Here is a 72,089-nt window from a genome sequence, read left to right as displayed (position 1 = left end):
TTTTATTTTATTTTCTAAAAATAAAATTCTAAATTAAGTTACAAACTAAATTAACTTATTAAAAATACTAATTAATTCCTAGCAACAATTATCATACAAAATGAAATGACAATTAAAATACAATCACATAATTTGGACATTAAAGGCTAAAAATGCAAAAGATGCCTATTTTTTTTTTAATTTTCATTCTTGTAAAACAAACTTAATTACTCATAATTGCAATCTTAAATCCTAAATGCAAATGCGACATATTTTTGTATTTTTATTAATTTAGCAAATAAACATGCACAGACAAATGCAAACAATATAAGAAAAATAACACAAAATTTACAACAATTGCAAACAAACAAAAAATTGTTTTATTTTTGGAATTTTTGGGAGTAATTCTCATATAGGGCAAAAATCACGTGCTTACAACCACCAGCTCCTCAGCAATGAAAACATGAAGAACAATGATCTGAACCTCGTCCAAAACATGCCCGACCCCTCGGGACCACGTCCAAACATACCAACAAGTCCCATAACATAACACGGACCTATTGGAGGCCTCAAAACACACATAACAACATCGAAACGGTGAATCACACCTCGATTCAAAATCAATGAACTTGAAACTTCAAACTTCCATAATCGATGCTAAAACCTATCAAATCACGTTTGATTGACTCCAAATTTTGCATACAAGTCACATTTGACATTACTGACCTACTCCAATTTTCGGAATTGGAATCCGACCCCGATATCAAAAGTCCACTCCTGGTCAAACTTTCTAAAATTCTATTTTTCGCCATTTCAAGCCAAATTCCACTACGGATCTCCAAATCACGATCCGGATGCGCTCCTAAGTCCAAAATAACCCAATGAAGCTAACGAAACCATCAAAAATCTAATCCGAAGTCAAATTCTAAAAAGTCAAACTTGGTCAATCCTTTTGAAATTTAAAGCTTCTAGCTGAGAATCATTCTTCCAAATTAATTTTGAATCATCTGAAAACCAAAACCGACGATTCACATATGTCGAAATACATCATGCGGAGCTACTCACGCCCTCAAAAACCGAGCAAAATGCAGATGTTCAAAATGATCGATCGGATCATTACAAAACCGCTCTGCGGTCTATCCCTATGTTAGGTAATAACTAAACTTTCTATGTTTTTAATATGAAGTCTCTCCTTTCTTTAGCAAAAAAAAACGATATTTTTTTCTTGTATCTGGGTATGAAAAAATGTTGTAATGTGCATAAAAAAAAAAGTAAAGTTGGTACAGTAAAAAAGAGTTGAGAGAAGAAGAGAATTTAAGGCCCCGTTTGGCCATGAGTTTTGCCAAAATAAATTTGGGATTTATTTTCAAAACTCATGTTTGGCCATAAAATTTGCCCACATTTTGGCAAAATCCCAAACCTCAAATCCCAAAATCACCCCAATTGCTGATTTTGGACCAAAATTTCAAAACTTGGGAATTATATACATGTTTTTCCAAAATAAAGTTGGGAAATATGTTTTGAAAACGTATGTCCAAACACATTTTCATCTTCAAACCAAACTTCACCCAATTCAGATTTTTCAAAACAAATTTGGATTCTATGGCCAAACGCTAGCTAAGTGAGAGCTTACTCACTAAAAATGAGATTTTACTTTATGAACAAAGGTATTCTTTTATGGTGGAGCTTTGGACTCAACAATTTGTCCAAGGTATGTTCGAGTCATACGATATTATTGGATAATGCTGCTTGGTGGGCCGGGCCTGAACCGGACCGGACCGAGCCCGCGGTCCTAACGGGCCTGGTGGGCCGGTCCTGGTGGTCCTGAGAAGCCCGTGACGGGCCGGTCTTCATAGATTAGCCCACGAGCCCGGGACCGTTTAGCCCGGGACTGTCAGCCGGGCCTGGGCCGGTCCTGGCGAGCCTGGCGGGCCTAACGGGCCCAACGGATTTTTTTTAATTTTTTTTTTGTATACACATAACATACAAAATATATAAGGTAATATATACACATAACATACAATATATACTACAAGAAAATATATAAGTAATAAGTTATAATATATATACATAAGATACAATATATATACTACAAGAAAATATATAAGAGAATATATATACATAACATACAATATATACTACAAGAAAATATATAAGAGGATATATATATACATAACATACAATATATACTACAAGACAATATACAAGAGAATATATATACATAACATACAATATATACTACAAGACAATATATAAGAGAATATATATACATAACATACAATATATACTACAACAACATATATAAGAGGATATATATATACATAACATACAATATATACTACAAGAAAATATATAAGAGGATATATATATATACATAACATACAATATATACTACAAGACAATATACAAGAGAATATATATACATAACATACAATATATACTACAACAACATATATAAGAGGATATATATATACATAACATACAATATATACTACAAGAAAATATACAAGAGAATATATATACATAACATACAATACTAGTATATATATATATATATGTATTAATATGCTTCATGTTGTACTTTGTTATTAATTTATTATGCATGACAATTTAGTGTTTTACTATTGTTTTGTTATTTTTCTTTTTCGTCAAGCACTTTAATAATTAGATTTCTACATATATACTAAATATATATTTTTAATATAGCCATGATACTACAATAAATTGCCTTACAAAAAAAAAAAAAAACCGCTAGGCCCGCGAAGCCCATGAGCCCGGCCCGTTTAGCCCAGGACCACATGGGCTTAGGCCCGTCACGGGCCGGTTCCACTAGGTGAGCCCACGAAGCCCGGGACCGCCAGGCCCGGGACCGCCAGAGCCCAGGCCCACGAAGCCCAGACCCACGAAGGCCGGCCCGTTTGGCCCACGAAGGCCCGGGCCCGGCCCAGAATACAGTATTATTATTTGACTAATGTATCCTGAAAGAGACAAGTCAAGAATGTTACTGCTGGACTGATAAAAATTCTATCACAGTGAGCTTGAATATCCTGAAAAGAGAGCGAAATATTCGCGCCTCAGCTGAAAGAATATTTATTTATTTTTCTTCATATTTTTTCTCAATTATAATTTCTTGTATTTTCACCAACATTTAATATGATTGGAAATATTCGTTTAATAATTTTTCTTATAAACAGTATTTGTGTGTTGAGATTTTCTCAGAGAAGGTCTTTTTTCCTTGTAGCAAGTGCTGAATAAAGCAACTTACAATTATTTCAATTCTTATTCCGTAATAACCATCCCTCACCTTCTAGGCTTATAGCCTTATACTATTAGCGAATGTCACCATCAATTATGATTAAGGACATCAAGTTTTGAGAGAGTATTTTAAGGTACAGAAAACATTTAAGTGTTCCATATCCAAAAAACATACTACTGTTTAGTAGACAAACAACTTAAAGCAAAAAATGAACTATTAGCTACTACTGCACAATTAGACAACGTATAGAATGGCATGTCATAAGCTTAAAAAAATGGATTAAAATGCGTCTGCCGGGAGTCGAACCCGGGTCTATTGCTTGGAAGGCAATTATCCTAACCGTTGGACTACAGACGCTGGTTGTTAGAAAGAATTGATGCGAGTTCAAACTTAGTGACAGCAATGTTATTTTTTTCTCAACTATGCTACTGATAAGTGTGAACGCTCAACCTCAATTGCAGGAGGCAGGGACTCACCAAGTGAGTTAGCCTTTAGCCTCTGACACTAGAGTTTAATTGATGAGATGTGAGGAAATTGATTGTGGCCAGATTCCTTTTCTTGTTCCTTTTTTTTTTTTTGGGTAAAGAAGATAAGAGCTTCTTGTCGGCGGCCTCCAACATGGAGGTCAACTAGTCAACCCCCACATGGAGATCTCACTCTTCAAGTTTACATCAAAACCAGATTCGTTTTAAATTGAATTTAGTTGCAGCGATGGAATTAGGAATGTTTCCTATATATTAGTATTGGTTTTGCTTGCGTTACATACTTTTTGAGAGGCACAATGTTTGATGAAACATAAGTAGTTAAATTCTGAGTTCTTGTAAGTGTAAACTAAGAGCCCGATTGGACATAGGAAAATTTTTCAAATTTAAAAAAAAAATCACTTTTTCGCGAAATCAGTGTTTGTTCATAAATTTCTAATTTTCATTTGAAAATGTGTTTTGGAATTTTTCGAAAATTGGAAAAACTCAAAAAAGAAAAATTCAAAATTTTCATTCAGATCACTCACAAAACTTCAAAAAAAATCTAAAATTATATTCATGTTCAAACACAACTCTAAATTTTAAATATCGTTTTCACTTGAAAAATTGTTTTACTCCTTTTTGGAATTTTACAATTCTTATGTCCAACCGCCCACTAAAAGACCCGACAAAGCGAACAAAAATTAAGGAAAAATGACATGTATATAACACTCCTGATAATTATTGGCAAGATTTTAATAAAAAAAATAGGCTTAATAAGTAAAACATAACTAATTCAGCAATGAATATCCAAATCCCACCAAACGAAATAGGAGAATATAATATTTCTTTCGTTTCAAATTAGATGAGGTACTTTCTTTTTTAGTCTATTTCAAAATAAATGACTCATTTTTAAATTTAGAAATAATTCAGATTTTAAACTCTTCATTTACCTATTTTACCCTTAACGAGAGCTTTTATAACCACAAAAATGTAACGGCCTCACAAAGCTTTTACCCCTCAAGCTTTTAAGACCATAAATTTTAAAAAAAAAATTCTTCTTAAAGTTCGTGCCAAGTCAAACAACCTCATCTAATTTGAAATGGAGGGTATATATATATATCATGAATGGAGTCTTCTTTAATCTCGAGTTTTCAATCTGAAAATCATCTCAAATCTGCTTCAAATCATCTCCAAACATTTCCAAAGTTGATATTCAAACTACTTAAAATGTCTCCAAGTAAACCCAATATTACCCGATCAAAAGTTGTACGATTTCAACACTAAAACTCTGGGGGAAACCAGAAAACAATAAAAATTATAACCTAAAAAAGTGTTTATTTGATGAGTATAATAGGGGGGGGGGGGAGAGAGAAGTTTTATTTTGTGTCTCATACAACTTACGCTAGTTGTATGAGGCTCCTTTTTGTCTTACAAATTTGTGGACTCCAATCTTACACTTCTGGGTCCACAAAACTGTGAGACAAAAAAGTTGCCTCATACAACTAGTGATAGTTGTATAAAACACAAAATAAAATTTTCCGACAAAGTGTGTGTAGAATGCGTTCGTCCTTTTTTTTGTTTTTACTGTGAGATAACTACAATAACATTAACATAATCCCACACTGTGAAGTGTGGGGAGGATAGTGTGTATCCAGAGCTTACCCCTACCTTGTGAGGATAGAGAAACTGTTTCCAATAGACCCTCGGCTAAGGAAACATGAATTTGGGCTTCAAGGTACCAATAACAATAAGTTTATTTTTTATGCCATTTATTAGGTTAGGTTGTCATACAATATTAAATTTTCAAAAATTAATTCTAATTCCTAAGTCAGTAGTATTAGACATAAATATGCTTGAACTAATAATAAGTCAGTATTAGGATAATTGCGAGTTATAGTATAGTATTTCTTCGTGTTAACATGTAATGACCCAATAAGTTGTTTTGAGATTTAGCGCATCGTTCGGCGGTTTGAGGTCTTGAGCAACTCTATTTCATATTTTATGACTTGCGCGTGAGTCGGAATTGAATTTCGAGAAGTTCGGAGTTGATTCGGAAGGAAAGTTCTCAATTCGGAAGCTTTAAGTTGGAAGAGTTGACCAAGGTTTGACTTTTGAGTAAACGACCTTAGAATCAGGATTTGAAGGTTTTGATAGGTTCGTATGATAGTTTCAGACTTTGGTGTATATTCGGATTGAGCATCGGGTAGCCCGGAAGCATATCGACGCTCATTGTGGAAAGTTAGCATTTTGAAGGTTTTAGAAATTAGTAAGTTTGATATGAACTGGACTTTGGCATTATCGATGTTCGTTTGGATTTCTGATCATATCGTGGTTTATGACTTATACGTAAAGTCTAGCATCATTCTAGAATGTTTAAGTATGATTTGGACGCGTTCATCGAAATTTGAATGTTTGAAAGTTGAAACAAGGATTTTGATCTTCGATTCGTAATTTTTATGTTATTTGTGGCGTTTCGAGCCTTTAGATAAGTTCGGATAAGGTATTGAGACTTATGGTGTGATTGGACGGGGTCCCCTCGGGTGAGTTTCGAGATAATTTCGGATCATTTCTCCATGTTTTATTGCTGCTATTGATGGTTCTGGTTTTGTTCTCCGCGAACACGTAAGGGAGATCGCATTCGCAAAGAAGGATTTGAGTTGGAGGATGGTTTGCTCTTCGTAGTGTAGGACTCGCGTTCGAAAAGGTGTGGGACTAACATGAATCGCGTTTGCAACAGGGGTGTCGCGTTCGCGTAAGAGAAGCTGGGCCTGCGAGTCATCGCCTACGTGTTCGCCATGGTCTGGCCTGGTAAGGCGTCGCGTATGGGGGCCTGCTATCGTGTTTGGGAAGAAGATTTTGGACTGGATTGGAGTTTGTGCTTCACAAACGTGAGACACATGCCGTGTTCGTGAAGAAGGTCGTCTGGGTAGTGTATAAGATTGCAAAAACTGGATTTTTGGCTCATTTTATCTCAAATCTTCCATGAGAGTCGAGTATGGGGTAATTTTCGGAGGAGCTTCTTGGTAAGTGAATTTTACACATTGTAAGTTAAATACATGAATTATATGTGGAAGTTGTGGAGATTTTGAAGAAAACCTAGAATTATATTTTTGTATTTTGACCATGAAATTGGACATGGAATTAAGAATAAATATTATATTTAAGTTCGTGGTATTATGAGTAATGTTTATTTTTAAAAAATTTTAGAATCCAGCCCCGGAGGTTGACTTTGTTGACTTTTCGAACAGAGCTGGGGATTGTTATAAATTATTAAATTATAAGCATTGGAATATATTTTGATTGATTTGCTCGTTGTTTGACTAGTTTCAGACCCGTGGACACAGGTTGAGGTGTCAGAGGGGCGTTGAAGCCGGTTATGGAACTTCAGCACGAAGTAAGTCTCTTGTCTAACTTTGTGAAGTGGAAACAACCCATAGGTGATGTATTTGATACGTGTTACTTGTTGTGGGGGCTACGTACGCACGAGGTGATGAGAGTCCGTACGTAGCTAGATTCATGTTTTTATGTCCGGATAAATTGTATTACTTGAATTTAATTGTTAGTTTAATTACTTGAAGGCTATAAGTGAAGGCTGATAGAGATCATGTTAGATCAAATCAAAATTTCGTGAGTTATTTGGCGGGATAATCGATTGATGTTAAATATCATGTTTACGTTAAGTCTGACTCTTTATAGTAAATACGCGAGTAGTAAGTCGATAAGTTTCTTCTCTTCCTGGGGATCAGACCGAATACCTCGACAGTATATATATATATATATATATACGACCTTGACAGTGTATGTACTTGACTATGGATCAGGCCGAACGGCGCATAATTCGTGTGTAAAATCTCTAGGAGTCCGAATACCCACGAGATTAACCTTTTGATTGAACTTGAAAATTTCATGATATTCTCTTTATGACCTGAGATCGGATATTTAGTTGATAGTTCTTATTTGTTGAGATGGCATGTGGCACTCGGGGATTTGTAAATTGATGATATTTTGCTTACGAATTTTGTTATTTATTGTTCCTTATTCTATTGATCATGTCGTATTTCATGACTGCTTATGATTCCTGCATTTTATTTATTGGATTACTAGTAAGTGTCGATGTCGACCCCCCATCACTACTTCTCCGGGGTTAGGCTAGATACTTACTGTGTACGTATTCATTATGTACTCATACTACACTTCTGCACTAAATGTGCAGGATCTGACATGTTCATTTCGTGGTCATCATGGCGTGTAGGTGCAACTGCTGAGGGGACGTTATGGTACGATGCTTTCTATACTATGCACCACAGCCCTAAGAGTCTCCATCTTATTTATTAACTTTATCCTGTCTATTTTATATTAGAGACATATGTTGTATTATTAATACACTCTTTAGCAGAATCTCATGCACTTGTGACACCGCATTTTGGGGATGTTCTAGAATTTGTTTATGGTTTTGCTTTAATATTGTCACCTTTTATTTTATGTCTTACTAATACTGTATGTATTTATGATTTCAAAAGTAATAAAAGAAATAATTATTTAGATGGTTCACCGTTGGCTTGTCTAACGGTAATATTGGACGCCATCACGACCTATTATGGAAATTGGGTTACGACATAACACCTTGCATCACGATAACCATTAGCCTTTTAGAATTTAGATTAGATTGAATAATTGATTTCATAAGTATGGGTATTCAATATCGGGTAGTTTCGGTTTTTATCAAATCAAATGCAAATTAACTAGATCAATTTTTAGATTTCGATTTTCTCAGTTTTGCAGTTTTTTTTTACATAAAATATAAATTTAATTTACTTTACAATAATTATGGACAAAATTTTAATAAGTTAATACGTGCTTTTATCCACACATAAAATTGCGGTGTTATTTATCATCCATCTCAGTGGCCGATGAAAATGTGGATATAAATGAGTGAAATTTAAAAATAGTCAAATTTACAAGTGGTAATTGAAAAATAATCACAATTTCAAAAAGTGAACGAAATTTAGCCACTTTTTATGTAAAGATAAATCTGAACGAAAATACTGTTCAAAATCCGAAAATATTCCAGCATAATATACTGAAGTTCGAATTTTTACATGTGAACTTCCGGTATAATATACTGGCGTTTCAGCATAATATATTGGAGTTCCAGTATAATATGCTGAAAGTTCATATACAGGTGCTCCAATCTCCAGTATATTATGCTGGAAATTTTCGTGCGCTGGAGTTCCAGTATAATATGCTGGAAGTTCATACACAAATGCTCTAATCTCCAGTATACTATGCTGGAACTTTCTGTGCGCTGAGTTCCAGCATAATATGCTGGAAATTCGTGTTATAACAAAATAGTGATTATATTTCAATGACTTTGCAAATGCTGGCTATTTTTTAATTACCCGTTCGAAAAATAACTAGTCGTGCTATTTTTACGATGGAAATTGAAGAATGGCGGTCTTTGATTCTCACGCGGAGAGTTCCTTCAGGTTTAGCAATTCTTTTCGAGAGATTTAATTTTGTAGTTTATAACTACAATATAATTTTACTCATATAATTTTGTGGCAATACCGCAAAAAACCTGTAAATAAAAGACAAAATAATTGTAGGATCATTTGCTTCTTTTTAAATTGTAAGCCAACATATTAGATTTTTTTCTTGAACATATTAGATCATTTCATCAAATTTTCTCGTAAGTGCGGGTGAGACAATAAAGTAAATGACACCAAGTAGCCACTTTTAAAGGTTGCTATTTAAAATATATCAACAGTATTCAATGTAGTTTAAAATTAGTCAATTCACTTAAATTTTAGGATACGGTGAACTGAAGTTTAAATCTTAAAATTCAAACTACATAATATTATGTCCTAAAGTTCAAAAATTATGTCTAAAACTTTAAATCATAGTCTTGAAGTTTGTACGAATTGATTAATCTTTAAATACATTATAAATTATGGATATATTTTAAATATCAGGGCTAAAAATGGCTATTGATGCACTTCGCCCACGACAACAAATAATTATAAATAAACTGGTGGTAGTGGCAGTGTTCATCATTCGAGTTTGAGAAGGTTTTCACCTAAAAAGAAATTATAGCAATCAAACATTACACACACACACACACACACACACATATATATATATATATATATATGTGTGTGTGTGTGTGTGTGTGTGTGTGTGTATGTGAGAGAGAGAGAGAGCGCGAGAAAGTGATACGTGGAGCCGAAGATCGAAGAAAGTGGAATTCGAAGGCAACGATCCCGTTTGTTACCGGAAAAAATTATGCTCACAAATATGAAATAAATATCTGCCACCTGGTAGCATTTAATGAGGAATATTCTATAGCATCAAGTATACGGCCCGTTTCAAGGAATAAGGCATTCACTGCCTGTCGTTAAACATTCTTCAATTGCCCTCATAATTAACATTAAATAGGGGCTTGATCCCAAGACCTTGTTCCCTAAGTGCAGCTAAAAATAGTGAACTCCAATATCATTGTAGAGGACACGAATTTTATGGCAAACATACGCTATTTTCTATTCAAATCTCAATATAATCTTTTCTTCTTGTTTAATAATATCATTGCTATTGTGCCCAAAAGCCCTACTCCCGGAATTATCATTTCTGCTATTTTATCTCTATCTCAAGGCTAAGTATCATATTTTTATCTAATTCATCTATTATTTTAAAATAAATTAATTCACTTGTCTATAAACCACGTATTAATTTACTTGTCTATAAACCACGTGTAAATTCAATTGTACTGTTTTACGGGTAAATAATTTAGCGTCAACTATGAGGTTTAGACAATTGTGTAATTAAGTTGGTCCTTGCCTCTTTCACTTGATTATTTGTTTATAGCAAAAAATCATAGAAAATGCCAGGTAATGGTGTTAGCAACACACATAACCCAGGGGCTCAAGGAAATCAACCTTGGCACGAGGATTCGATCAGTGATACCCATGGTGAGGGGAACGAGGCCACTCCAGTCCACCACATGTGGTACCCGTGACATGTTCGAGAGGCGACCCGTGATGATGATGCTGAAGAAGAGTACGTCGTCGACGCGGTAAGGGTGTTACAGGAGCAAAAGGAGGCCATTTTAGGTCATTTCATACAGAAGGATAAGGTTATGACATAATTGAAAAAGGCGTTTTTAGGTGCTTCCAATAATGAGAACAGACGAGGTCCAGTTCCTCCTGGCGCCCCCACAAATCAAATAACACAAAGGGCCGACAACAACACCCCGAGGGGCGAGGTCGGCTTCAAACGGGCCGGGGGAAACGATTTTGATCACAATAACAAAAGCGATCCCTTCAAAAACAAATTCTTACAATTTATGGGGAAGTGAAGTCCGCATGGACCAAATCCCGGGTGCACCACCAGTGATGAAAGGGCTAGACTCAAAGAAGTATACTCAATTTCCGTACAAACCAAGCGCGACACCAGAGTTGATCCTGAAGCGGTTTAAAATGCCAGACGTGCCAAAATATGATGGGACTTCAGATCCTCAGGAGCATATCACCACCTATACAACGACAGTGAAGGGGAACAATTTAGCTCCCCACGAGATCGAGTCAGTTTTGCTAAAAAATTCGGAGAGACTCTCGTGAAGGGAGCCTTGACGTGGTATTCGCTTTTACCCGAGCATTTCATAGACTCTTTCGAGATACTCACGGATTCTTTTATTAAGGCCTATGTCAAGCCCAGAATGGTGCAGGTCTGAAAGGCCAATATATTCAGGATTGCACAAAGAGAGTCTGAGTTGCTACGGGAATGTATAACCTAGTTCTAGAAGGAAAGGATGTTATTTCCATCCGTTCCGGATGAATGGGCAACTGAAGCATTCACCAAGGGTTTGAATTTGAGAAGTTCTGATGCTTCCCGGAAGTTGAAAGAAAGCTTGCTCAAGTTCCAAGCGACAACTTGGGAAGATATTCACAACTGGTACGAGTCAAAGATAAGGATAGAGGATGATCAGTTCTATTTTCCGACGTCAGTTAAGGGTCCGGACCTAAAGAAGAATAAAGAGAAGTTAAAAGACAATTTCGACACAAATAGACGGTCTTTAAGGAGTCGGTTTTTGCCCTATGAACGGGACGAAGGGTGCGGCAGAGGTTTCCGATCGACGGACAGGTTCGTCATCGATAGGAGAACTGATCGCGGCCGGAACAACAGGTCATTACAAGACAGGGAAACATCAGGTTCTTGGGATTCTTCCTAACCTAGACTTTCAGAATATAACTTCAACGTTAGTGTAGTAGAGTTGGTATCGACAATGAAGGACATTAAAGAAGCACATTTCCCGAATTCAATGGGATCGAATCCAGCCAGAGGGATCCTAATTTTTGGTACGAGTACAACGGGACAAACGGTCACTGGACTGAGGACTATCGGTATCTGCGCGAAAAGGTTGCAACATTGCCGAAGAATGGCGATCTCAGGAATTCTTAAGTGACTGGGCTAAAAACAATTACGGTAGCAATCGTGACAACACAGAACCCTCAAAAGCAGGAGAAGATCCCTTACGCCTGACGATCAACATGATTTTCGGGGGAACGAGATTAATAGGGTTACCTTCTCGGCGGCAAAAAAGACAAAGGTATTAGTAACCCACATGAAGAGACTCCGGGAAGTCACTGAAAATGACATTACCTTCACAGAGGAAGACACAGATAGATTTCTGCTACCGCACAATGACGCATTGGTGATTCATTAAATGTGTTAGATTTTAAAATCAAACTTGTTCTTGTGGATTCAGGGAATTCAGCCAATATTATACAATTGAGGGTATTGGAGCAAGATCAACTTACTCGAAGCATCATTCCGACCACAAAATGCCTTGCCGAGTTCAACCTAGCAAGCATGACAACCCGAGGAGAGATCTTGCTGTCCACGAATGCCGAAGGGGTGATGAAGACGACCTTTTTCGAGGTGGTGGATGGTGATATGGGCTACGACATTATTTGGGGAAGACCATGGTTGCACAAGATGAAAGTTGTGCCATCGATATATCACCAACTGCTAAAATTCCCAACCTCCGAAGGGATTAAACAAATAAGAGGTGACCAACCGGTGGCAAAGGGAGATGAATGCAATTTAGGTCGCCAGTAGCAAAGGGAAAGAGCAACAGAACCTTCTCTCGAGCCAAGCGAGGTCAACCAGAAGGAAGAGTCGCCAGAATCTTATCAAGTGCCAAGATATTTCCAGGTACCAAAAGAGACAGACACAACAAAATCCACAACAGAAGAACTTGATCAAATCGCATTATTCGAGAAGTTCCTAGAAAGCAAATTGCACCTGGGGATAGGACTGCATCCTGAACTAAGGTCTAGATTTATTAAATTTCTTAAATTTAATGTCAATTGTTTTGTGTGGTCGCATGCGGATATGACAGGTATCCCGCCGGAAGTGGCCGTACACAAGCTGATCATGTATCCCAGCATCCCTCTAGTAAGACAGAAAAAATGACCTATTGTCGAGGCCAGAAACAAATTCGTCAAAGAAGAGGTAACCCGCTTGCTTGATATCGATTCGGTCTGAGAGGTAAAGTATCCAGACTGGCTAGCTAACATTGTTATATTTCCAAACAAGAATAATAAATTTTACATGTGCGTAGACTATAAGTACTTAAATAAGGTGTGCCTAAAGAACTCGTTCACGCTGCCGAATGAGTGGGAATCATTTAGTCCCCTCGTATGTGCATAGACTAGCAGGCTTTGAGGGATTTGAAAAGATACTTATCAAGTCCTCTGCTATTATTAAAGCCAGAGGAAGGCGAAAAGTTGTTGTTCTATCTAGTAGTCTCGGGGTACCGGTAAGCGCAGTTGTAGTCCATGAGGACAAAGGTACGTAATTGATGTTTTAGACTTCAATACCACATAAGAGGGGGGATTTGTATGGTACCCAATTTTCGCTTAACTGAACTATAGAAGGACCTGATTCTTCTATGTGTTCCAACTACTACTATTTGCGGAATAATAAGTAAAGAAAATAAAGAAAACAGAGATTTTTACGTGGAAAACACCTGGCTCAAAAGGTTAAAAAAACCACGACCTACTACTCAGTATGATTTTCCCAAACTTCTACTAAAATCACTAAGCCAAAACAGCATTTACAAAACTCTTGTAAACCTAAGGATTAACTCTAATCCCGTTATGGCACACAACCTCAACTGTTGCGACAACTTCAAGTTAACTCTAACTTGAACACTCTAGATACCTAAAACAATTGCTTCTATGAAAGCTGAAAGGTACAATGTAAAATCACCTACTACAATTGAACTAGAATAAAAGAAGACACTTGGAACTGGTTCTTCTATCTCATTCAAGTAGCTTCAGGATTGCACACTCGAATCACACATAAATTGCTTGCAAAATCACCTTGCTCTTTTGCTCTAAATTTAAGTTTAGCTTCTGTTTATGTGCATTACCTATAAAAGAGAACAACACTGATATTTAATGAGTTAGTAATTAGAGATTGACTGGGATTCAAATGCTCCTCTTCTATCGTAGAAGAGTTCAAGATGATCTCAAACTCTAACACTATCTTCTTCCTAAACTGTGTTCTCTTCATGTAAGGAGTCTTTCTCTCCTTATTCAATATACAACCTTTTTGATTAGATCAGGAGAGATTGCTTCTTGATAAGTTAGATTTATTTCCTTCACGTGCATCTCACATGTACAAGTTGATCATGATTGTGCTTCACAAGATGGACCTGGTCCATGTCTGAGTTCTTTGGGTAGTCTTCAAAACTTCATCAGGTTGCCTGGATGGAAGAACCTGTTCCTTCTTTTGGTGCCACTTTAGCTTGAGCTGAGACTTCACTCAAATCTTTTACCAGCTCAATAGCTTCATTTTCATGTTCCTGTCTCTCAGAAAGAATGTTAGTTTCATAAAAAACTACATGTACACTTTCTTCTACACACAAAGTTCTTTTATTGAACACTTTATATGCTTTGCTATGTGAAGAATATCCCAAGAATACTCCCTCATCACTTCTGGGATCAAACTTACCTAGGGAGTCCTTTCTATTATTGTGCACAAAGCACTTGCATCCAAATGCCCTAAGATGGGATATATTTGGTTTTCTCCCTTTAAGTAACTCATAGGGAGTCTTCTATATAAGAAGTCTAGTCATGCATCTATTAATGATATAACATACAATGTTTACAGCCTCTGCCCAGAATCTATGGGGCAGTTTACGAGAAAGAAGCATAGTCCTAGTCATATCTTCAAGAGTCCTATTCTTTCTTTCAACTACTCCATTTTGTTGAGGAGTCCTAGGGGCAGATAAATTGTGATCTATACCATGCTCATCTCAAAATTCAGTAAACTTAGCATTTTCAAATTCAGTTCCGTGATCAGACCTGATTGATGCAAGTTGATTACCTAGTTGTTTCTGAGTTTTTCTAACAAAGGAAGTAAACATGTCAAATGCTTCATCCTTAGATGTTAAGAATAGTACCCAGGTAAACCTAGAGTAATCATCAACAAGTACCATCTCATATTTCTTACCAATTCTGCTCAATGTTCTCATTGGACCACAGAGATCCATATGAACCAGTTCCAACGTCCTGGTTGTGCTTACCATTTTCTTGCTTTTAAAGGATGATCTTACCTGCTTCCCCCTTGCACAGGCCTCACAAACTTTGTCTTCCTTGAACTTGATGTTAGGTAACCCTATCACCAAGTCCTTGGAGACTAATTTGTTGAGTTGATTCAGACTTGCATGACCAAGTCTTTTGTGCCACAGGAGGGGATCATTGTCCAACACACTCAAGCAAGTGAGTTCATTTTCTGAAAGAGTAGACTAATCTACAATGTAAATATTGTTAACTCTTTTTTCCTGCTAAACAATCTTATCAGTGGTAAGATTAATCATAAAGCATTTGGTAGAGGTAAATGCTACAAGGTTACCTCTGTCACACAGTTGTGATACACTAATTAGGCTATATTTCAAGCCATCTATCACGTAGACATTCTCAATAGAATATGAGTCTGCCTTACCTACCTTTCCAACACCAATAATCTCACCTTTCTTCCCATTTCCAAATGAGACATTACCTCCTTTTAAGTCCTCAAGTGAAAGGAACTGGTTCTTGATTCCAGTCATATGTTTTGAGCAGCCACTATTGATGTACAATATTTGGCTACTTCCCTTCACTCGGACCTGCAAAAATAAATCAGAAGTTAGTCTTAGGAATCCAAACTAGTTTGGGTCCCTTTCTATAGGCAAAGGGGTAAATTAAATTCCTTTTGGCCCACCCAGGCAGCCTATTTTTCTCTTGAACAAAGGTTTTATTCTTTTGACTGGCCTTTTCTTTTGTATTACATTCTATTTTGTAATGACCTGTCTTGCCACAGTGTGTGTAGATTTTGTTTTCAGGAAGAGTGAGGTACTTGCTTTTGGGGTCCCACTTAGGTGCTTGGGCCCCATAGCCAAGTCCTCTCTTGTTGCTACTGTGATGTTCTTGTAGCCAGGATAGTGCATCAGAAGCCTTATTCCATTTGCAAGGTCTGTCTAGTTCATGCTTTACCTTCCCTAGGTCTTTTTTTAAGACTCTTATCTGCTCTTCTTTCTTGTACAACTCATCCTTAATTTTTCTTACGTTTTCTTTTATGGTGAGATGTGTGCGATCAGCTTTGTTCTTACCTGTTCCTAATTTCAATTTTAATTTTTCAGACGTAAGTTTTAGGACACTGGTGTCGAGTTCAAGAACCTGGTTCTTCAACTCAATATTTTTACTATCACTCTCATTAGACCTAGATTCTAGATTTTTGCACTTGGCTTTTGAGATCACACACTCCCTAGACAGATATTCCTTCTCATTGTTAATTATCTCAGACTCATCGATGAAGTCTAGCAATAGTTCAGATAACCTTTCTTTAGACAGAAATTTAATCTTGTCTTTGAGATGAATCACACTTACCTCTTGTTCATCATCTGATTCTCCGATAGCCATAAGTGCTTGTTCATCTCCAACTTCATCTTCTGAATCCTCATCTGATATTTCTCCCCAAGCAGCAACCATAGCCTTTGTTGATCCTTTGTTCCTTTTGGGTTGAACCTGTTCCTTCTTCCTGTTACTTCGTTTAGCCCTTTATTTCTTCCATTCAATTTCCCACTGAGGACAGTTCTTGATCATGTGATTAGTCTTGCCTCATTTGTAGCAACCCTCGTCAGTCTGTTTCCCAAGAGCCCTTGATTTGTTGAAGGTTGTACCTCTTGAAGAACCATTTCCTCTCAATAGGTACTTTTTGAAATCCCTTGTGATCATGACCATTTCATCATCTTCCAGATTTGCACCTTCAGTTATTCTGAGAGCCAGACTCCTTTCCTTCTTGGGTGCATCCATTTTCATGGTTTTCCTTCACAGTTCATAGGCAGTGAGATTTCCAATCAGTTCATCCAACTTGAGAGTAGCATTGTTCTTTTATTCCTCAATAGCAGTGATTTTGCTTTCCCAAGTTACTGGTAAGACCCTTGTCAAGATTTTATCAACCCTGTCTTCTTCAAGGATAATTCTCCTATGAGATTTAAGTTCATTTGTTAGTGTTGTTAACCTTGTGTACATCTCCTGGATAGTTTCTCCTTCCTTCATAGTCAAATTTTGAAATTGAGAATATAACAGTGTTCCTCTTGATCTCTTTACTTGAGGAGTTCCTTCATGAGCCACTTGTAAAGTGTCCCATATATCCTTAGCAGTGGTATAGCTTTGAATCCTGCTGTACTTGTCTAGACCTAGTACACACACAAGCCATTTCTTGGCCTTGGCATTCTTTTCCCATTTCTTCAAATCTTCAGCAGTGCAATCAACTCTTGTCTTTAACACACACACTCCTTCAACATTCTTCTTTCTAGTCACCAGGGGACCATCAATGACTATGTCCAGAGTTCATAGTCTTCTCCTATGATGTGATCTCTCATCCTTTTCTTCTACCAAGAATAGTACTGACCATTAAAGAGTGGAGGCCTAGCAGTGGATTGCTTTTACCAGTTTCCAGGTGTTGCACTCATCTTGATCTTTTCCTAAGGTGTTAACCTCTTCAAGGATAACCCACTCTGATACCAATTGATATTTTAGACTTCAATACCACACAAGAGGGGGGTGATTTGTGTGGTACCCAATTTTCGCTTAACTAAACCATAGAAGGACCTGGTTCTTATATGTGTTCCAACTACTAGTGTTTGCAGAATAATAAGTAAAGAAAATAAAGAACACAGAGATTTTTATGTGGAAAACACGTGGCTCAAAAGGTGAAAATACCACGACCTACTACTCAGTAGGATTTTTCCAAACTTCCACTAAAATTACTGAGCCAAAACAGCATTTACAAAACTCTTTGTAAACTTAAGGATTAACTCTAATCCCGTTGTGGCACACAACCTCAACTATTGTTACAACTTCAAGTTAACTCTAACTTGAACACTTTAGGTACCTAATACAATTGCTTCTATGAAAGCTGAAAGGTACAATGTAAAATCACCTACTATAATTGAACTAGAATAAAAGATAGACACTTGGAACTGGTTCTTCTATCTCGTTCAAGTAGCTTCAGGATTGCACACTCGAATCACACATAAATTGCTTGCAAAATCGCCTTCTCTTTTGCTCTCAATTTAAGTTTACCTTTTGCTTATGTGCATTACCTGTAAAAGAGAACAATATTGATATTTAATGGGTTAGTAATGAGAGATTGACTGGGATTGAAATGCTCCTCTTCTATCGTAGAAGAGTTCAAGGTGATCTCAAACTCTAACACTATCTTCTTCCTAAACTGTGTTCTCTTCATGTAAGGAGTATTTGTCTCCTTATCCACTATGCAACCTTTTCAATCAGATCAAGAGATATTGCTTCTTGATAAGTTAGATTTATCTCCTTCACGTGCATCTCACATGTACAAGTTGATCATGATTGTGCTTCACAAGATGCGCCTGGTCCATGTCTGAGTTCTTTTGCTAGTCTTCAAAACTTCACCTGTTCTTGGGCCAACAATAATCTCTTATTTATTGCGTTAGTAGAATTTTAAAGGGAGCGGAAACTTGCTTCCCACATTTGGAAAAGTTGGCCTTAGACCTCATAGTCGCCTCTCGGAAGATAAGGACTTATTTCCAGTGTCACCCGATAGCTATGGTGACCATATTTCCCTTGCGGAATATCCTTCATAAACCCAAACTTTTGGGTAGGTTGGCCAAATGACCATCAAAATGAGTGAATTTAACATAGCATATAAACCTAGGACTGTGATTAAGTCACATGTTTTGGCCGACTTTGTGGTCGATTTCAGTTCGGGATTGCTACCTTTGGCTACTAAAAAAGCAGTGATGATGTCAGAATCGACATCAGGATCTTGAAACCTATTTACAGACGGAGCCTCCAACATAAAAGGGTCGAGGCTCAGCTTAGTATTAACCACGCCTTCGGGAGAAACCTTAAGGTAGGCCATAAGAACGGTTTCACTAACTAACAATAAAACGGAATATGAAGCTTTGATTGCAGGGCTCAAATTGGCCCGAGGACTAGATTCCGAGGTCATAGGAATCAAATGCAACTCCCAGCTGGTGGTAAATCAGATCTACGGGATCTTTGAAGCCAAAGAGGAACGCATGCAACAATATGTAGAGATGGTTCAAGCTTTGCTTGCTCAGTCCCGGGAGTGGCCAATCACGCATATCCCAAGGAAAAAAAATGCAGAAGCAGATACATTAGCTAACCTTGGCTTTTCAATGGATATAAAGGGATCGGACTTCGGTATGATCATACATCTTATGCACTCGGTTCTGGATGCAGATAGATACTACAAGTTAAACGTGACTAATTTCATCCGGGACTGGAGGAATGAGATCATTGATTACCTCGAGCATGGAAAGTTGCCTAAAGATTCAAAAGCATCTAAGGCACTGCGCGCTAAAGCAGCGCGATATAGTTTCAAAAGGAGGACAATTGTACATAAAATCTTTCCATGGCACGATGTTTGGGAGCCTCCAAAGCAAATTATGTTACTCGAGAAGTCCACAAAGGCGTCTTTGGAAACCATTTTGGCACAGATTCCTTGGTACTAAAATTGGTAAGGGCAGGATACTATTGGCCCGTGATGGAACAAGACACCAAAGCTTTTGTTTAAAAATGCGATAAGTGTCAACAGTACACATCGTTGGTACATCAAACAGTAGTACTATTGCGCTCAGTTTTGTCTCCATGACCGTTCATAAAGAGGGAAATGGATATCATCGTGTCGCTGCTACCGGCCCCTAGTAAGGTAATGTTCCTTTTAACTTTAACTAACTATTTTTCAAAATGGGTTGAAGCAAGTCCTTATCAAAAGATCAGAGAACATGGAGTGGTATATTTCTTGTGGGAGAACATATTTTGCAGATTTGGGATATAGAAAGAGATAGCCTGCAACAAAAGGACGCAATTATAAACGCAAAAGTAACGAAGTTCTTTGAAGATTTGAAGATCAAAAAGATCACCTCTTCTCCCTATCATCCGAGCGCAAATGGTCAAGCAGAGTCAACGAACAAAGTGATTATACAAAATCTCAAAAATAGGTTGGAGGCAGCTAAAGGCAAATGGCCCGAGGAACTGCTAGGAGTACTATGGGTGTAACAAATAACGGACAAATCGAGCGTATGAGAGACTCCTTTCTCCCTTGTGTACGAAGCAGAAGTCCTAATCCCAGTGGAAGTAGGGGAACATACCTTGAGATACTTCCAGCCAAATGAAGAAAAAAACAACGAAGCAATGTTGGTTAATTTGGAGCTGCTCGATGAATGCATGGACTTGGCGCATATAAGAATGGCAGCTCAAAAGCAGAGAATAGAAAGATAATATAATCGAAGAGACAATCTTCGTTATTTCAAAGTGGGAGACTTGATTTTAAGGAAAGTAACTCAAAATACCTGGGAACTCAACGCAGGGAAGCTAGGTCCAACATGTGATGGCCCCTACTGGGTTTCAGATATCACCGGGAAAGGATCATACTAGTTGAAGAATCAAGATGGAGAAAATTTTCCAAGCAACTGGAACGTGGTACACCTCAAGAGATACTATTGCTGATGAACATCACCTGTACTAAAAATATTTGCTGCACTCTTTTTCCCTTTATTCAGTTTTTGTCTTAATTGGGTTTTTCTGCAAAGGTTTTTAATGAGGCAACAACGGAAGCATACTACCAAGAAAGTTTCATTAGCAGCAATAAGACCTTTTAATAACAAGGCACACAAGCGAAGAACCATTTGGACGGTTAGATAATCTTTTACTCGCTTGCAAAGTTCCTACTGGGAAGTTAAATTTACTATTGAACAGAGATTACCCGACCGTTCACAAGTGCAAGCCACTAGGGATCGTTAGATAGTTTTTGGCTCGATAGCATAAATTCCTAAGGAGAAGTGAAGTTTGTTTCCAAACTGGAGATTATCTAGCAATTCATTAGTGGAAACTTCTAATGCTCGAACATGCATTGTTCGCATCCGAACATTGGGGGGAATGATATGAGGATATGGCAACAACGACTACTGCTACGAACGAAATACAAAACCCGAAAATATAATTGTATCATCAGGATTAGGTACTGCACAGCCAGCCCCATAGAAACAAGTTGTATAAATTAGCCACAAGAAATGGCATGGAAGGAATATAGTAAAGTCCTTCTATTTCGATCTTGTTTCTTATCTGAACGATCAAATGATTTTGTAATTTGAAAGTTAAACAAGTACTTCAAAAGCCAGTGCCGTAATGAACAGGAGATGTCCTCTTTAAGATCACCTTAAACATAAAAGGGCCCTCTCTCATGAAAGCCCTCACGTTAAGGGGTTGATTTCGGAAGAACTTATGCCCGGAATCCAAATGCTTTCAGGAAAAAATACACCTGAATCCTTGCACAAAAAGACGCAAAAACCAAACTTGTGCAAATACTTAAACGAAAAAAAGACGCAAAGAGAAAACTTGCGCAAATACATAAACAAAAAAAGACGCAGAGATTAAAACTTGCATAATGTTTAAACGAAGATGCACATAAAGGAAAACTCATGTAATACTTGAGTAAAAAGTGTGTTTATTTACAACGAATATGATAGAAGTACAAAATTTGGAAAAAGAAATCAAAAGCTAGGCTGTTGCATCTCTGAAACCCAGAAGAAGAGAAGCATCCGCGCCCCTAGGAGAAGGGGGTAGATCCGTCGCCAATTCTATATCTTGGACTTCATCATTTTGGCCTTTAGCTTCATCACCTTCTGGTTCCTCTTTAGTTCCCGAGAACTCAGAATCAGAACTAGAAGAATCGGTAGCATAGGCCTGGCCGGAAGACCTCTTTTTGCAGCTAACTCCAGCTCAAGGGCCTTAGCTATTTCGGTGTTAAAGTCAATGACACCTGCTTTGGCCTCTTCCAAGGTTTTTCTCATCATGCTATGCATAGAATGTGATTTCTCAACAATGACGGAAGTAGCTCGGCGCTGGAGTTCTTCTTTAAGTTGGTTAACCTCGACAAAAAGACTGTCCTGCGTGGATCTTGTGGCCCGGAGGCTGACATTAAGGTCACAAACAATTGAGCTAAAAACCTTGTTATGTTCTGTGATCCTCTTATACCTCTCCTCTAATCGAGAATACTTCTCCTCAGCAGCAACAATCTCTTCGGTTTTGGAGTGTAACGCTGCCTCCAAGTTATTCAATCTTTCGATGGAAGCGGCCTCACGATCGGATGCAGCAAGAACGACATTTTGAACCTCAACCCATTTGGCCTTAGCTTCTTAAAATTACACCCTCAACTAGGTGGTCTCTTGGCCAAGGGTCACTACATCTTGTTCACTTTGTTGCAACCGAGCCTCTGGTACATCGGCCTCATCAGCCTTAGTTTCCAGTCCAGATAAGCGAGCAGCAATTTAGTCCCGCTCGACCAAAAGTTGATCCCGCTCAAAAGTAAGTTACTCTTTATCTCGAATCAGTATTTGGAGGCCCTCGAAAGTGAGAAAATTGTCCTGTGGAAAAAAATACGCAAACTTAGAATATTACTATATCAATGATAGAAGCAATAACGAAGGAAACGAAGAATATACCGCCGTGGCGTTGTGCATAGCATTGTTCAATAAGCACTCTCCCGAGAGAGTTTGTATCTTCTCCCTATCTTTTTCTGAAGACAAAGGCTTTAGATAGTTAGCAAGCTCCACTGGCCGGGACAACAAATTGCATCTGGTAGTGACCGAGAGAGTAACGCTCCTCCTCCTTTGCGGATTTTCTGAGGGGCAGCGTAGTTTCCCCCCAAATTCCCATGAACTGGGGACTAGGGGAGGGGAACATCATTTTCTCGAACAGATGCAGCTGGTGGAGATGATGTAGTAGTTGCTAGTGGAAGAGCTAGTGAAGAAGGAGATGAAGCTAATGGCATTGAAGGGTGAGAAGCAGTTGCGACAAATGTCGTGCTGGTTGTTGATTCCTCATCAACCGAAGATGGCAGAGATTTGGTACTCAGCCTAACGATACCAGGCACAGTGACTATGATCCGGAAATGGGAGTTGGCATTTTCTACCATTTCAAACTCCCCCCAAAGCGCTGAGGCATCGTCCTCAGTTGGTATAACTAACTCAACAAATTGAGCATTCTATTGAGTTGACGAAAGTCATCACCTTCTATGTAGAGAAACCCCCTCATTACTAGCTTCTCCATCATCATCATCATATAGAAGCATGGAATCTATGGCCGACTTGGTACAACACTCGACTCCACATCATCATAAGACGATTTGACATGACACTCCTTGCCCTTTTATTTTTTACCCTGTCCGTAGAGGAACGTCTCTTTTTGCTTGCTTGCTTTCCGGCCTGGGACTCCAAAAAGAAACACTTACACCCAAAACAGGCATGGAAATGCCTGTTCGAGTAAATGCCTCCTGAAGTAGCCTCGTTGCATCAACAAGATTAGCCAAAACATCCTCATCGAGGATGATAACCGAGCCCTGGGGTAGACATGAATTCAGCAAAAAGAGAAAGTATTAATCAACTTCCTCATACGAAAAGTGAAGATGAAATGAGTCCAATTTACCATGATTTTTGGCCTTCCACCCATATTTAAGGGCCAGTTCTTTCCATGTGCAAGTCTCAGGCTTGGTTACGTCCAAGATTTTCGAGACCCACTAGCCCAAGCCTTCAACCCAAGGTGGTACTCATCAAGTTGCTGAAATAAGAGAAAGAAGAAGGGTCAATATTGATATGAGATGATCTTTAAAGAAAGAAAGGTTAAACAAAGAACTTATGAGTGCGGTTCCATGATTCCGGAAAGGATGAAGCCGTTGTCGGAATGATATCATTAGTGGCAATTGCAACAAACAGTTCCATCCACCCATGGTCGTTATCATCATCCATGCTAGATAGCAAAGCATGGTGACCACGTTTGCTGAAATTTACCATTCTCCTGCGGAAGATAATAGGGGAATAGAGGTTCATCACGTGAGCTAGGGATAACTCTTCTCCTATCTCCTATCTCCTGGCACAGGCACTGAAGACAAGCGATTGTCCTCCATACGGAAGGGCTTACTTATGCGAAACACACCTGGTAGCGGAGGTAGAACTCCATGATGAAGGAGTCAAGCTCTCACTCAAAGAAAACGCTTCTAAAGTGAAGGGATACGTATAAAAATACGTAAAACCCTTCTTGGGTAAGGTTACCCACTCCGCCAGATCAAGAGCAATAATGTCTAAATGCTGGCAATGGTAGGATGGAAGAAGGGCATCTGCCAAAGGCCCATGTACGAGGGTTAGCAGAAGGAAATTTCTCTTCGAAGTCTTTAGTTGTGACAAGATTTCTAGGGATGATGGTGCTCACCATAAGAGGGGTAGCCTCGTTGTCTTTGCCTTTGTTCTTTGAGGAACTAGGGTTTTTAGAAGAAGAAGTCATTCTATATTGGAAAAGAAGGAAAGGCTTTTCTCTTTAGAAGAAGGTTAAAAAAAGGTTGAAGACAAAGTACGAAATGAGTGAATAGAGTTTGAGAAAGTTTGAAGAATTATGAAGTATAAATGAAGAAGTTTGATGCGTAGAAATGAAGGAATAGGCGGATAAAATGGTGGATATAATTACCTCGATAACCGAAAAAAGTAATGCTAAATCATGGGATGACGTGTGTTCGGGGAATTAAATGCATATAGACGTACGTCTAATTAACAGTCAGAAAACATTTCAGAGGGACTCAATGAATTTCCCACCAAAGAAGGAGTTTCTACCAACTTCCCGATGACACAAATTTATGCCACCAGAAAGCAGGGGGACTATCTGTATAGGGTAAAATATATTTATATTAAATGATTGTATGAGGAAGTGACACGTGGAGCCGAAGATAGAAGAAAGTTGAATCCGAAGGCAATGATCTCGTCTGTTACTAGAGAGAATTATACTCACAAAGATGAAATAAATATCTGCCACCCGGTAGCATTTAATGAGGAATATTCTATTGCATTAAGTACACAACCCATTACAAGGAATAAGGCATTCACTGCCTGTCTTTACACATTCTTCAATGGCCCTCATAATTGACATTAAAGAGGGGCTTGATCGCAAAACCGTGTTCCCTAGGTGCAGCTATAAATAGTGAGCTCCATTATAATTGTAAATGACACGAATTTTCTGGCAAACATGCGCAACTTTCTATTCAAAGCTCAATATAATCTTATCTTCGTGTTTAATAATATCATTGCTATTGTGCCGGGAAGCCCTGCTCCCATAATTACCATTTTTTCTATTTATCACAATTTCTAGGCTAAGTATCTTATTTTTATCTAATTCATCTATTATTTCAGGATCAAATTACTTCACATGTCTATAAACCACGTATAAATTTAATTGCATCATTTTATGAGTAAACAATATATATATATATATATATATATATATATATATATATATATATATATATATATATATATATATATTGTGTGTGTGTGTGTGTGTTTATAATATTTTTATCTAATTCATCTATTATTTCAGGATCAAATTAATTCACATGTCTATAAACCACGTATAAATTTAATTGTACCGTTTACGGGTAAACATTTTATATATATATATATATATATATATATATACATATATTGAGTTGTATCTAATAATAAGTTTTAAATATATATCTTTATAGTCGATATTTTGAGCATTTTTTGCTTAAATAAAAAATCAAATTTGTTGAGTTCTTAAAATTCAAAACCAAATCAAAGTCAATCAAAATATTATCGGGTTATCAATTTGATTCAATTCTCGATTTAGTTAGGATTTTTTAACATTCCGTAAACACCCTTAGTGGTAGATGTTGCAGAAGAGTATTTAATTGGAAAGGAAAGTTTTTATTAATTCGATATTGATGTTTTAAAAGTCAATACCACAAAAGAGGGGGTGATTTGTGTGGTACCCAATTTTCCCTTAACTGAACTATAGAAAAACCTAGTTCTTCTAGGTGTTCCAACTACTACTATTTGCGGAATAGTAAATACTTAAAATAAAGAACACAGAGACTTTTACGTGGAAAACACCTGGCTCAAAAGGTGAAAAAACCACGACCTACTACTCAGCAGGATTTTCCCAAACTTTCACTAAAATCACTGAGCCAAAACAACATTTACAAAATTTTTTGTAAACCTAAGGATTAACTCTAATCTTGTTGTTTCACACAGCCTTTACTGTTGCAATAACTTCAAGTTAATACTAACTTGAACTCTCTAAGTAACTAATAAAATTACTTTTATGAAAGCTGAAAGGTACAATGTAAAATCACCTACTACAATTGAACTAGAATAAAAGATAGACACAAGGAATTGGTTCTTCTATCTCGTTCAAGTAGCTTCAGGATTGCACACTCGAATCACACATAAATTGCTTGCAAAATCGCCTTGCTATTTTGCTCTCAATTTAAGTTTAACTTCTGCTTATGTGCATTACCTATAAAAGAGAACAACACTAACATTTAATAGATTAGTATCAGAGTTTGAATGGGATTCAATTGCTACTCTTCTATCGTAGAAGAGTTCATGGTGATCTCAAACTCTAACATTATCTTCTTCCTAAACTGTGTTCTCTTCATATAAGGAGTTTTTTTCTCCTTATCCAATATGTAACCTTTTCGATCAGATCAAGAGATATTGCTTCTTGATCAGTTAGATTTATCTCCTTCACGTGCATCTCACATATACAGGTTGATCATGACTATGCTTCACAAGATGGACCTGGTCCATGTCTGAGTTCTTTTGTCAATCTTCAAAACTTCACCTGTTCTTGGGCCAACAAATTCTCCCTTTTTGATGATGACAAACTCTGTGCTTTTTTACTTATTTGGATCCTGTAAGAACTCAGCTTAACCATCAATACAAATTTAGTAAATTCACGTATCATCAAGGACCAGGTTAATTAGGTTATAAATATCACTTATTCAGAATGTGTAAAGCACAATATCTCTTCCCCCTTTTGGCATCATCGAAAAGTTGCATACAAAGTGTGACTCCCAGATTTTAATAAGTACTCATGGCCACTGGAGCAACTGCAAGTGCAATCATGGTTTAATCATCAGTAATCAAACAAACATATTTAAACTATCAAGGAAATATTAACATTGAACAAGAGCAAAAATAGTAGATATCATTGATAGAAGTTATGTTGCTACCACAATCCACAACCAGAAAGCAAAAACATTTAAAACATGCGCAAAAAGATAGAAAAATCCATAATCTGAGTCACTGAAGGTACTAGATAGGTTCATGAGACAAAAGCTAGAATTCCTAAGGCTTGGGGGAGCTACAGGGTTGGTTTTGGGCTTGGAGAAGATTCAGCATATTATGAAGAATTCCATCATTCTTCTCCTTTTCCTTGGTAAGCTCAGTTCTTAAAGCATCCCTCTCAGATTCCTCTTTTGCCACACGAGCCTTGAGCCTAGCTATCTCAGCATCCTTGGCTTCACATTCCTGAACAAGAGCCCTGACTTTACTGTTGATAGGAGTCTTCTTGGATAAACTAGGTTCAGTTAGGATGGCATTGACTAAGTAGTCACAAGAAATCAGAGTGTTAATGCCAAAGTGATCCTTGCTTGATGTCATTTCCCATTTCTTCAGAGGCACATTGCACCTATCCAGAATCGTAGCCAGAATAAAGCCATAGGGGGTAGCATGAGCCTTGGAGCCATTGATGACCCTGTCTAGCAGCTTGATGATGATGGCAAGCTAATTAATTTGCCTTGCACTTTCCAGGAACACCATAAGAACTAGGTCCATATAATTTGCAATATGCCTTCTCTCCTGTCTGGGCAATAGATACTTATTGACAAATTCAAACAAGACCTTGTGCTGAGGCCTCATTTAACTTTTCTGAACAGCCCTAGCCTCATTCACATCTTCAGCATCACAAAAACTCCTGGTAATGTCAAGGGCAGTAGGAAGGGAGTCAGGCAAGGCCACATTTGCCTTGTATAGTCATCAAATCCTTCAGAGGGTATATCAAGGATCTCTCTCAGTTTTTCTGCATCAAAGGACACTTGAACTCCTTTCACCAGGCTGCTAACCTTGCCATCCTTAACCTCTGCATTTGCCATGAACTCAATAATCTCATTCCTGGCTAGCCTACCATCCATCTGAAGGACCATGTCCTTCCACCCCTGAGCAGCTAAGGCATCCACCAGTCTCATCATTCCTAGTTCCACCGGGTCTTTCAGCAGTCTACCCTTCAAAATCTTTCTTTTGCCAAATATGGAAAGCTTGTCTTGTTTACCATCAGACTCATCTCCAGAAATTCTTACTAGTTTACTTTTCACTGCAGACCTTGTCCTCTTGGCTAATGAAGGTTCAACGGCCTCAGACACAGAGGAAGACTTCTTGGAAGAAGTCTTGGGCTTTTTGGGCTTGGGGGTCTGAACCTCCACTGTTTGAACTTCCTTCCGATGGACTTGTTCCATCTCCTCAACCTCCACAGCCTCTGAGGACTCTACAACCTTCCCTTTTCCTTTAGCCATCTTTTTCTTCTTACTCTCAGCTAGAGCCTTTTGTAGATCACTCTCACTCTACTTCTTATAGCTCTTCCCTTTGGTAATGACATTTCAGTAGTTGTTGGGTATGGAGCCTTTCTTTTCTTGGAGGGTTTAGGAGCATTATGGGCTTTTGGTGTAGGAGTTATTCATTTCTTTGGATCATAACTTGCCCCAACATTTTTCAACAGGTCTACTAGGGTCTCTTCAGTAGATGAACCAGGTTTATCTCCTTGTGTGCTTAGATTAACTAACCCTTCAGCAGCTTCACCAGAATCACTTCCCCCTCACTTCTTTCCACTCTCTTGTTCAACAACACAGATAGCAAGCACAGACACATCAGTAGTGGATGAATGATCAACCACTTGTTTCCCATTTTCCCTCTCTTCACCACATGCACCCTCTCTCTCTTATTCTTTTTCAAATTTCTTTTTACCCCCACTCCTTCGTAACTCAGGTAATTCTACCTCTCTAATAGGACCAACTAGAATAAACCTAGTTTCTAGATTTTCAGACAAAGAAGAACTTACCTTAGAAGGGGATTCTTGAGTCTTCTCAGAGTTAGAAGACCCAGGTCCTTCCCCCTCACTAGCTGATTTATATGACTCAGAATCAGAGTTGGAGTTAGAGTCTTGGGACAGGCTTTCCTTTAATTTCTCATTTAACTTCTTTGAGAGAACTCCAGATGCTACTGTTTTTCGAGCAAGCATTTTCACACTTCTCAGCCTGGGGTTTGGAGATGTCCTAGGTGGAGGAGGGGCAGATGAATTAGAGGGAGTGGTTGGTGAAGGAGTTCCAGGATGGTCTTGTGGATTTGTCATGATCGCTGGTTTCTTGGGAGAATTGGTGAGTTAGAATTTTGGAGAAGAAAGCAAGTAGAAGTGAAGAGGGATTTTTGACGGTTTAGAATTATGGAGATGGCAGGAGGTAATGATGTGTATTTAAAAGGAAATACACATTTAATGTATAACGGCAGCCTTATCAGTGGTCAATTAGAGGTCTAATCAACCTGAAATTTTAGGTTTGAATGAACGGTTAGGCTTCCCTAGATTTTAGGCAATTTTTTGTGGTTTAGAGTTCTAAGGCTAACGGAACTGGTTCAAAACTAACGGATAGAATTTTCTAAGGAATTGAACAATTGTAGGACTTCTGCTCATGATTTAAATATTTATATTTCTGATTGTGCAGAGTATAGAAAACATACCTTAGCTTTCAGTGAACCCATACTAATGAACCATGTTCTTCATTTAGAATTCTCTTGAACATGCCTCAATTTACCATAATAGAGAAAATTTTGTAAGAGATCAGTGAGTCATATTAACACATGTCACAGGAGTATACTTATGCAATATGAAGTTGAGTAAAGATTAATCTAGATATTTACACAAGATCAGATTTCCTAGCCAAAATTTTTTTTCTTTTCATTTTTCCTTTTTTTCAATTTTTTTTTTCATTTTTTCTCATTGTGCATTATGAGCTGGTCCTATTAGGTGATCTTAATCATCCCTAATTCCAACCTGTTCCTCTCAAAGTTTTCTCTACTCAGTGCTTTAGTGAAGATGTCATCAATTTGTTTATCAGTAGCACAGAATTCTATAGAGATCAATCCTTTCTCATAGTTATCTCTTAAGAAGTGGTGTCTAACATCTATGTGCTTAGTCCTCTTATGATGAACATGGTTTTTTGTCATACTTATAGCACTAGTGTTATCACAGAAGATGGGAATGCAACAAACCTCAATGCCAAAATCTATTAGCTGCTGTTTGATCTACAACAATTGAGCACAACAAGAGGCAGTAACAACATATTCAGCCTCAGCAGTGGATAATGCCACTAAATTTTGCTTTTTAGTGGCCCGTGATACAAGACATGAACCAAGAAAATGTGTCATACCTGAGGTGTTCTTCCTATCCACAAGGAAACCTGCATAATTAGCATCAACACACTCTACTAGATTGAAATTACTACCTTTAGGGTACCAAAGACACAGATCAGTTGTGCCTTTCAAATATCTCAGTATCCTATTAACAACAGCCAAGTGAGATTCCTTTGGATTAGCTTGAAAATGAGCACAAAGCCCTACACTAAAAACTATATCAGGTCTGCTGGCAGTAAGATACAGAAGTGAACCAATCATACCCCTATACAACTTCTGATCAACAGATGAACCAGGTTCATCTATGTCTAATTTAGTGGCAGTTGCAATGGAGGTGTCTATTTCCTTTGATTCATCCATTTTAAACTTTTTGATCAATTCTTTTGCATATTTCTGCTGATGGATCATGGTTCTATTTGGGTTTTGTTTGATCTGTAAGCCTAAGAAAAAGTTAAGATCACCCATCATACTCATTTCAAACTCACTCCCCATTAACTTGGCAAAATCCTTACTTAGTTTGTCAGTGGTTGCCCCAAAAATTATTTCATCAACATATATTTGTACCACAAGAAGATCCTTACCTTTTTCACTCAAGAATAGAGTACTGTCAATTTTACCTCTTTTGTAGCCATGTTCAAGCAGGAATTTGGACAATCGTTCATACCATGCTTTAGGAGCCTGCTTGAGTCCATAGAGAGCCTTGTCTAATTTGTACACATGTTCTGGACATTCCTTGCTCTCAAACCCTGGATGTTGTTTAACAAACACTTCTTCTTTTAGGTAGACATTCAGGAAGACACTTTTGACATCCATCTGATGAAGAGTGAATTCCATGTGTGCTGCAAAATCTATGAGAAGTCTTATTGCCTCCAGTCTTGCAACTGGAGCAAAAGTCTCATCATAATCTATACCCTCCTCTTGGCTGTAACCTTGGACCACCAGTCTTCCCTTGTTTCTTGTAATTGTTCCATCTTCATCAAGCTTATTTCTGAAGACCCATTTTGTGCCAATCACTTATCTGTCCTTGGGTCTTGGAACTAGATGTCAAACTTGACTTCTCTCGAACTGATTGAGTTCATCTTGCATTGCATTTACCCAATCTGCATCTTGCAAAGCCTCAACCATATTTTTAGGTTCAATAAGAGATAGGAAAGCATCAAAAGCACACAGATTCTTTAATTGTGATCTAGTTTTGACTCCAGAGGTTGGATTAGTAATTATGTTCTCAATGGGATGAGAACTTTGATACTTGTGAGGTTTCACAACCAACTGATTTCTGCTTGATGTTTCTCCCATGTTCTGTAGCTGAGGAACAAGGTCATGAACAGGTTCCTTTGGGGGATTGGATTCAGTTCCTCTTTGATCAGTTCCTCCTGTCAGGTTGCCCTAGATGGAAGAACCTGTTCCATCACATGTTCCTTCTTTTGGTGCCACTTTAGCTTGAGCTGAGACTTCACTCAAATCTTTAACCAGCCCAATAGCTTCATATTCATGTTCTTGTCTCTCTGAAAGAATGTTAGTTTCATCAAACACTACATGTACACTTTCTTTTACACATAAAGTTCTTTTACTGAACACTTTATATGCTTTGCTATGTGAACAATATCCCAAGAATACTCCCTCATCACTTCTGGGATAAAAGTTACCTAGGGAGTCCTTTCCATTATTGTGCACAAAACACTTGTATCCAAATGCCCTAAGATGGGATATATTTGGTTTTCTCCCTTTAAGTAACTCATATGGAGTCTTCTCTATAAGAGGTCTAGTCATGCATCTATTTATGATATAACATGCAGTGTTTACAGCCTTTGCCCAAAAGCTATGGGGCAGTTTACTAGAAAGAAGCATAGTCCTATCCATATCTTCAAGGGTCCTGTTCTTTCTTTCAACTACTCCATTTTGTTAAGGAGTCCTAGGGGCAGAGAAGTTATGATCTATACCATGCTAATCACAAAATTCAGCAAACTTAGCATTTTTAAATTCAGTTTCATGATCAGACCTGATGGAGGCAAGTTGATTACCTAGTTGTTTATGAGTTTTTCTAACAAAGGCAGTAAACATGTCAAATGCTTCATCCTTAGATGTTAAGAATAGTACCCAGGTTAACCTATAATAATCATCAATAAGTACCATCACATATTTCTTACCACCTCTGCTCAATGTTCTCATTGGACCACAAAGATCCATATGAACCAGTTCCAACGTCCTGGTTGCTTACCATTTTCTTGCTTTTAAAGGATGATCTTACCTGCTTCCCCCTTACACAGGCCTCACAAACTTTGTCTTCCTTGAACTTGATGTTAGGTAACCCTATAACCAAGTCCTTGGAGATTAATTTGTTGAGTTGATTCAGACTTGCATGACCAAGTCTTTTGTGCCACAGGAGGGGATCATTGTCCAACACACTCAAACAAGTGAGTTCATTTTCTGAGAGAGTGGACAAATCTACAATTTCAATATTGTTAACTCTTTTTTCCTGCAAAACAATCTTGTCAGTGGTAAGGTTAATCACAAAGTATTTGGTAGAGGTAAATGCTACAAGGTTACCTCTGTCACACAGTTGTGATACACTGATTAGGCTATATTTCAAGCCATCTATCAAGTAGACATTCTCAATGGAGTGTGAGTCTATCTTTCCTACTTTTCCAACCCCAATAATCTCACCTTTCTTCCTATTTCCAAAGGAGACATTACCTCATTTTAAGTTCTCAAGTGAAAAGAATTGGTTCTTGCTTCCAGTCATATGTTTTAAGCAGCCACTATCCATGTACCATATTTGGCCACTTCCCTTCACTTGGACCTGCAAAACAAAATCAGGGGTTAGTCTTAGGAACCCAAACTATTTTGGGTCCCTTTCTATAGGCAAAGGGGTAGGTTAAATTCCTTTTAGCCCACCCAGGCAGCCTATTTTTCTCTAGAACAAAGGCTTTGTTCTTTTGGCTGGCCTTTTCTTTTGCATTACATTCAATTTTGTAATGACTAGTCTTGCCACAGTGTGTGCAGATTTTATTTTCAAGAAGAGTGAGGTACTTGCTTTTGGGGTCCCACTTAGGTGCTTGTTCCCCATAGCCAAGTCCTCTCTTGTTTCTACTGTGATGTTCTTGTTGCCAAGATAGTGCATCAAAAGCCTTATTCCATTTGCAAGTTCTGTCTAGTTCATGCTTTACCTTCCCTAGGTCTTCTTTTAAGAATCTTATCTGCTTATCTTTACTGTACAACTCATCCTTCATTTTTCCTAGGTTTTCTTCTAAGGTGAGATGTGAGTGATCAACTTTCTTCTTATCTATTCCAAATTTCACTTTTAAATTTTTAGACCTTAGTTCAAGGAAACTAGTGTCAAGTTCAAGAACTTGGTTTTTCAACTCAGCATTTTTACTGTCACTCTCATTAGCCCTAGATTCTAGATTTTTGCACTTGGCTTTTAAGATCACACACTCCCTAGACAGCTCTTCCTTCTCATTGTTAATTATATCAGACTCATTGATGAAGTACAACAATAGTTCAGACAACCTATCTTTAGACAGAAATTTAATCTTGTCTTTAAGATGAAGCACACTTACCTCTTGTTCATCATCTGATTCACTGACGCCCATAAGTGCTTGTTCCTCTTCAACTTTATCTTCTGAATCTTTATCTAATGTTTCTCCCCAAGTAGCAACCATAGCCTTTGTTGATCCTTTGTTCCTTTTGGGTTGAATCTGTTACTTCTTCCTGTTCTTTCGTTCATCCCTTTCCTTCTTCCATTCAATTTCCCACTGAGGATAGTTCTTGATCATGTGATCAGTCTTGTCACATTTGTAGCAACCTTCGTTGGTCTGTTTCTTAGGAGCCCTTGGTTTGTTGAAAGTTATACCTCTTGAAGAACCCTTTCCTCTCAATAGGTACTTTTTGAAATCCCTTGTGATCATGGCCATTTCATCATCCTCCAGATCTGCACCTTCAGCTATTCTGAGAGCCAAACTCTTCTGCTTCTTGGGTGCATCCATTTTCAAGGTTTGCCTTCTCAGTTCACAGGCAATGAGGTTTCCAATCAGTTCATCCAACTTGAGAGTAGCAATGTTCTTTAATTCCTAAATAGCGGTGATTTTGCTTTCCCAAGTCACTGGTAAGACCCTTGTCAAGATCTTCTCAACCTTGTTTTCTTCAAGGATAATTCTCCCAAGAGATTTAAGTTCATTTCTTAGTGTTGTGAACCTTGTGTACATCTCCTGGATAGTTTCTCCTTCCTTCATAGTGAAATTCTCGTATTGAGAATATAGCAGTGTTCCTCTTGATCTCTATACTTGAGGAGTTCCATCATGAGCCACTTGTAAAGTGTCCCATATCTCCTTAGCAGTGGTACAACTTTGAATCCTCTTGTACTCGTCTGGACCCGGTCCACACACAAGACATTTCTTGGCCTTGGCATTTTTCTCCCATTTCTTCACTTCAACAGTACAGTCAGCTCTTGTCTTTGGTATATCCACTCCTTCAACATTCTTCTTTGTAGTCGCCAGGGGACCATCAATGACTATGTACCAGAGTTCATAGTCTTCTCCTATGATATGATCTCTCATCTTGTTCTTCCACCAAGAATAGTACTGACCATTAAAGAGTGGAGGCCTAGCAGTGGATTGCCCTTCCCAGTTTCTAGGTGGTCCACTCATCTTGATCTTTTCCTAAGGTGTTAACCTCTTCAAGGATAACCCGCTCTGATACCAATTGATATTTTAAACATTAATAGCACACAAGAGGGGAGGTGATTTGTGTGGTACCCAATTTTTGCTTAACTGAACTATAGAAGAACCTGGTTATTCTAGGTGCTCCAACTACTACTGTTTGTGGAATAGTAAATACAGAAAATAAAAAACACAGAGATTTTTACGTGGAAAACACCTGGCTCAAAAGGTGAAAAAACCACGACCTACTACTCAGTAGGATTTTCCCAAACTTCCACTAAAATCACTGAGCCAAAACAACATTTACAAAAACTCTTTGTAAACATAAAGATTAACTCTAATCCTGTTGTGGCGCACAACCTCAACTATTGCGACAACTTCAAGTTAACACTAACTTGAACTCTCTAAATACCTAATACAATTGCTTCTATGAAAGCTGAAAGGTACAATTAAAATCACCTACTACAATTGAACTAGAATAAAAGATAGACACATGGAACTGGTTCTTCTATCTCGTTCAAGTAGCTTCAGGATTGCACACTCGAATCACACATAAATTGCTTGCAAAATCGCCTTGCTCTTTTGCTCTCAATTTAAGTTTAACTTTTGCTTAGTGCATTACCTATAAAAGAGAAAACACTAACATTTAATAGGTTAGTAATCAGAGTTTGACTGGGATTCAATTGCTAATCTTTTATCGTAGAAGAGTTCATGGTGATCTCAAACGCTAACACTATCTTCTTCCTAAACTGTGTTCTCTTCATATAAGGAGTCTTTCTCTCCTTATCCAATATACAACCTTTTCGATCAGATCAAGAGATATTGCTTCTTGATCAGTTAGATTTATCTCCTTCATGTGCATCTCACATGTACAGGTTGATCATGACTGTGCTTCACAAGATGGACCTGGTCCGTGTCTGAGTTCTTTTGTCAATCTTCAAAACTTCACCTATTCTTGGGCCAACAGATATGTTTACCCTCAAAATTGGATAACAATTAAATTTATAAGTGGTTTTAAGGATATGTGGATTAATTTAACACAAAATGATGAATTGAATTGCAATTAAAGCGAACAATGATAAAATAAATTCAAACCGTGTGACTTGAACAATTATAGCCTTGAAAAAATGAGTCTCACTTGAACTGGATACAATCCAAATGATATCAGATACAGAAAAACAATAGCTTATAGAAAATAGTATTATATTGCTTTGGGATATGTGTAAAAATGTGCTTTACAAATAATCAGACCCTCTTTATATAGTAGGAGAGTCCTACTTTAGGTCCAATTCTATAAAAGTTAAAAATCCCATGATTTACTAATTATCGATTTCTCATTGATACGTGCCAAGATTTACGCTGTGATACCCGACTGGTTACAGATATTTCACCTTCTGTTATTCGGTCTAGCAATGTTTCTCGAGCTCATTCGAGGTTAGGGTTAATTCTGGGGTTAGGACTCGATGTTCTTGAGGACAGGCACTCTGACCTCATATCTTGGTTCGATGGAACCCGGGGTCGGTCTTCAACCCAGCGTGTTTCAATCCCGATCTGTCGTGTAATAGACGAGTCCGATTTCAATCGTATACAGATAGTCCTCTTATTTTTTGGAGAGTAAATGACAAGAAAAAATATGAGCTCCCAATTTTCACCTCGATACTCTGTGTCAGAAATGACAAAATCAACGAAATGTCTCGTCAGTCACGTCTTAAGGGCATTAAATGCTCGTTAGTTGCTGGTTGGCCACCTCTGGTTTTGAACCATTATTTGACAACTATTAATTACCCCTTCTTCATCCATTCAAACCTTCTCTACTCTTTTTCTTATATATCTTGGAATTTTATAGCACTTGTGCCCAGATTTCTTGAGCTTTTTGTAAGAGCTCTTGCTTGTCTTCACCTAAAATCGTCAAGTATTCCCTTTTTACTTCCTCTCCTTCATATTTTACACTTTATTTTGAAAAGAAAATGGCGAAGACTTCTAAGACAGTTCCTAAAAAAGAAACTACTTCTCCATCACGGTCGGTCGGCAAGGAACCAGCGATGGAACTTCCTCTTGATGCATTTATTCCTAGCCGGTGTTCGGTGGCCGCTGACTTCATAGTTGAAAAACTTCACAAGTTCTGGGCCGGGGTGAGAAAGTATCAAGGTATATTTGCTCGATCACCGAAGAGACCCTCCCTACAATCATAAAGGACTGCAACTGGGTCAGAAAAGACATGGTGGTTCCCCGGGCCCAAAAAAGATATCACTACCCACATTAAGGGATACTTAAGTGTTTACACTTATTCCTTTATGTTGGGCCCATTGGACCCGGTGATCACTCAATTCTGTAAAAGGTTCGAGGTGTGCCTTATTCAGATCCACCCCTCGTTCTGGAGGATAGTTATTCTTCTCCAATTTTTTGTGAGCAAGATTAACGGATGCCTATTCACCGTTGGCCATCTGATGCGCCTATAAAACCCCCGATTCTTCTGGGGGGACTGGTTAAACTTGCGCGTCGGGCCTCTAAAGCCTCGTTCTCGAGCATCGATGAAGATCGAGATCAAGGTTAGCTAGGCTGATTTGTCCGAGTGAGGACCTCGGACCTGATCCCAGCCAAGGACATGTCGTTCCCCGAGGGCTGGAACACAAAACGTAAATAAAGTTCTGTTTTTCCCAGAATTTTATTTTTACTCTATTTTACTCCTTTCTTATAAATGTTCGTTGTCGATGCAACTATTGTTTGGGTTCCGTATGCGGTTCCTCAACTCAAGGAATGGGTTAAGGACATCGTCTCACAGAAAACGTATTCCTAGTGCGCATGGCGTGAACTTTTGAAGGGCCAGTGGGAGGCCCTTTCTCACGATGAGATTACTTTCTTGAGTGTGCAACACTGTGATCCCTTTTATGATGTTGGGTTCTTACTTATTTCTTTTTTCTTTGTAGGTCTTTCCAAGGATGTCGCCATGAGGCTTCCATCTAGTAACAAGGACAACTCCGCCAAGTCCCCTGCTTCGAGGAATGAGAAGAAGAGGATAAGGGTTCCGAGTTCTCCGAACTCGGAGAAGAAAAAACCAAAAAGGAGGTTGGTGCGCAAATCCAAGGAAAGCACCAACACCCGAGAGCTCCTATCGGACTCAATCCACTAGCTAAGGGATGATTCTGAAGAAGAAGAAGAAACTTACCAACTAGTGGCCCGCATGCGAGGCAACACTGAACTGTTTCAAAGCAGGGGGCCGATGAAGAGGCAGCGATCGAGGCCTCCAAACCCGAGAGGGGCGAGGCCGATTTATCCCAAGTTGAGGAGGCCGATAGAGAGGTTGCGGCTGATGCTCCTCAGGTAGAGGATAATGCCCCAAAGTATGCACTTGGAGTGATAGATCTCTTTGAGTTTCCCATATTTATCGACTCCATGATCCACGATGCCCAAAGGCTAAAAGGATGCCCAAATGAGGGGCCCCAAGGGGTGGTAGACCCCTTCACAACTTCTTTGACTATTTTAGACTCTACCGCCTCAGAAGACGTCATTGAGTTGGGTGACTTACCGGTACTAAAGAAGAGTCTGTCTTCGGGAACCAACGGGCCTTCTTCGAGCTTAAAACTAGTAAACTGGTTCCTAAAAAAGGAGACCGCCCAATCCTAACTGGCTTTGGCTGAGGTCAGCTCCGAGATGTAAAGGAGAAGTCCTTGGTGCAGGCTAGGAAGATCGAGGAGCTCCAGTCCCAGTTGAATTCGTTCATCTTTGATCTAGAAAATCTGACCACGGAGATTAAAGCAGTCAAGTCGGAGGCCAAAGTAAATAAAGTTAATACCGATAGATGGTGGCCACTTATAAGGACGATGCCGAGGCAGCTCAGGTTTAAGCAAAAGACATCATCAAGTATGCTAAGTGGCAATCTCAAAGAGAGGCCTTAGAGGAAATTCATGCTCGGGGTTTCAACTTATCAGTTGAGATAGAGAATGCCAAAGAGCTCGAAGTTGAGGCCAAAAATTGGCCTATCTCGAAGATGACGAGGAGCTCGAAGATTTGGGCGAGTCCAAGGATGGCAAAGATCCCGAGGGTGATAAGGGGGCCCCGACAAGACTAGACCACTTAGGCTTTTTGTAAATGTTTCTTGTTTTTTACTTTTTGTTTTACCTTTTGGTTGAGGCTGTTTGACCTCTGTAAAGAATTTGAGGTCGTTTTGGCCTTTTTAAGAAATTTTTGATATGTATATAAAGCCTTTTTTCTTTCCCTTCAGCAATTTCTAAATTTTTTGCTTTGTCATTTATATTTGCAAAGATTAAAATGCCATAGCATCAAATAGTTAGGTTATACTTGAGGGTTCGAACAATCCTTGCCTTCAATATTATTTTGTTTTAAGGCATCGTGGGGTTTCGGCATGATCGAAATTTTTTCCTTAAAGTACTTATACTTTCTTAGATCAAAGTTTTCCTAGGGTAGCTTTTAGAACTGCTTAAGAAATTTTAAGGCCTTTTTGTTACGGGTCTTGGACATCTCCGAGCCGTTTCAATCTGGCCGTAGCCTTTTTAGTTCGGGTGTCGCCCAGTGTATTGGTCACCCCGAGTTATCCGGGATTGCCTAGGATAACAGTCTCCAAATGGGGATTGTCGTGGCCTTTAAGATTCGGGCGTTGCCTGATAGGTCTTATACCCCTGAGCTTCGATAGCCTGGACCATTCGAATTTGTTTTCGGACGGTAGTCCCCGAGTGAGAGTAATTGTTTGAACTCGAATAAAGATTGCCCTTGGGATCGATACCTTTAGGGGATTGAATGTAGGAAATTCCTTGAGAGATGCAACAAAATATTTTTAAAAGGGCAAAATATTTATCCGCAAAGAAGAGATTTTTTATATTCTTATGTAAAATAGTTATACATGCGTACATGCTTTGTGCTAGGGCTCGAGAAATCTATGTGGGCATGGTTCATTTGACCGTTTTGCCCTTACAATAAGTCCTATATATCGAGATCCTTCAATCACGAAGTTTCTTTCCTTGCTAAAGTCGATATCCGAGGATATTGCCCCCTAATATCGAGGTTGATTGTAGAGAGAAGCCTCAGATACTATTGATGCAATATTTGACAGAGATTTATAACCGGCCTTCTATTCTAAGTTAGCAAGATCCAGTATTTCCTCGTTAAAAACGTTGCCTGAAAACGCATTTGGGACAAAACCGGTTAAGGAAAAAGAGTGCAACGCGTGCTTTCAGACATAAAAATCTATACCACTTCTTGTTGGTTACCTGCAAGTGTTAGTTTAAAAATAAGTAAAAAGGAAATATACGGGGTCATATCTTGGCAGTAGTATCGCTTTAAGTGAATTATATTCCAGTTATTCAGTTGTTGCTTGCCCTTCATTGTTCCGAGTTTGTAGGACCCCTTTCCGGTGATCTCAATAATCTGGTATGGTCCTTCCCAGTTCAGTCTCAATCCCTTCATTCAGGTTTCGAGTGCTTAGTGTGACCTTCCTTAGTACTAAGTCCCCGATATTGAAGTGTCGGAGGTTGGCACTTCGATTGTAGTATCTTTTGATTCGCTGTTTTTGGGCGGCCAACCGGACTAGAGCTACTTTGCACCTTTCATCCAATAGCTCTAGGCTTGTGCTCATGGCCTCTTTGTTCAATTCCTTGGTAGAATATCAGAATCTGATACTTGGTTCACCGAGCTCGACCGGAATTAGAGCTTCGGTACCGTAAACCAAAGAGAATGGGGTGGCCTCGGTATTGGACTTTGAGGTCATACGGTATGCCTATAGGACTTCAGGCAGGATATCCTTCCATTTCCCTTTAGCTTCAGTTAACCTCTTTTTGAGGTTTTGGAGTACAGTTTTGTTATTCTGTTTGGCTGTTCCCACTAGGGTGAGAGGGTGTTGACAGGATCCTTTTGATCTTATAGTCTTTGAGAAATTTGGTCACTTTATAGCCGATAAATTGTTTCTTGTTATTGCATAGGATTTCGGATGACTTTCTGAACCAACATATAATGTGGTCCAGATGAAGTTGATGACTTCCTTCTCCCTGACCTTCTCGTATGTCTGAGATTCAACCCACTTAGAAAAATAGTCAGTCATAAACAATATAAATTGAGCCTTACTGGGTGCCCATTGAAGGGGGTCAACGATGTCTATTTCACACATTATGAACGGCCATGGTGTCAAAACTGAATGTAGCAGCTCTCCGGGTTGATGTATCATCGGAGCATGTTTTGACATTCATCACATTTTCCTACGAACTCCTTTACGTCCTTTTCCATATCTATCCAGTAGTAACAACTCTGATTACTTTCGAACCAATGATTCGGCGCCTAAAATATTTTCGCAGGAACCCTCGTGAACTTCCCTCAGAAAGTACTCGGTATCTCCTGGCCCTAAACATATTGCTAATGGGCCATCGAACGTTCTTCTAAACAAGGTTCCATCTTCGGAAAAGCTAAAGTGGGATGCCTTTGTACGCAAGGTCCTCGATTCTTTTGGATTTGAGGGCAGTTTCCCCGTCTTCAAATATTCTACATAATTTTTTCTCCAATCCCAAGTCAAGCTTGTAGAGTTTATTTCGGTGTGACATTCTTCCACTACCGATCTCATGAGTTGTATGACTGCCCCCGAGTTGAGCTCGTTATCCTCGACCGATGACCCTAAGTTTGAAAGAGCATCAACCTCACTATTCTGATCCCGAGGTACGTGTTGCAAGGTTCACTCCTTGAATCAGTGTAATGTTACCTGCAACTTATCTAGGTATCTTTGCATTCGTTCTTCTCTGACCTCGAATGTCACATTAACTTGGTTTACCACAAGGAAGGAGTCACACTTAGATTCCATCACCTCCGCCCCCAAGCTTTTGGCTAGTTCGAGACCTGCAATCATGGCCTCATATTATGCTTCATTGTTAGTCAATTTCACAGTTCTAATGGATTGTCTAACTACATTTCATGTAGATGGCTTCAATAAGATGTCAAGTCCGGACCCTTTTGCATTCGAGGTGCCATCCGTAAAGAAGGTCCAGATCCACAAAGACGTCCCTGAGTTTACCAACAACTCTTTTTCAACCTCGGGTATTAGGGCCGATGTAAAGTTGGCCACAAAATCTGCCAAAATTTTAGAATTGATGGTTGTCCGGGGTCAATAATCAATATCATCCGCTTATTTCCACGACCCATTTAGCCAATCATCCCAAGAGTTCGGGTTTATGCATTATATTTCACAACTGATAAGTTGTTACAACACATATGGGATGGCACTACAAATATGGTTTCAATTTCGTAGAGGCGCTTAGCAAAGTGAGCGCCAATTTTTCTAGGTAAGGGTACCTAGTTTCGGCCTCACCTAGAGTCCTACTAACAAAATAAATTGGAAATTACGTACCTTGTTCTTCCCGGACCAGGACCCCACTTACCGCTATCTCTGATACAGCTAAGTACGGGTATAGTTGTTTATCTGCCTTCTGTGTTTGAAGCAATGGTGGGCTCGATAGATGCCTCTTGATGTCCTCCAATGACCATTGGCACTCTAGGGTCAACGAAAAGTTATTCTTCTTCTTTAGTAGCGAGAAGAATCAGTGACTCTTATTTGAGGATCTCGAGATGAATCGCCCTAGGGGCGGCTATACATCTGGTTAATCTTTGCACGACCTTCACGTTGTCCAAGACCATGATATATTCGATGGCTTTGATCTTGATGGGGTTGATCTCGATTCCCCAATTTTATACCATAAACCTAAGGACTTTACCTAATCCGACTCCGAATGCACATTTCTACGGGTTAAGCTTCATATTGTACTTCTTCAATATGCTGAAGGTTTCCTGAAAATGCTTTAAATGGTCTTCTACTTGCAGGGACTTAACCAACATATCATCAATGTGAACTTCCATTGATTTCCCTATTTGTTTTTCGAACATCCGATTTACTAGGCGTTGATAAGTGGCACTAAAGTTTTTTTAGTCCGAATGGCATTACGTTATAGCAATATGTGCTCTGCTTAGTGATGAAAGAGGTTTTTTCCGGATCATCTAGGTTCATCCGAATTTGGTTGTACACGGAGTAGGCGTCGAGAAAACTAAGGATCCTTATAGTCTACAAACATTCTTAATTTGTTCCCCTTTTTAGGGACTACTACTACGTTTACTAACCAATCCAGGTATTTTACCTTCCGAATGGACCCTATTTTAAGAAGTTTAGATACCTCGTCCTTGGTGAAAGCATGTTTGATTTCGGACTAGGGACTCCTTTTCTGCTTGACCGATTGGAATTTTAGATCCAGGCTTAGCTTGTGCGTGGTTATCTCCGGTGATATCCCTGTCATATCAAGATGGAACCAAGTGAAACAATCTGTTAGAAACTGTGCATCCACCAGACTGTATAGAGAACCGGGTTCTCTATCTGTTTCCTCTGAAAAATACTAATGAACCAAACTGTTTAGCAATCTGGTCCTATTAGTTTGGTACAATGCTAAGTTTGTGTGAATCAACCAAATAGTAAAGTACTTGGTCCTTTAACCGGTTCTACTGTTAACGCTAGTAAAGCTGAATGTAAATAAGGCCGAGGATTTTTACGTGGAAAAATCCCACACAAGGGGATAAAAAAATCACGACCTACACCTGTAGGCTTTTAACTTCACTAACTTGCAATCTCCATATTACAAGCCACTTTACAATAACTCTATTGCAAAGACTTAACTAACTTGTGATGCTCTCATCACAAGCCACTCTATAACTATCCTAGTTACAAAAAATTTGACTAACTTGTGGTATTTCCACCACAAGCCACTTTGTCACACTACGGTTACAAAGGCTTTGACTAACTTGTGATGTTTCTACCACAAGCCACTTTGTCACACTACGGTTACAAAGGATTTTTCTTATGACTCAATCTAATCAACGCTTCTAAGAAAGCTGGATAGGAGTTACAATGAAGAACACATAACAAAGACTCAACAACTTTAATGACTTAAGATATCATCAATCTCAGATCAGGTCCTTGAGGTTGCAGCAGCTTTGTTCTTGAGAGAGGTTCTTAAACACTTGAGAGAATATTTTCCTTTCTTGATTTTGCAAGTGTTAAAATAGAATATTGTGCCTTGCATGCGGTTTATACTACACAAGACATTACCTTAGTGACGTCAATTCATAATGGTGATGTCCAATCTCAATGGAAAGTGACTGTTGCACTGTCTATTGCTCTGTCTGCTGTACTATTACAGGCAGTCACTTTCTGCAGTTGCTTTCCAGTTGTAGTTGACTTTGTACTTCTGTCAGAGAACCCTAAGGGACCAAGTCCCTGTTTTGATCCTCTTTGTACAGTTGCGGACAATCACTCAGTTGTGTTCCAGCTGTATATTTGACTTGTACTTCTGTTAGAAAACCTTAAGAGATCAGGTCCCTGTTGTGTTCCTCTTTGTACAGTTGCGGACAGTCACTTTTAGCTGTTGCGATCCAGCTGTATAGTTGACTTGTACTTCTGTCAGGGGAGCATCAAGGGATTCGGTTCCTGATCTGGTACTTGTGCACACTGCCCAAATTGTCTTGAGTTGAGTAACTTGAATCATTGTACTTTAGTTGATCAGAGAATGAGTGGGCACTGGAAACAGTGCAGCGCGGCAGAATCTTCATTTCTAGCTGTGTCCAATTGACTTTGTACTGCCGTGAAGAACCCACAAGAGTATCAGGTCCTTGTCTGGGTTCCTACCTCCTGAAGCTGTAGCAAGTTCACATTTGGTTGGAATCCATTAGTTGCAGTGTAATCCAAGTGAGTCTATTTCCCTATTTGGTTCTTGACATTAAGTTTTTTAGATCATCAAAATACAAGGCAAAGATATTGAAAACCTATTAATTTCCCCCTTTTTGATGACGACAAACTTAGAATTGATATTCCCCATGAGAACCAGATTTCCACATTGTTCCCCCTACGAATCAGCCATATTCCTCATGAGAACCGAACCTAGGGAACTGATCACAACTGGTTTCTCAAGACTGTTTGGTAAATCATCAAAACTCAAAGTACCATAGCTTATTAATTTCCCCCTTTTGATGAATGACAAACCCAGAATTATTCCCCCTGAGAATCAGGTTCCTTATCTGCACTGATCACATCCGGTCCGTACCTAATATGTTGAGAACGTTTGTCATCATCAAAACATGACATAGAGTAACTTAGATCAATTTCCCCCTTTTGACGATGACAAACCTACCTTTCTCATTCTTCTTGAGAACCAGATTACTCACATGTTTCCCCGCGAATCAGACCTATAATCAACATATTATCAGCACGTTCCCCCTACGAAGCACAACCATCAGCAACGTTCCCTCTGTGAAGCAGAGCCATTTTTCATGCACAACAAACATGTCAATTCGATTTTGTTCCTCCCCTATGTGGACACCTATATTACTTCCCCCTTTTGGCATCATCAAAAAGAATAACAGAAGAAGTACTACCAAAAAGAAGTTCAGCAACATTAATTCAGGCCACTGCAACACAGCATAAACAAGAACAAGAACAACAAGTGAATGTCAGTACACAAAATAGAGTGATTGCCCGTAGTGGAGTAATTATGATAAAATCACATTAGCTTCAACAATACCTAATATGACAATTTAAATAACTGAAGTACCAATGTGATCAAATATAGGGATCAAAAGAAGGTAAGAATTCAAGGGAATTTGGAAGGAGTGAAGGACATGGATCACTAGGCAGGAAGAAAAGTAAGAGACTAAGGCTTTGATGAGCTTGTCCATTTGTTCATTTACTCTCCTTTGATCAATGATCATCTGCTTTCTCAGTTCCTTCACCTGTTTCCTCAATCTTTCATTCTTACCCTTCAACTTAGCATTTTATTCTGCCGAGGGTCCTCGAGGACCAGGTTCTCAACCTATCTGAATATGTTGAGCCATCAACTAACCCACCAAGAATCTCCCCAAGTTTTGTCTCATTAAGAACAGACTCAGTCCCATGCACATATAGCATCATATTATCACATAAAATATAGATGTTTTTACTTCTTCTTCATGAACATTGGGACTTGTAGGAACAAAGAGGTGATTCCAATTTTTAGAACTTAACAATGTCGAGAGGTTCCTCTATTTTTCAGCAATATCAGAGTCAACACTGCCTTACAACACCTTTTGAGACTTCAACGTCTTCTCCCTCCAAACCTAATGGCTCAACATTTTGCTTTTGTAAGGAACCAGGTTCCTCACTTACACTACCCTTTCTATCCCTGAGCACCCTGTCTCCCTCTTCTTCTTCTCAATCTGTTTTACCCTTATCATCTGCTGTATCTTTCTCAACCAACTTTCTTTTCTCTATTTTTTCCCACTTCATTCTCTCTTCCACAATCACCACATCAGCAGGTCACACCACTTCATCATCGACCAGCCTACTTTTCTCAATCCTCTTTATTGGATCGGAAGTTCATTTAAACATAGAACTTAAGGAGAAAAAGATTATCATTAAAATTGACTTCATGAAAAGGACTTGAGGAATCAGGTCCCTCATTCAGTCCTCACATTTGCCAATTTCTCCATCCTTCAAGACTTCCACAAATCTAACCAGAACTTCAGCCTCACGCTTTAGAATATTAGATCTACCTTGTTCCCTTTCAGTTACACTTCCATCAAAATCTACCAAAGACTTATTAGGGTTATGATTCTGATAGAGTTAGTTTTTTTTTAAAGTGATAGAGTTGGATTTAGATTTGGCATATTTGGAAAGAAGGATTACTTTAAGACAAGGTTGATTCTGGTTTTGAAGAAAAGAATCAGTTTTATTTGGGTGTAAGATAGAGAAGTTTCTTTTTGGGGCAACAGGTCAGTTTAGAAAAGGTTTAATATTTTGGACTTCAAAAGTTAGGAGGAGAGGCAGGATAAAGGCAAAAATAAATTGATGACATGACACTTCAATAGCTTAAAAAGGCATATAAGTATTGAAGAGACTACTAACCTGAGTCACAGGAACCAGGTTCCGTGACTGTTTTTGAAAATTTTGAGCAAGGACTCCTAGAAGTGCAATGTCACTCTTACTTATTTTTGTCCTGAGACTGCCATATGTGTATACCTGTAATAGTATAGATTTGAGTTAGATGTCGCCGAAGAACACTTTTTAACATTGTACCTTTCCTTCTTAACATAGCCAATCATCGAGGGACCAGGTTCCTATGTGCCATTTTAGAGATTCCAATGCTTTCCCTTCATCCTTCTGCTTGACTTGACTCATCAAATTAGTCTTTCCATTAGCGATATCTATAGCTTTACCAGAAGCATTTGTGAATTCTCCATATTTATCTACTTGGTTTTGTGACCCTTTTTCCATCATTGTTGAGAACAAACATTTGCATCCAAAGGCTCTTGGGTAGGTCAACTTGGCTTTTCTCCCATTGAGCAGTTCATAGAGAGACTTATTTGAGGAGGAACCTAATCATGCATTTGATAATCAAGTAGAAAGCAGTGTTGACTACTTCATCCCATGAACCAGGTCCTCCATAACCAATTTTTTAAACAAGTAGAAACTCACATGCCCGACCATCTTCATCATAATTTAGCATCATCACTAATGACACTTAGGCATGTTATATCACCACCATGCCGGGACTTAAAATCAGCAGTGTAGACATTCTTGTATCTTTTGGCCACAAACACCACCTCACTAGTCACAAGATTTGTGACTGTGCATATCTTGGACAAGAATTCCACTTTATTTCACACATTATGTCCTTTTGTTGCAGCCTTGTAGGTTTTGTTTTAAGAGGAATATCCCAGAAAGATTCCTTCATCAAATTTACCAGGCTAATTCTTTCCATTGTAAAGAACATAGCATTTGTACCCAAATGTTCTTAGGTGAGTCAGCTTGGGTTTCCTTCCAGTCAGCAACTCATAGGGGGTTTTGTTCAGGAGAGGTCTGATCATGCTCCTCTTTTCACTCCGGCTCAGTATTCCCATAGGAATTGCATGCTCCGTGTTCTTTGAACTTTGAATTTGACAGACCATGGACCAGGTCCTTCTTCATTAATATCTTCAGAAGTGGGAAAACTTGTATCCCCCCAATCCTTTATGCCAAGTCTTCGAATCATTATCAACTATATTCAAGTAGCTCATATCATCAGCTTAGACACGAACTTCTACCTTGTTTTCTTCCCCATACCTAGAATGTACCCCTTCTTTCCATTTTCCAAAGGGTACATCCCTTCCTTGCAGGGCGTTCAGTGACAGAAAATTCATGGTATTTCTAGTCATGTGCTTTGAGCATCTACTGTCCATGATCCATTGCAGTCCGCTTCCTCCCACTGTTCCCTACACATCTAAATTATGGGTTAGATTTAGGAACCCAAACGAGTTTGGGTCTCTTGTTATGATAGAAGGGATGTATAAGGGCTTTTCTAGTCCATGCAGGCAACATTTGTTTCTTGCGAGCGATACCTGGTCCCCTGTTAGTAATCACTTTGTCAGTAAACACTTTGTTTTTCTAAACACATTGAGCCCTGGCCTGGTAATTTTCTTTGAAGTGCCCATTGTTCCTACAGTGGGTACACAGCCAGTTATCAGGAACTGTGACGTACTTGTTGTGAGAGTTGTAAGGAGTTTTCTCCTTTTGTAACCTGATTCCCTGCCTGTTTCCACTATTGTTGAAGTACATGGCAGTGAAAACATCTGAGGACCAGGTCCACTTGAGAGATTTCTCAAGATCACTTTTTACTCTCTTCAATTCAGCTTGAAGCTGTCTATTTTTCTCGAGTTCACCACATATCCTAGTTCTAGCAGATTTCAACTCATTTTCAAGCCTAATGTGTTCCTCACTAGCTCTCTCCTTTCCTTTTACAGAATTTTCAGGTTTTGACTTAATCTCAGGTTTCACTATTGATTTCCTTAGGTGTGTAATTTCTGCCAAAAGATCATTCTTTTCTTTTCTGAAAGTTTCAATGGTTTCTCTTATGGTTAGTAACTACAACCACTGAGTCGTCTCTAGTTTGTTCAGATTTTGCTAATTCTAAAGTCAAAGAATCCCTATCCTCCACAAAACTATGAAAGACATTGATTAATAAATTAGCTAAAAACATAAGTTTTCTTGGAGAATAGAATTTCAGATTTCTCTGAACATCCCTGAAATTTACCTCTTTGTTGTCATCGTCTTTATCATCATCTGGTTGCGCCATCAACGCAAAGGTTGAGTCATATTCAGCTGATCTTTTTCTCTTGAAGTTCTTGGAGAATTCTTGCTTCAAGAGAGGACAATTTTTCATGAAGTGTCCACCCTTCCGCACTTGTAACAAAGATCATTGTTTTTTGATCTATTAGAGTTATCCCTTTCTAGCACTTCTCCATTTCTTCTGACCATCTTCTAAAACCTTTTGGTTAAGTACGCCATGTAACTATCTTCCTCACTCAAATCATTGTTAGCATCTTTAAGTACCCGATACTTTTCCTTCTTTGGTTTTCTCCTTTCAAGAGTTGGTGGAGCAGCCATGAGGATCCTTCCTAGGTGTTAGCCTGATAGGAAGAACCCGCTCTGATACCACTTGTTAGAAACTGAGTGTCCACCAGACTGTATAGAGAATCGGGTTCTCTATCTGTTTCCTCTGAAAATACTAATGAACCAAACTGTATAGCGATCTGGTCCTATATCAGTTTGGTACAGTGCTAAGTTTGTGTGAATCCACCAAATAGTAGAGTACTTGGTCCTTTATCGGGTTATGTAGTGAATGCTAGTAAAGCTGAATATAAATAAGGCCGAGGATTTTTAGGTGAAAAAATCCCACACAAGGGGATCAAAAAACTACGACCTACACATGTAGGCTTTTAACTTCACTAACTTGCAATCTCCCTATTACAAGCCACTTTACAATAACTCTATTACAATGACTTCAACTAACTTGTGATGCTCTCATCACAAGCCACTCTATAACTATCCTAGTTACAAAGAATTTGACTAACTTGTGGTATTTCCACCACAAGCCACTTTGTCACACTACGATTACAAAGGCTTTGACTAACTTGTGATGTTTCCACCACAAGCTACATTGTCACACTACGATTACAAAGGATTTTTCTTATGACTCAACCTAATCAACGCTTCTAATAAAGCTGGATATGAGTTACAATGAAGAACACATAATAAAGACTCAACAACTCTAAGGACTTAAGATATCATCAATCTTGGATCAAGTCCTTGAGGTTGCAGGCAACTTTGTTCTTGAGAGAGGTTCTTGAACACTTGAGAGAATATTTTCCTTTCATGATTTTGCAAGCGTTGAACCAGAATCTTGTGCCTTTCATGAGGTTTATACTACACAAGACATTACCTTAGTGACGTCAATTCATAATGGTGATGTCCAATCTCAATGGAAAGTGACTGATGCACTGTCTGTTGCTCTGTCTGATGTACTGTTGCAGGTAGTCACTTTCTGCAGTTGCTTTCCAGCTGTAGTTGACATTGTACTTCTATCAGAGAACCCTAAGGAACCAAGTCCCTGTTGTATTCCTCTTTGTACAGTTGTGGACAGTTACTTAGTTGTGTTCCAACTGTATATTTGACTTGTACTTCTGTTAGAGAACCCTGAGGGATTAGGTCCCGCTTGTATTCCTCTTTGTACAATTGCGAACAGTCACTTTCTGTAGTTGCGATCCAGCTGTATAGTTGACTTGTTCTTCTGTCAGAGAAGCACCAAGGGATCAGGTTCATGATCTGGTACTTGTGCACACTACCCAGATTGTCTTGAGTTCAATAACTTGAATCATTGTACTTTAGTTGATCAGAGAATGAGTGGGCACCGGAAATAGTGCAGCATGGCAGAATCTTCGTTTCCATCTATGTCCAATTGACTTTGTACTACCGTGAGGAACCCACAAGAGTATCAGGTCCTTGTCTGGGTTCCTACCTCTTAAAGCTGTAGCAAGTTCACATTTGGCTGGAATCCGTTAGTTGTAGTGTAATCCAAGTGAGTCAGATTCCCTATCTGGTTCTTGGCATTAAGTTTGTTAGATCATCAAAACGCAAGGTAAAGATATTGAAAACCTATCACAATCCATGTTAGCCATAAGAAATTGAATGCATTTTTTTCTAAGCTTGGGGATTAACCCCGTGCCCAGGTATACCTTTTGATCGGGAAGACGTTCAATCAATGTGACTTGTTCCAGCTCCTCGACTGTTGATTTGGTGGTATCGAAATCGTCGGGGACTATAAAAGATCTAGGAACCCCGTAATCATCATCTTCATCAGTCCCCTATTTATCCTATTGGGTCGTAGCCAACATCGATAATTTCTATTTAGCCTCTTGCTTTGTATCCAAACCCGGTTCCTTTGATGTTGCCAATGTTGATACCGGGATCACTTCTTCAACTACAAACATTTCCTTTGCGACCGGTTACTCCCCGTAGATTATTTTGATCCCTCCCAACGTTGGGAACTTTAACACTTGGTGAAGAGTCGAGGGTACTGCCCTTATGTTGTGGATCCATGGCCTCCCAAACATTGGTGTTGTACCTCATGTCTCATTCGATCACATAAAACTTGGTTTCCTGGATGGTTCCGGCAGTATTTACCGGCAATGTTAGTTCTCCCTTAGTGGTTTCGCATGCCATGTTGAATCTGTTTAGAACTCGGATTGCAGGCACAATTTGATCTTGTAGGCCGAGCTGTTCTACGACCCTCGATCGGATGATGTTGGCGGAGCTACCTGGATCAATTAACACACGCTTAACTCGATATTTATTTATGAGTACAAAAATTAACAGTGCATCGTTATGAGGCTGCATGATCCCTTCTACGTCCTCATTGTTGAAAGACAAGGTTCTTTCTGATATGTAATCTCGAGTCCGTTTTTCCCTTTTAATGGACACTTTGGTGCGCTTCAATATCGACCATTGAGGGGCATCAACTCCACCAATGATCATCTTAATGACGTGTTGAGGTTCTTCTGGTTTGGTCTGTTTGTGAGAATCCCTTTTTCTGAAATGATTCTTGGCTCGGTCGCTTAGAACTTCTAGAAGGTGCCCGTTGTTGAACAAACCGGCTACTTCCTCTCTTAACTGTCGGCAATCCTCTGTTTTGTGGCCATGAGTGCCATGATATTTGCACATTTAGTTAGGATCCCTTTGGGCTGGATCAAATTGTAAAGGTCGAGGCCATTTGGTATTTTTGACGCGTCTGATAGCTAATACGATGGCAACCACATCAATATTAAAGTTATATTCTGATAACCTTGGTGCTTCTTTAGGCTCGATAGGCCTGTCGAAGCCGTTCTTGCTCATGAGTCCTCGAGGGTTCTGACCTTGATCATCTCTCCTTTCATTCCGTATAGAACTTCGCCTTGACCCACTGCTTCCCCTATCTCCATTATACGGCATGTAAAGATCTTTGTTGACCTTGGTTCACGGTCAATATCTCTCTTGATTCTGTCGATGGGTCTGACAAGGTAAACGAACCCGGAAAGAGCCCCAAATTGATCATCTTCGACTCTGAATTTTGATTTATATCGGTTATGCACATCGGCCCAAGTAACAGCCAGGTACTCTATCATATTTTGCTTCAATTATTCTGAATCCACCGAGCTTCGAACATTGAGTCCTTGGTTGAAAGCTTGAACGGCCTAATCATCAGCGACAGGTGATAGGTCCATTCGTTCCATTTTAAACCGGGACACGAACTCTCTGAGCATCCCATTATCCTTTTTCCTTACTTTGAAGAGGTCCGACTTCCTGGTCTCGACCTTAATAACCCCAGCATGTGCTTTCATGAAAGAGTCTGCAAGCATCGCAAATGAGTCAATTCAGTTAGGAGGTAATTTGTGATACCATATTATAGCTCCCTTCGACAGGGTTTCTCCGAATTTCTTTAGCAAGACAAACTCGATCTCATCATCCTCCAAGTCGTTTCCTTTGATGGCGCATGTGTATGAAGTGACCTTCTTGTTTGGGTCAGTTGTCCGGTGTACATAGGAATCTCGGGCAAGCAGAATTTTTTAGGGATCAGTTTCGGGGCTGTACTCGGAGGGAAAGGTTTTTGCACGAATTTCTTGAAATCCAAGCCTTTCAGTACCGGCGGTGCTCTCGGAATTTGGTCGATCCTGGAATTGTAGGTTCAACCTTCTTGTTATTTGGCTCGATTTTCTTTTCCCCTAATTCTATCTGTTTCGTCAGCTCCTCTAGCATTCTTATGATCTCGGGGTTAGTCCCGACTCATCTCCATTCGATCTCTCCGAGACGGGTTCTTCTCTGTGGGGGATTTCCCGGGACGGATCGGGTTCAATATTTCTCGGTGTGCGGTTTTGGTTTTGTAACTGAGCTATCGCCTCCCGTTGAGCCTGTAACATTTCGAAGATCATCCGTAGATTGATCCTGTCTCCCCCATTGTTTTGAGTATTATGCGTTGTTGATCGGGCTCCACCACTGGTGCTATTTTTGGGATCGGTAGGCAGGTTTGTGTCGATAGCCACATGCGAGTTAGTTCTAACGGGTCCGCGACCGGAATTCCGATGGGATCAGCGGGTGGTACCGTGTTACAGGACGCTATGTTGTTATTTTCGCTGTGGTAACCGGACTCGAACCCGGAGTCGGTTTTAACCCATCATATTTCAATCCCGATCTATCGTATAATAGACGAGCCCGATTTCGACAGTAAACAAGAGAAATATGAAATAGATCAAAGTTGCTACGTACCTTACACTTGAGGATATCAAGTTGAAAGAATTACTCTATTATTCACTCATTTTCGTCATGATGGGACGGATTGATTGCGCGACAGCACGCGCACAATACACACGCAGAGTAACATTCACGCACAAATGTCAAAATCAAAAAGACTAATACATACATAAATATCCTTTAATTCCTCGAATCTTACAGTTAGCAACTTTGCCTCAAACTCTTAATTTCTCACATAAACTTTGATAATTTCGTACGCAATGGAATCGGAAGCTTCATCGTAAGTAAACACCAATCTTTAATTTTCCACTAACCCATAACTATAGTAATTGGACCTATAGAAAACTTATTATGATGGCTGCAGGTTCGAGTCGAGCGAGACGTTGGCAGCTTTTGTGGCGTCGACGCCGTTGCTGGAGGAGTCGTTGAAGGCTTGCGGCGTCGCCGATGCCTCGGTGGATAGCCACTTCGCCGTGATTAAAGTTGGTGGGACAGCATATGTCGCGTTCTCCGGCATCAAATTGGCCGCCGGAGTCGACCAAAGTTGCCGGAATTTGTTGCCGCTTCCCGATGAACTATTTTCTGGCTTGTGCATGGATGGGACGGATAATCCGCCCATGGTCCATGCCGGATTATTGCATCTTTTCCAATCCGTTTACACAAAAAATTTCTTCCGTAATCAGGTCAGTTTATTTATGTAAGTATTTCCATGGGCATATATATATATATATATATATTGGAATATCATCTTCTACTAAAGAACTCTCCTGTAGCTTTAATACTTCCTAATTAAATTGTAACTAATGTATCTCCTGTTAAAGGTTTCCATAATGCCATAATGGTGATGATTCATGAACAATTGCTCGGATGGCCAAATACTTAGTTAATCCTATCAATATCTACTAATATAACTTGACTCGATTTGTGGGGTGTTCATTTTTTGGTATGCATATTGAGAATATACCAATTCAATTTTAATGGATTCAAAATAATGTTATGACATGGATTGAATTTTTCCATTTTCATTGATTAAATAATATTTAATTTTTTTAAAGTGCGATAAGGAAATATTTTACTCCATGCATTCACTTTCTGTGATAATTTAAAATTCCATAGAATAATGGGTGTGTTTGGTATGAAAGAAAAATATTTTTCGGAAAATATTTTTTAATCTTTTCATGTTTGATTAGCTTAAATGTTTTGGAAAATATTTTTCTCATAAACTCACTTTTCTCCAAATGAGAGAAAATATTTTCCCTATCAAGAGAAAGAGAAAGGAAAGTATTTTTCAAAACTCTTTTTAACCTTCCCCACCATATTTCTCATCCCCACCAACTCATCCCCACCCCCACCCCATCTCAATCTCGCCCCAACCCCCACCCCATCTCAATCTCGCCCCAACCCCCACCCCACCCTAAATATAAATATTATTAATGGTATTTTCTTTTTATGTTATAGATATAATATTTCTTTTTCATTTTAACAAATGAGTATTTTTCTTTTCATGATATAAAAAAGTATTTTTTTCATTTTAACAAAAAAAATTATTTTCTTTTATTTCAACAAAAAATATTTTTTTTCATAATGTAGAAAAAGTATTTTCTTTTCATAATGCAGAAAAATATTTTCTTTCATTTCAACAAAATAAGTACTTTATTTTATGTTGTAGAAAGAGAACTTTCTTTTTAAACAAAAAAAAGAGTATTTTCTTTTTAGTTATTGGGTATAAATTTCAACGTTATTTTTGTGTAAAAAAGTAATGCAGTACATTAGTTCCTTTGAGTTTCCGTGAATTTTTAGAAGAATAATTAAATTCTTGAAGAAAAATAGAGTTCTGAAAAAGTTAGGTATTTGGAAGAGGGAGAGGGGAAGGAGAGCGGACAAGAAATATGGGGACTTGAGAGAAGGGGATGCGTGAGAAGAGTAGCATTAGAAAAATATTTTCCTAAAAATCATTTTTTACTCTTTAACCGAATACTAGAAAAAAAAAATTTAAAAAAGTTTTTCACTCACCAACCAAACAAGGGAAAATAAGTCAAAAAACCACTCATTTTCTAGGAAAACATTTTCCGTAGAAACATTTTCCTTTATACCAAACACACCCAATGCTTACAAAAAGTTACGAAATAATCTTACTAACTGTTTTGTTACTTTATTTTTTAATAAAAAGAAAACCAAAAAATATTAACATATGACTGCCATTTTCTTTTGACAAAATAAAGTAACTCAAAATTTCGACATATATATATTTCTCATATTGTATCAACAAAATTAAGCGAAAAAAATTTAATGTGAAATAGAAGGAACAATTATCAAGCGGACATACTGCTACTTAAAGGTAGAAATTCAATTTGGTTGAAAAGAGCAAGATTGATTTTTTAGCTCCGTATCTGTCGTAACTCGTAACAAGAAAAACTCTTACTAGAATGAGTAAGTTCTAGAACTAGAAAAGTATAAAAAGCTCTATGTGCATCACAATTGACTATTGACTCGACCTTTGACCAGGAGGTAGAACCGTACAAGTTTGATGATTTCTAAAACAATTTTTTTTTTTAAAAATAAAAATAAATTAAATCGTTTTAAAACAAAGTTTGAGTTTTCCTGACCAAAAAAAAAAAAGAAATTAGTCTCTTCTAGATTTTCTAAAACTTTCACACACTCTATACTGTTCCTTTCATCATTTGATTCAATGACCACAACATTAAGTCAACATCACTAATTTGTTTATTTATTTATTTTCTTTCGGAATTTTGTGAAATTGACAGAGCAAAGACCGAGCTTTTCAACAACCATTTTATGTCGTCTAAAGTAGATTCCGTGTGCATTATTTGATTAAATGAACCATTCAACTCACATCCAACCCTACAATATTCCTATGTTAGTCTTTCTGCATAAAGTTTTAACGTTTATATTGTTAAGGTGTGAGTTTCTTTTTTCCGGAAAAAATGGACGAATAGCAATTTTTCAGACAACTAATCAATATTTAGCCACCATTTCAAAACTATTCAAACTTTGGCCGTCTTTAATATGAAAATAAAAGTTTGGCAAGAATACCCCTAGTTAAAACAAGAAAACACACACAAAAAATTCGATGGAGTTTGAATTGCCACAATTCACGTTGTTCAAACTCCAAGACAGTGTGATGAAGTTTCACTTGTGTTAAGTTCGAACTTGAAGAAAACTATAATGGGGTAATTTAGTGCCCATTTGGATTGACTTATTTTAAGTGTTTTTAAGCTAAAATAACTTTTAAGCCATTTTGTAATGTTTGGATGAAGTAAAAAAGTGCTTTTAAGCACTTATTTTTAAGCTAAAATGACAACAAAAAAATAGTCAAAAGCCAAAAGTTAGAATTTCTAACTTATGACTTAAAGCTATTTTAACTTAAAAGTCACTTAAAATAAGCTCATCCAAATGGGCTTTTAATTAATAGGTGATACATGAGAAAGTGATTTCCCAGGTGGTACACTAGTACTAATATAAAAGGAAATTCTTGGAGTTCGAACTTGTAATAGTGAAAATCCAAGTCCAATAACTTATAGTACTACTCATGCTCCACGGTGTGCTCGAGTTTTTCTTCTAGAAGTTCGAACTCCAGCACACTATGCTACAGTGGAGCATATAAGAGTTTCTAATACGTTGTGTTAGAGTTTCATCTATAACTGAAAACTTGTATTTTTCAAATTAATTTCAAATGGTGGCTGCACAACAAAAAAGCAGAGTAAAAAGTGGCCTACCCGTGCCATTTATACATTTTCTCCCGCTAAACCCCCTACTTCCATTTTGCACATGCCCATATAAGTTTTCATCTAAGAAAAATGTTCAAACACATTTGACTCACTAATAATTAACATTTCATAATTTAACAACACATGTACGAAATTTAATAAGAAAATGTTCAACAATATAATACCTTGCAATTAATGTAATAAAGATATTTCACTACTTAAACACCCAATAATTACTTTCAGGAAACTATTTGAGTGTCTTCATTAGTATTAGTTATTAGAGAAAAGTTTTAGGCGTAAACCATGCATCATACATATGATATAGTCAAATTATCAAATATATTAAGTCATTTAGGAATGTTGATCATATTATAATGTTATAACTTACTATAATCTTTCAAAATCTTTTGACGTTTCTCTTTACTGCAAATGCGAAATTAGCACACTGGTAAAAAAATAAAAATAAAAAATAAAAAAAGTTACTCTGAACAAGACTATCATAGGTTGAGTTAGTCTCATTCATCACTCCAAATACATAATTTTTCGCCAGGAGTAAAATGTGGGTAAAAGCACATGTGCACTTGGTATTTGAACCAAACTACTAGATGCATGACATGGTCATGGTTGGAAATAAATTTCTATCATTTAATTATGGATAATTATCATGTGTTCCACATCTTTTAATATCATTTAATCATGGTAAGTTGATAAGTGTTTGATGCAAACACCAGTGTGTAAGTGTTTCCCTTGAGAGATTATTTTTAATGGTACTAAAACTCAAAGCTCTTTCGTAAAGTATCTCTTAAAACTTAGTGATCAACTGGGAATTCACTTGAAAAAAGTTGATATGACGAGACTAATGAATTTCTCGAAATGTTTAAGAAAAAATCTTTAAATATGTCTTGCATATTCATGCTGTCAATAAGTAATGATAGGTTATTTGTGCATTTTGCCAAGTGATCTGAAAATAATACAAGATCAAATAATTTCTAAGATTGTCTGCACGAATTCTCTTCATAACAAAAGCTTTTTCTCCATTTTTATTTTCTTGAATTTCTGTCACCATTTCTTCTCTTGAAATGTGCAGATGGTAGAAATAATGAACACGAGCAAGTCAATAGTCATAACAGGACACTCAGTTGGAGGAGCAATTGCTTCCCTCTTAGCTCTTTGGCTTCTCTCCCACCCGCAAAATGTCTGTTCATTAATTTGCATTACTTTTGGCTCTCCAATGCTTGGCAATGAGTCCTTTTCCCAAACCATTCTTCAAGAAAGATGGGCTGGACATTTTTCCCATGTGGTTTCACAGCATGATATAGTGCCAAGACTGCTCTTTGCCCCTTCTCCTACCCCACTTATTGCACTGGCTTCGTCTTCTTGTTCTTTCCAGTTTATTTTTCACTTATCAGAGGAAAACAAGACTCAGCTATTCCGCGTTGTGTTGGCTTCTCTTGAAGTTATATCAAAAGGTGAATGTAAGAGTTCATTTTGGCCCTTTGGAAGCTACTTGTTCTTCACCAACATGGGTGCAGTTTGTGTCGATAATGGGATGCTTATCGTTAAGTTGCTTTACTTGATGTTACTGAATGGTTCACCAAGTTCTAGCCTCGAGGATCATCTTGGTTATACGCATTATATTCAGAAACTTCATTGGCAATTTATAGAGAGTAGAAGCTTCATGGGAGGCAATCTACCTGAGGCAAGCTATGAAGCAGGGATAACATTGGCGCTGGAGTCGCTAGGAATAGCTTCTCATGTAATGTCAAACATCTATATTAACTACTTTCATATGCTAGTAATGGTGCAGAGCAATTTTCATCATACGAGAGCAATGTATGCTGTATTGGTACTATATCACATATATTGATACTCGTACCTTACTCTAAAGGGATGAAAATTGCTCTCGTATCGTTGATTCTAGTTTTCACATGGTTCATCTCTATGTTGGTTCTCATTCTCTGATTTTGCTTCTACTTGACAAACAGGAATTGAATTCAGAAGATGCTAAGAAGGCCCTGAAAGAGGCAAAAAAGTCAGGTCGAACTCGCAACCTTAATAGTGCCATCCTTGCAATTGATTTATCCAAGATCAATCCACTAAGAGCACAAATAGAGTGGTATAAAGCATCCTGTGATAAATCTAGTGATCAAATGGGATATTACGATTCGTACAAGCAACGAGGCAAACGAGGTGCCTCGAAAAGAGACTTTAAGGTCAATATGAACAGGATCAGACTTGCAAAGTTTTGGGATTCTGTGATTGACAAGTGGGAAAAGAATCAATTGCCTTATGATTTTCACAAGCGTGCGAAGTGGGTAAATGCTTCTCAGTTCTACAAACTCCTCGTAGAGCCACTCGATATCGCAGAGTACTATAGGAGTGGGATGCATCATGTGAAAGGCCACTATATGAAGCACGGTAGGGAGAGAAGGTACAAGATTTTTGATACGTGGTGGAATGACGGAGAGGTTGAGAATGGCACAGATCATACTACTGCTGCAAGGAGCAGGTTCGCGAGTTCGACACAAGATTCATGCTTTTGGGCTAAGGTTGAGGAGGCAAGAGACAGGCTGATTAAAGTCAGAGCTGAGGCTGATGCCAGAAAGTTTGTCAAGATATTGGAAGATATCACTAAGTTTGATCAATATGCGAGGAGATTGATTGAAAATAAGGAGGTTTCAATAGATGTTTTGGCCAAAAACTCAAGCTACACATTGTTTATAGAGGAATGGAAGGAATTCCAATCTCAGTTACAGCTGTTCCAACCTTACTTTCCTGGAATTCCTGAGGGTGAAATGGTTCCTTAGATAAATATTGCTTGAAGTTTGTGGGTCCAGTTGGGGCATCAGTAGTAGTAGTAGTAAAGAAGCTCAACTAAAATATCTGTTATAAGTCTTACCTCCAATCTTAATGTAAAGAGGATATATCTTTGCAAGGAAAACAGATATGAATTATAACCAGATGATCTAGTCTAAGGAACTGTCAGTATTCACTGGATGAAAAAGTTAAGAGAAATTTTAGAGGTTAGAAAGTGCACATATTACGAAAACAAAAGGCATATAACCTACTAACACTAGTGGTAATGAATGTATACATGTCCCAAAGTGAACTTAGATAATCTATAGATGGCAATTTTTTTACAAAAATAGGAGGAACTAAAGTAGTCAAGGAACTAGAATCACCAAATACAATTGCCTAGGTATTTGATTCAATGCTAAGAATGCAACTCATGATGTCTTGATAAGATGGACATCACAGTTCGAAAATTCATAATCATCAAAGACAATTGTGTTTAGGCTTTTAATTTAGTGGTAAAAACGCAGCTCATGATGTGTGAATAAGATGCACGTTACAAGTTCAAACTCTATTTATGAACGAATGCATGGTATTTAATTGGAGAACGGTTGAGAGCAATCCCATCATCCTTGAGTTTCGAAATGTACGCCAATTACCCTTCATAAGTTTCTCGATTGTTTAAAAAGAAAACTCTTGTTGGAATTGTAACGATCCAACCGGTTGTTTTGCTCTATAGAATCTCGTTCCCCTAAATAAGACTTCCCGTACGTACTTTTACTGTTTTATGACTTGCGGGGATGATTAGTTCGGGATTTGGAAGGGTTTGGTTAAAATCAAAACACTTGGTTCCTTAAGATTAGCTAAAAAGGCTAAGTTTAACTTCAGTCAATGTTTTGAGTAAATGTCCTCAGAATCGGGATTTGACTATTCCAATAGGTTCGTATGATGATTTTGGACTAGGGCGTATGTTCGGATCGGGTTTTGGATGACCCGGGAGTGTTTCGACACCTAATAGTGAAAGTTGGCTCTTTGAAGGTTTTGAAGTTCTTTAAATTTGGTTTGGAATAGGTTTTGGTGATATCGAGGTCCAAATGGAATTTTGAGACCGGAAATAGTTTCGTATGGTGATTTAAGATTTTCACGCAAAATTTGGTGTCATTCCAAGTAGTCCAAGTATGATTCGGTGTGTTCGGAGCGATTTGGAAACTTGAAGCTCATATCTTGAATCAATTTGGTTTTGGGGTGTGATTCTTGGTTTTGTTGTTGTTTTATGCATTTCGAGAGTTTGAGCAGGTCTGTATTAAGTTTATGGACTTGTTGGTATAATTGGACGGGGTTCCGAGGGGCTCGGGTATGTTTCGGACTGCCCAGAGCTAAGTTAAGGAAACCAGATTTTTCCAGTTCCGGTTTCCTTCTTCGCGAACACGGGAGGGCCATCGCGTTCGCGAAGAATGATTTGGGCAGTGGGGCAAATTGCTGGGCCGCTGCCTTCGCGAATGCGAGGCCTGTTCCGCGTTCGCGAAGAAGAAGGCAGCTGGGCAGAGTATTTTAAAATCGGGACTTAGCCATTTTTGGGTTCATTTATTGTACTCTTGGGAGATTTTGGAGCTTCAAAAAGGGGGATTTCGACCTAGCTATTGGAGATAAGTAATTTCTACCTGGTGTGAGTTTAATACATAGATTATGAGTAGATTTTAATATATAATATGTAGGAATTATGGGTTAGATGAAAAACCTAGGTTTTTGATAAAAATGAAATTTACCCACGAAATTAGTTATTGAGCTTAGTGAAAATCATATATTTGAGTTCATGAGGTTATGGGTAACAACTTTCTTCAAAAATTTTCGGAATCCGGGCACGTGGCCCCGGGGGTGATTTTTAGGAATCCTACAATTGAGGTTGGGTAATCACTTTAGTAATTGAAATATGAACTTTTGGACATGTATTGATTAATTTATATACTATTTGACTAGTTTTGGATTGTTCGGCACCGAGGTGAGGCTTTAGAGTGAATTTGAGGCCGGAAAGTAAGTTTTGAGACGAGGTAAGTCTCTTTTCTAACCTTGTAAGAGGGAATTAACCTCATAGGTAAATTGATTAATATGTGCTTCTATTTGTGGGGGCTACATACGCGCGAAGTGACGAAAGTCCGTACGTTGCTACTAATTATGCTTATGTCCGAGTATTCTAGGACCCATACCATGTTATACTTACGATGTGTGCATGCTACTTGTTAACTTAATTGCTTAAATCATGTTGGAACTTGATAAAAAAATTATAAAAGGTTAAATTTCAGTTACTTGAATTCTTGGACGGGCCACTTGACTACTATAGAGAATTGGTGTTTCTATACATATTAGCCTCTTAATAAATCTTGAATCGACTGTTATAAAGTATTTCCTTTTTTTGTGGAGAGGGCCGAACGTCTCGGTAGTAGATAGATGCATCTATGGTTCGTGTCGTTCGACCTTCGACAATGCACATTTTAAATATTTTTATGTTGGATCGGGCCGTACGAGCTCGGTATAAATTGCGCGTAATAATCTTTGGAACTAATTATAATTGATATTGCTTAATTAGCTTGAGATATAAATTGTTAAGTGATGAAAATAAATTTGGGATTTACTATTAGTGAAAGGATTATTTATTATTTCCTGTTATTCAGTTTTCGGCTATATTTATATAATCCATGCTTAGTTATAATTTTGACATTTTATTGTTATCCCATAGTAAGTGTCAAAGTCGACACCTCATCACCACTTTTTCGAGGTTAGACGGGATACTTACTGGCTATATGTTTATGTAGTCACGCTGCACTTCTGCACAAAAATGTGCACGATCTGAGGCAGGTGCATCTGGACATCAGTCCAGCGCGCATCCTTGATTTTCGAGACTTTGCGGTGAGCTGCCCTTCTGAGCCCGTTCTGCAACAGCCGAAGTCTTCTTTTTGCTTTTATTTTCTATCTATTTCGCTTCAGACAGTGGTGTACTATTCTTTTGTATATTCTACTAATAGCTCATATACTCGTGACACCAGGTCTTTGAAGTTTATGCTAGTAGACACTTGATGGTTTTTAGGTTATTTTTCTTATCTCACTTGCTTTCCAAAAATTTGATCTCTCATTTTTATTAGATTCTTACTTTTTATTTATGCACAACTGAAAAATCAACTATTTTAAATTTTTAAAAGAAAGGATGACAGAGTTAGTTCACTGTAGGCTTGCTTAGCGGTAACATTGAGCGCCATCACGGCCTATAGGAGAAATTGGGTCGTGACAACATGGTATTAGAGAAGTAGGTTCACACAAGTCTCACAAGTTATGAGCATGCCTAATAGAGTTTTGTGGATTGGTGCGGGGACGTCTGTACTTATCTTCGAGAGGCTATAGAGTGTTAGAAATCTACTCTTTCTTCATTTCCTATCGTGTAGTGGATGTTATGCTAAGTGTCTTTCTCTTATTCTCTCACAGATGGTGAGAATGCACACGAGGATGTTCCAGGCCTCGGAGGAGCTGCTCCTCTGTTGCTAGAGGCCGAGGGAGGGCACCAACCCGAGGTAGGGGACGAGGATGTCCCAGAGTTTCCCCAGCTATATCACCAGCGAATCCAGTAGAGGATCCCATTACTTAGGAGCAGGGTGAGGTGCCTACAGCAGAGCCAGCCCCAGTAGATTTCATGTTAGCACCGGGCTTTCAGGAGGTTATGGACCGTATGCTACAGTTAATGGATTCTATGACCCAGGCTGGTTTATTTCTAGCGGACCCAGCCACATCTCAGGCGAGAGGGGGAGCACAGACTCCTAATGCTCAGGCTCCTGGCATGCATGTGTTGTATATCAGACCCCGGGTGCACTACTTGTGGTGGGTCCCAGCTAGTAGCAGCAGCCATATCGGAGCCTAGACCAGTTGCGGTCGCGCGAGCCGTAGAAGCTATTGGACAGATGGACTAGGATACACCCTCCTGTCTTCGGGGGTGAGTGACATGAGGATCCCTAGGACTTAATTGATAGGTGCAGGGAAAGACTGCACACCATGAGGATATTGGAGTCCCACCGGGTGGATTTCACTACTTTCCAGATGGAGGGTAGGGCCCGTAGATGGTGGCAGCCATATCTTCTCGGCATACCAACATGTTCTCCTCCCATGACTTGGGATCAGTTTACATGGCCTTTTCTTGGATAGGTATATTCTACCCTCCTAAAGGGAAGAGTTACGGTTTTAGTTTGAGGAGCTCCAGTAGGGTCAGATGTCAGTGATTGATTATGATATGAGGTTCTCTAAGTTGTCTCGCCATGCACTTATGATACTTCCTACTGACGCGGAGAAAATGCGGAGGTTTGTTGCAGGGTTGCACTCAGGTATTCAGGCCATTATGGACCGGGAGATTGAGATGAGGACTTCTTATCAACTAGTAGTAAAGATAGCTCGGAGAATTGAGGGTTACCATCAGAGAGGTATAAAGCAGATGCAGCAGGACAAGCAGTCCCCTTATTTTGGAGAGTTTAGAGGTGCCCCGGCTGGGGACAGAGGTTAGTTTGGGAGAGGGCAGCCTAACACGCCCACATATCCAGCATCGCCGCCTCCTCGGGGTGCTCCAGTGCGACCCTATTTCAGTGCTATGCCAAAGAGTTCTTACCGCCCACCAGCTATTCAAGCTACTTCCAGTGGGTATTCAGGCCATCAAGATCAGGTTTCAAGTCAGCATATTACCATACCGAGGGGCTGTTTCGAGTGCATAGATCTTAGTCATGTGCGAAGGTTCTGCCCCAGGCTTCGGGGCAAGGCAGTACAACAGGGTCAGCAACCCATGATTACAGCACCAGCTGTCCGGCTGCCCAGAGGCAGAGGGCAGGCGGGTAGGGGCCATCCCAAAGGTGGAGGCCATCTAGCTATAGTCCAGCCAGTTGGTGCTCCAACTAGGTTCTATGCTTTTCCGGCCAGACCATATGCAGTAGCCTCAGATGCCATGATCGTAAGTTTATTTCTATTTGCGGTAGGAATGCTTTGGTATTATTTGATCTAGGGTCCACCTATTCATATATGTCCTCTCTATTTGCTCTTTTCCTGGATGTTTCTCGTGAGTCCTTAGGAACTCCTATTTATGTGTCCACTCTTGTGGGCGATTTTGTTGTTGTGGATCGGATTTATCATTCCCCTGTTGTCACATTCTATAGTTATGAGACTAGAGCGGATCTTCTGTTGCTTGATATGACCGACTTTGAGGTCATCTTGGGCATGGACTGGCTATCCCCATATCACGCCATCCTTGATTGCCATACCAAGATTGTTACCTTGGCGATGCCAGAGTTGCCTATATTTGAGTGGAATGGTTCATCTGTCAGTGCATCTAGTTGGGTTATCTCTTTTCTGAAGGCTTGATATATGGTCGAGACGGGTTGTTTGGCTTATCTAGCTTATGCTCTGGATACTACTGCAGAGACTCCAGCGATTGATTCAGTACCAATAGTCCGGGAGTTCTCCAATGTATTTCCTTCTGATCTTCCAAGCATGCCACCAAATCGTGATATTGATTTCTATATTGATTTAGCTCCAGGTACCCTGCCTATATCTATCCCACCCGCATGGCTCCGAAAGAGTTGAAGGAACAGCTTGAGGAGTTTCTAGAAAAAGGGTTCGTCAGACCAAGTGTGTTACCTTGGGGTGCACCAATGTTATTTATGAAGAAGAAAGATGGGACTATATGGATATGCATTGATTACCGCTAGTTGAAAAAAGATACCATTAAGAACAAGTACCCATTGCCATGTATTGATGATTTGTTTGACTAGTTGCAGGGTGTTAGGGTGTTCTCTAAGATCGACTTGAGACCAGGGTACCATCAGTTGAAGATTAGGGATTCGAATGTTCCGAAGACTGCTTTCAGGACTAGATATGGCCATTATGAGTTTCTAGTGATGTCCTTCAGTTTGACTAATGCCCCAGCAGCGTTCATGGATCTGATGAACAGGGTGTTCAGTCCATATATTGATTCGTTCATCATCATCTTCATTGATGACATTTTGATCTACTCGCGTAGCATGGAGCAGCATGAGCAACATTTGAGAGTGGTGCTTTAGACCTTGTGGGAACAGAAGTTACATGCTAAGTTCCCCAAGTGTGAGTTTTCGCTAGTTTCTTTAGCATTCGTGGGGCATGTTGTATCAGGTGAGGGTATTAAGGTGGATCCCAAGAAGATTGAGGCAGTTCAGAGTTGTCCTAGTCCCACTACAGCGACTGAGATAGGAGATTCTTGGGGTTAGCAGGTTATTATCGCCGCTTTGTGGAGGGTTTCTCATCTATTGTAGCACCTTTGACTAGATTGACCTAGAAGGGTGCTCCGTTCTGTTTGTCCGATGATTGTGAGGTGAGCTTGCAGAAGCTCAAGACAGCTATAACTACAACACCAATTCTAGTGTTGCCTTCCGGTTCAGGGATGTATATTGTATTTTGTGATGCTTCACACGTTGGTTTGGGTTGTGTATTGATGCAAGAGGGACGAGTTATTGCATATTCTTCACGTCAGCTGAAGCCCCATGAGAAGAACTATCATGCACACAATTTAGAGTTGTCCGCTATCATTCATGCTCTTAAGATCTGGATGCATTATTTTTATGGGGAATCCTGTGAGGTTTACACCAATTATCATGGCTTGCAGCATTTGTTCAAGCAAAGGGATCTCAATTTGAGGCAGCGCAGATGGCTTGAGTTATTTAAGGATTATGATATCACCATTCTTTACCATCCGGGAAAAGCAAATGTAGTTGCGGATGCCTTAAGCTGAAAGGCAGAGAGTATGGGCAGCTTGGCATTCATTTCAGCAGAGGAGAGGCCATTAGCTTTGAACATTCAGTCATTGGCTAACAGACTTGTAAGGGTGGATATGTCAGAGCCCAGCCGAGTTCTTGCATGCGTCATTGCCCAATCTTTAATATTGGAGCAGATCAAGGCTCGATAGTTTGATGATCAACACTTGATGGTTCTCAGAGAGACGATACTACAAGGTGGTGCCAAGGAGGTTACTATCGGCGAGGATGGTGTTTTACGACTCCAGGTTCATTTATGTGTTCCTAACATCTATACTTGAGGGAGAGGACTCTAGAGGAGGCACACAATTCTTGGTATTCCATTCATCCAGGTGCTACGAAGATGTATTGCGACCTGAGGAAGCATTATTGGTGGCGGTAGATAAAGAAAGACATAATTGAGTATGTAGCTAGGTGCCTAAATTTCCAGCAGGTTAAGTATGAGCACCAGAGGCCAGGTGGCCTACTCCAGTAAATGACAATACTGAAGTGGAAATGGGAGTGCATTATTATGGATTTCATAGTTTGGTTGCCGCGGACCTTGCGGTAGTTTAATACAGTTTGGGTCATTGTCGACAGGTTGACCAAGTCAGCACACTTCATTCTAGTTATGACTATGTATACTTCAGAGAGGTTGGCCCAAATTTATATTTAGGAGATAGTTTAGGTGCATGTTGTGCCTGTTTCCATCATATTAGATAGAGCCTCTTAGTTCACTTCGCATTTCTGGAGAGCAGTACAGAGTGAGTTGGGACCCGCATAGAGCTCAGCATAGCATTTCATCCCCAGACCAACGGGCAATCAGAGCGGTCAGTTCAGATCTTGTAAGACATGCTCAGAGCATGTGTGATTGACTTTGGAGGACAGTGGGATCGATTCTTGCCTTTGGCGGAGTTTTCTTACAACAACAGTTATTAGTCCAGCATCGAGATGTCTCCATTCGAGGCTTTATATGGTCGGTAATGTCATTCTCCCATCGGGTGGTTTGAGCCCAGCGAGACTAAGTTATATGGTACTGATTTGGTGAAGGATGCCTTGGAAAAGGTAAAGTTGATTCAGGAGCGACTTCGTACAGCACAGTCTAAACAGAAGAGTTACGTGGATCAGAAGACGCGTGATATGTCATTTATGGTGGGCGAGAAAGTTCTCTTGAAAGTCTCGCTGATGAAGGGGTTAGCAAGTTGAGCCCAAGGTTTATAGGCCCATTTAAGGTGTTGAGACAAGTTGGAGAGGTTGCTTATAAGCTTGCTCTGCCTCCCAATCTATTGGGAATTCATCCGAATTTCCACGTATCTATGCTTCGGAGTTATCATGCCGACATCTCACATGTGTTAGACTTCAGCACGATTCAGTTAGATGAGAGCCTGGGTTATGAGGAAGTGCCAGTTGCCATTGTTGATAGGCAGGTTCACAGTTGAGATCCAAGAGAATTTCCATGGTAAAGGTTTAGTAGAGGGGCCAGCCAGTCAAGAAGGTGACTTGGGAGTTCGATGAGGACATGCAGAGCTGATATCCACACTTATTTAGCACTCCAGGTAAGATTCTAGACCAGTTCGAGGACGAATGTTTGTTTAAGAGGTGGAGAATGTAATGACCCGACCGGTCTTTTTGCTTTTTGGAACCCTGTTACCCTAAATAAGACTCCCCGTACGTGTTTTTACTATTTTATAACTTTCGAGGATGATTAGTTCGGGATTTGGAAGGGTTCGAGCTGAAATCAAAACACTTGGTTCCTTAAGGTTGGCTAAAAAGGCTAAGTTTAACTTCGGTCAACATTTTAAGTAACGACCTCGGAATCAGGATTTGACGGTTCCAATAGATTCGTATAATGATTTTGGACTAGGCATATATTCAGATTAGGTTTTGGACGATCTGGGAGAGTTTCGGCACCTAATAGTGAAAGTTGGCTCTTTGAATGTTTTGAAGTTCTGTAATTTGGTTTAGAGTAGGTTTTGGTGATATCGATGCACAAATGGAATTTCGAGACTGGGAATAATTCTGTATTGTAACGACAAGCCGGTCCTTTTGAGATCTAGCGCGTCATTTGGTGGTTTGACGTAATGAGTAGCTTCACTTCAGGCATTATGACTTTTACGCGTGGTCGGAATTGAATTTCGGAAAAGTTTGGAGTTGATTTGGAAAGAAAATTCTAATTTCGGAAGTTTTAAGTGGAGGAATTGACTAAGGTTTGACTTATGAGTAAATGACCTCGAAATCAGGATTTAAAGGTTCCAACAGATTTATATGATGATTTTGAACTTAGGCGTATGTTCGGGTCGGGTTTTGGATGACCCGGAAGCGTTTCAACGCCTATTGTGGAAAGTTGGAATTTTGGAAGAATTTTATAAATTTGTGTTGAAGTGTATTTCAATGTTATCGATGTCTGTTTGGGATTCTGAGCCTGAGAATAGCTCTTTATGGTGATTCTGGTCTTAGGAGCACATCCGGATGTGGATTTGGAGGCTCGTAGGTCATTTCGGGGTCATTTGACGAAAGTTGAAAATTTGAAGGTTTTTGAAAAGTTTGACCAGGTGTGGACTTTTTGATATCAGGGTCGGATTTCGATTCTGGAAGTTGGAGTATGCCTGTAATGTCAAATGTGACTTGCGTGCAAAATTTGAAGTCAATCGAACGTGATTTGATAGGCTTCGACATCAAATGTAGAAGTTTGAAGTTCTAAAGTTCATTAAGCTCGAATTGGGGTGCGGTTCATGGTTTTGACGTTGTTTGATATGATTTGAAGGCTCGACTAAGTTTGTAAATGTGTTTTGGGATGTGTTGGTATAATTGGTTGAGGTCTCGAGGGCCTCGGGTGGATTTCTGATGGTAAACGGATCGAGTTTGGGCTTGGAGGAATGCTGGAGCTGTTGTCATCTGGTGTAACTGCACCTGCGAGGTTTTGGCCGCAGGTGCGGATCCGCAATAACAGCCAGGAGGGTTGTAGAAGCGGTTCTAGGGGAACTGGGTAGGAGCATAGGTGCAAGAGAACATCCGCATCTGCGAAGCCACAGATGCAGAGAGGAGATCGCAGAAGCGCTATTTGGGCCGCAAAAGTGGAGGCTGCTGGGTTGAGTTAGAGTCGCAACTGTGATGGATTTTCCGCAGGTGCGCAGCCACAGGAGCGACTATTGGACCGCAGGTGCGAAGGTCGGGCTGGGCAGTGTGCTTCTTTAAAATGAGGATTTGGCATAACTTCACTTCATTTCGTCCATGGGAGCCGATCTTTGAGCGCTTTTAGAGTTCCATCTTCATCAGCTTTAATAGGGTAAGTGCTTTCTTCACATTGTGAGTTAAATACATGATTTATATATGTATTTAAGCATGAAATTTTTAGAAATTGGGATTTTGGGTAGAAAACCTAAAAATTTGTATTTTTGAATTTTGACCACGAAATCAGGCATGGAATTGAGAATAAATTATATATTTGAGTTTGTAATGTTATGGGTAATAGTTATCTTTAAAACAATTTCGGAATTCGGGCACGTGGGCTCGAGGGTTGCTTTATCGACTTTTCGAGCGGAGTTGAAAAATTATTTAAATCGATTTGTTATGAGTATTAGAGTATATTTTTATTGCTTTGCACATTGTTTGACTAGTTTTGGAGCGATAGGCACTGGTTTGAGGTGTTTGAGCGGCTCTGGAACCGGTTATGGAATTTCAGAGCTAGGTAAGTCTCTTGTCTAACTCTGTGAGGGGGAAACTACCCCTAGGTGATATATTTAATATGTGTAACTTGTTGCGGGGATTACGTACGCATGAGGTAACGAGAGTCCGTACGTAGTTAGATTCACATTATTGTCCGGGTAGACTTAGGTTCACACCATGCTATACTTGCACTATAGGGATTATCCTTGCCCATTTAATTCTTTTATTTTGCATTACGAATTGAGACTAGACATGCGTAAAATGATAGACTTGTTATTGTAGAGATTTCATGAGTTTCATGATTTGCCACAAAATAATGGTGTTCCTCTTATGGAACTCTTGCGTGCTATGCGTTTTCATCGAACGATTTTCCTTAAAAATTATAACTGATCACACGTTTATTCGTGAGTAGGGGTTAAGGACCCGTTTAAGCTTCTTATTCTAATGGGATCGGGTCGTTCGTCTCGGCAGTTTAATAGATGTATCTATGGTTCGTGCCATTCAACCCTCGATTGTGCACAGATTATGATGGCATCGGGTTGTACGCCTTGGCATTTCTATAAAATATTTTCATGAAATCATGCGTAATATTTGGCAAGAAGCCATTGTATCATTGAGTTTTCCCTGAGTTGAATTATTACGACCTATTTGGTGTGGTCCATTATATATATACCTATATATGCTCCGTTTAAGGAGGAATTTACTAATTTAGAGCCTGAGTTTATTGTAAGAGAGAGTTGTACCACATATTTATACTTGTTTATTTCGTTTATTAACTCTGTCTCATATTTGTTTACCTCTTTATTATACCTGATATTATTGGACCATTAGTAAGTGTCGATGTCAACCCCTTGTCGCTACTCCTCCGGGGTTAGGCTAGATACTTACTGGGTACACATTGATTTACGTACTCATACTACACTTGCTGCACATTTTTGTGTAGGTACATTTATGTCTGGTGGTCCTTTGGGCGCGGAGGCGCGGATAATGTGGGGACTTATCGTAAGCTGCATTTCATGTTACGATCCGCAGCCAGCAGAGTCTCCTTCAGAGTTATTTATATTTTTTCTGTCTAATTTATATTCCGGACAGATGTTGTACTTTATTTTACTTCCTAGTTGATGCTCATGCACTTGTGACACCGGATTTTGGGGGTGCTTATGGGTTATTCATTAATGTAGTTGCGAAAATATTTTCATTCACATTTGTAAATCCCATGTTATACTATGTAATTAAAGAAAATTATGATTTCAAATACTAACATTAGTAATTAAGATAATCATTTATTGTTGGCTT

General features: G+C 39.0%; 3 protein-coding genes and 1 non-coding gene across 4 annotated transcripts; 1 reads left to right on the top strand and 3 right to left on the bottom strand.

Annotated features, from left to right (window-relative positions):
• Nucleotides 1–3,520: 3,520 nt before the first annotated feature.
• On the bottom strand, nucleotides 3,521–3,592 carry TRNAG-UCC (transfer RNA glycine (anticodon UCC)). Its single transcript has one exon. It is a non-coding gene; the product is annotated as a tRNA-Gly (tRNA).
• A 28,011-nt stretch (nucleotides 3,593–31,603) lies between these two features.
• LOC138885941 (uncharacterized) lies at nucleotides 31,604–34,221 on the bottom strand. The gene is made up of 3 exons (XM_070166948.1): nucleotides 33,522–34,221; nucleotides 32,030–32,091; nucleotides 31,604–31,945 (listed from the first exon to the last, which is right to left on the bottom strand). The coding sequence occupies exons 1-3, from the start codon at nucleotides 34,219–34,221 to the stop codon at nucleotides 31,604–31,606; spliced, it is 1,104 nt and encodes a 367-aa protein (XP_070023049.1).
• A 277-nt stretch (nucleotides 34,222–34,498) lies between these two features.
• Nucleotides 34,499–35,205, bottom strand: LOC138885940 (uncharacterized). Its single transcript, XM_070166946.1, has 4 exons — nucleotides 35,145–35,205; nucleotides 34,843–35,069; nucleotides 34,672–34,785; nucleotides 34,499–34,558 (listed from the first exon to the last, which is right to left on the bottom strand). Exons 1-4 carry the CDS (start codon nucleotides 35,203–35,205, stop codon nucleotides 34,499–34,501), a joined length of 462 nt encoding a protein of 153 aa, XP_070023047.1.
• Nucleotides 35,206–53,987: 18,782 nt separating this feature from the next.
• LOC104249940 (lipase-like PAD4) lies at nucleotides 53,988–60,509 on the top strand. The gene is made up of 4 exons (XM_009806472.2): nucleotides 53,988–54,101; nucleotides 54,186–54,504; nucleotides 58,637–59,305; nucleotides 59,535–60,509. Exons 1-4 carry the CDS (start codon nucleotides 54,082–54,084, stop codon nucleotides 60,354–60,356), a joined length of 1,830 nt encoding a protein of 609 aa, XP_009804774.1. The 5' UTR covers nucleotides 53,988–54,081; the 3' UTR covers nucleotides 60,357–60,509.
• Nucleotides 60,510–72,089: the final 11,580 nt, after the last annotated feature.

Source organism: Nicotiana sylvestris, chromosome 2, assembly GCF_000393655.2.
Source record: "Nicotiana sylvestris chromosome 2, ASM39365v2, whole genome shotgun sequence".
In the NCBI taxonomy this organism is placed as follows: Eukaryota; Viridiplantae; Streptophyta; class Magnoliopsida; order Solanales; family Solanaceae; genus Nicotiana; species Nicotiana sylvestris.
The sequence above is the reverse complement of the archived record's forward strand: the minus strand, read 5'-3'. Positions and strand labels throughout refer to the sequence as shown.

What these genes read in the sequence shown, in the direction of transcription:
- LOC138885941 (XM_070166948.1), bottom strand. Translation starts at nt 34,221, where the DNA reads ATGGTTGCTACTTGGGGAGAAACATTAGATAAAGATTCAGAAGATAAA. An exon ending in TAGTCATTACAAAATTGAAT is followed by an intron (nt 32,092 to 33,521) that starts GTAATGCAAAAG and finishes GTGTACATGTAG; the next exon opens with TGTTTGATGAAACTAACATT. An exon ending in AATATGAAGCTATTGGGCTG is followed by an intron (nt 31,946 to 32,029) that starts GTTAAAGATTTG and finishes TCTTCCATCTAG; the next exon opens with GGCAACCTGACAGGAGGAAC.
- LOC138885940 (XM_070166946.1), bottom strand. Translation starts at nt 35,205, where the DNA reads ATGAGTGGACCACCTAGAAACTGGGAAGGGCAATCCACTGCTAGGCCT. An exon ending in CTCATGATGGAACTCCTCAA is followed by an intron (nt 34,786 to 34,842) that starts GTATAGAGATCA and finishes TTCACTATGAAG; the next exon opens with GAAGGAGAAACTATCCAGGA. An exon ending in TTGAGAAGATCTTGACAAGG is followed by an intron (nt 34,559 to 34,671) that starts GTCTTACCAGTG and finishes TGAACTGAGAAG; the next exon opens with GCAAACCTTGAAAATGGATG.
- LOC104249940 (XM_009806472.2), top strand. Translation starts at nt 54,082, where the DNA reads ATGGAATCGGAAGCTTCATC. An exon ending in ATGGAATCGGAAGCTTCATC is followed by an intron (nt 54,102 to 54,185) that starts GTAAGTAAACAC and finishes TGATGGCTGCAG; the next exon opens with GTTCGAGTCGAGCGAGACGT. An exon ending in AAAATTTCTTCCGTAATCAG is followed by an intron (nt 54,505 to 58,636) that starts GTCAGTTTATTT and finishes TGAAATGTGCAG; the next exon opens with ATGGTAGAAATAATGAACAC.